We start from the raw sequence: 72089 nt of genomic DNA on the forward strand, positions 1-72089 counted from the left end.
TGCCGAGCTGCCTGGTGGCGAGCTGCCTAGTGTCGAGCTGCCTGGTGGCGAGCTAGATTGACGAGCTTTCTTGCTCTTTAGAGACATGCAAGGAACCAAATGTCAGAGGACCTGGGGTGGCTAATCCAACGAGGTCGCTCTGATGCTTAAGTCAATACTCTCATAGTAGATTGCGAACTAAAAATCACAAAGTATGAGAGCTAGAATATGCTTACTTGCCCTCCATGTCATTGGGGTTGGTGCCCTTATATAGGCATTGTTTGGCGTGGGCTTCACGCACCATATCCGAGATTTCTGCTAGGTCGTCTAAGTGGTTCGAGATTCCTAGAGATAACCGCCATGCACGTTGACCATCCTCTGGATCGTTCGGCATGTGGGCCAACTTCCAAGGATCGTGGGAGAGTTAGGATATGCATGCTGAATTTGTCAGTGAGCATGTCTCGTAGGTCACCAGGTCGGTGCCTGTGCCCGGTCGCCAGGTCACGCCTGGGCCAGGCCGCCAGGTCGTGCCTGTGCCAGGCTGCTAGCTCGTGCCTGTGCCAGGCTACTAGCTCGTGCATGTGCCAGGCTGCCAGCTCGTGCTTGTGCCAGGCTGCCAGCTCATGCCAGGGCCAGGCTGCTAGCTCGTGCCTGGGCCAGGCTACTAGCTCATGCATGTGCCAGGCTGCCAGTTCGTGCCAGGGCCAGGCCGCCAGCTCACGGCAGGGCCAGGTCGCGCTTGTGCCAGGTTGCCAGCTCGTGCCTGTGCCAGGCTACCAGCTCGCGCCAGGGCCAAGCCGCCCGGTTGCGCCTATGCCAAGCTGCCAGCTCGTGCTTGTGCCAGGCTGCTAGCTCGCGCCAGGGCCAGGCCGCCAGGTCGCGCCTGTGCCAGGCTGCCAGCTCGTGCCTGTTCCTGGCTACCAGCTCGTGCCAGGGCCAAGCCGCCAGGTTACGCCTGTGCCAGGCTGCCAGCTCGTGCCTGTGCCAGGCTGCGCCAGGGCCAGGCCGCGCCTGTGCCAGGCCACGCCTGTAATAGGACGCGGCTGTGCCAGGTCACGCCTGTACCAGACTGCGCCCGGGCTGCCAGGTGGGACACCATCAACTTGAATAAAACAAGTTATTTCCAAAACAGTTCCGGGTATCACCTATTTGTTCTTAAGTGCCATACGCCATAGGCCAAATCCACCCTCATCATTTCCAACATAGCTTTGTAATCAATTTCAAATTTACTATTAAGTCTCTTAATCCCCAAACCACCCAAATCTCGTAGTTGAGTCCATGGTAGTAATTAAGGATGCAACATCCTGTCTCTTACCATATAAAAATAATGTATACATGGTATTGTCAATAGACTACAAAACATTGTTAGGTAAAATAAAATGCGACATCAGATATTGAAGTGAGGCAACTGGTCTGTGAAAGTAATATTGACTTCTAACTTCCAACTTCCCAACCGTCAACAGATCCTTTTTGTGACGATGGAAAATGTTTTCCACCTTCGACCTTTTTACAAATATGAGGGGCACCCAGATAATGCTCATCCTGTTTCATCAATTCCACACCCATTTATGGTGAGAGCATCCGACAAAGTCTTGGAGATTCTTGCTAAAATAGATGGGAATTTTATCCAAGTTCACACTACCAAAAAAAATGTAAACATCACTAAAAGTGGGGAAAATGTTGCAAAAATTTTTTTGCAAATGTCACCAATATTGTGAAAGAAGTCATAAAAGGAGGAATTCATGAATTTCTAAGGCTTTTGGTGACATTTATTAAACGCCACTAAATAATTTTTTTGGCAATAGTTTCCTAAGGTCACAAAAGAACCACTTTTGGTTGTGTCACAAGAAAACACCTTTTGCGACGTTTAAGAAATATCGTCAAAAACCCCTTTTAACTGTCGCTAAAAATTATACTTTAAAAATTGAGATTCTACACTGGTATATCACATGAAATGATAAAATACACTATTTTTAATATAAAAAGGATCCAATTGACAATCGTTTCATGAAACATGAACACCAAGTAACATTTACAAAACAAAAAGTAAAAACAGATATTATAGTATATGGAGAAAGGGGTTTCAACTTTCAATCCTATTTGTGACAACACATATTAATTGATTCATAGTAGCTTTCCATAAGAGTAAAATCCTTTAAGTGCAACCGTGGTTGCTGTTTGGGTTTAACAACTTCATTATTTTCCATTAGATATCCAAAGCAAGCCAAATTAAAAGGTGTTTGTGTTCCAACCACTTTGGATGACCCATAATCAAAGCTCCCGAGACTTCTCTTTCTCAATTTCTCCATTGATTCAAAAGTGATTCTCAACAAACCATGGTTACTACTTGAGTTTTCAAACTAAAAGGTTTGGATGACCCATAAATAAAGCCTTTGAGCCTTCTTTTCTCAATGTATTACTTGATCTAGAGGTGATCCTCAACCCATCCTCAATGCAAAAAAGTAAGAATGCCCAAAATTAATCAATTTTTTTTTTTCATTTAAGGCATTAGAATAACTAAACAAAAATAATAAATCACATGAATCATACATTCTAATAAGAAAACACCACCACTTTAGCCAAGTTAATAATGCCATCAAAAGAAGCATTACAATGTCAATTAATTGATCAGTTAAGGCCTATTGATTAAAAAGTTTTCCCAATTTATAAAAATGGGTGTTATGTTTCTCTAATGATATTAGGCTAAAATCTTATTAAAAATTTTTAACCAATTTCCAATATAATATTTAAAATGGGTTTTATGCTCATTTATCTGTGAGAATATCATGCAAATGCAATTATTGAAGATGACAAAAAAATTTCCTTTTTTTTTTTTTTTGGGTCGGGGTTCCATTAATTACCATTAATATAATCTTCAGAACCAAAGTCATCCAATCTTATTGAAGATGGCAATGCTCTTGAGGATCTCTAAAATCTTCAAAAGACAAACATAAAAGCAATATATATTATGCACGAAAAAGCATAATTATTACCAGCAAGCTACCTAAAACAAATAAGGAAGTTGGCTTTATGTGCCATCACATCTTTGCATTTATCTTATGCATGTAAAAGCTGAATTACCATTTGGAATGCCAAAGAGAAAAGAAATTACTTGGAAAAAAAGTTGGGAGAAATTTAAGATTCAACAATTGTTATAAACCACAAGAGAAGTTTGTTAATGAGACAGTTGTACAAAAGAGCAAATAATAATCCTCCACCACCAATACCACTAAGTTAAACTATACACAATATTGAGTTCTCAATATAATTCATAGTAAACTCTTCATTTTAGTAGTTATCTTGAAGAAACTAGGGTTTATGAAATTTAAAATAAATAGAATTAAAAAGAAGCATGAGAATGCAGGTTTGAGCCTATGAGAAGCCACTTTGTGTAAAAAGTTCCAGCGGTTAGGGTTGTATCCGGTTCACCCCTCCTAAGTCTCTAATTAGGTTGCTAAAATTCAAGAAATAGCTAATTTCATGATAAGTGGGTCTACCTGAGTCTCTAATTAGGTGATCTATGAGTCATTAAATCCACTTTTGCAAATAATTGGACAAGACAATGAGATTCATCATGGGATTTTGTTATCTCTCTCAGTAGAAATAGATGAAAAGAAAAGAAGGAAAGAAGGTATCAAAATAGAAAAACTATTGAAGAGTTTCTTGAGTAAATGAAAATCGAACACATTGGGCTAGTTGGTTCACTTTGAGTTATCAGAATTGTTGAACAAACTAAAGAATTGCAAAATAGTTGTAGAGAAGTATATAATTCATTAATTGTTCTCAGTTTTGATGAAATTGATTCAAATAGAATACTCAACTATTGCAGAACTAGAAGAAAAGGTATTATACCATAGACATCTCTGTTTTCCATTTCAACTTCTTTTTTTTTTTTTGTTTTCTCCTTTGTAGGAGTACTTTCAGAAGGGTAGGTAGATCTGAAGCCAAAACTTCCTAAGTTCTTAGCTCATAAGACAACTTTTATTTGTGATAACCATCGCAGGCTATATCCCCATTGCTTTTCTCCTTCATCTTCCTTGAAATTAATTTTCAAGGAGAGTGATTTGGGAACATTCCATTCATAAACGAGCATTGTTTGTAATATTTAATAAAAAATTATATAATGAAACTTCTCTGAGACATTTAAGCATATGGGAATCGGAAATAAGCACCTCTATCCCGACAACATACATTTTATCATCCATTAACTCAATGTGGATCTGATTTACCACCTTGTCCAACAGAAGAAAAGTAACTTTGCATCAAAAAAGTAATAGGTCATTGATAAGGAGATTGACAAGCTCCTGAAAGCTAGATTTATAAGAGAAGTGGACTACCTTAAGTGGCTCACCAATGTGGTGAATGAGAAGTGACGTATCTACATTAACTTCACCAATCTCAATAAAACCTACCTAAAAGACATCTTTTTGCTATCAAAGATTGACTAGCTTGTAAACGTCACCTTGGGTCATGAGTATCTCAACTTCATTGATGATTTCTCGGTATAACAAAATTAGGATGCATCTACTTAATCTGGAGAAGACGATGTTCATCACCTCATGAGGTCTATATTTTTATTGGGTAATGCCCTTTGGAATAAAGAATGGCAACATCACGCATTAGTGGCTTATCAATAGGATCCTCAAAGACCAGATTGGTTGGAACCTAGAGGTGTACGTTGATGGCACGTTGGTGAAAAGTGTCAATGTTGATCAACCCCTTGTTGACCTAGAAGAAATCTTCAGCATCCTTAGGAATTACAAGACAAAGCTTCGTCCAAGTAAATGTGTTTTTGGTGTCTGCTTGGGCAAATTCCTCAGGTTCATGGTAGAGAGAGGTATTGAAGCAAATTCTATGAAGTTAAATGTCATCCTTGACATGCCCTTGCAGAAGTACAATTCTTGATAGGTCGAGTTGCAAACCCTCAAGAAATTCATGTCTAGGTTGGCTGAGAAGTGCTTGCCATTTTTCAAAACATTGAAGATAGATCAAGGGTTCCAATGGACTGATGAATGCAAATAGGCTTTCTATCAACTTAAGAAGTATTTATGCTTGTTGCCCTTACTCACTAAGTGGCACCCTTTGGATGAGCTCATCCTTTATCTATCAGTTGGGCATGGAGTGGTAAGAGTGGTCCTCATCAAAGAAGAAGATAAAAAACAAAGAGATGAGGTATCCAAACATTTAACAAGATTGCATTAGCCCTGGTCTGCTTGGCAAGGCTGCTCATATCCTACTTTCAATCCCACAACATGGCAACATTAACCGACCAACCTCTTTGGTAGATCCTGCAAAAGCTAGGGATGTCAGGTCACCTGGTCAAGTGGACCATAGAACTTGTGGAGTTTGACATTTAGTACAAGCCTTGGTTAGTAATCAAACCTCAGGTGCTAGTAGATTTCATAGCATAGTGCACATTCTCTAGTTAGACCAAGCTGACCACATGAAACTGACAACCTCACCTGCCTGAATGTTGCATGTTGATGGGTTATCGAATTAGAACGGGAGTAGTGCTGACCTCTTCCTACTTGATCATGATAACATCACTTTAGAGTATGCCCTACGATTTGGATTCAAAGCCCTCAACACTAATCACAAGGGTTGGATTGGCAAAGGGGCTTAGTGTATATAGGTTGGAGGTTTTTAGTAACTCTCTAACTAGTTGTGAATCAAGTCAACGAAGAGTACGAGGCTTGAGAGCTGGCTATGACAAGGTACTATAAAAGGTCTAAGGACTTATTAACGGACTGAGTAGTAGGACTAGAAATGGGGTGGGGCAGAGACGGGGAGCCACTCCGCATCCCCATCCCCATCGACGGGGACAAGGCTATCTCTATCCCCGTGGGGATCCCCACTTCCTGTCAGTTCTTTATAATGTCAAATTATTTTTATTTATGATATTTATTTCATTCCTATAAAAAATTAAAGAAAAAATAGTTACAATTTACAATCCTATTATAATAAATCTAAATATTTTTCATACTTTTTGAACCATACTTTTAAAGACATTAATACAAATTCATTAACTAATTCATAAGAAAAATACAAATATTCAACATAAATTCCAAGTAACAAACACAATCACTAATTAATCCCTGAATAGCTAATTAAAAAATAAACACATTTAGTCTCAAGTCTTAAAGAAACATAAGAGCATAACAATCTAATTTATATTCCATAAAAAGAAAACTAGCAAAATCAAAGTGAGCTCTAATTCTCAATAACACCTCCCATGCATTAATCTTCCTTTCTTCTAAATTCAAGAACCATTGTCACATTATGATTTTGTGATCTCAATACTATAAAACCATAGTGTAAATTTTATTTAGTTATCATTAATTAAATTTAGCATACTTAAAGAGAGGAGACAAAAAAATAATTAAGATAGCATAGAAAACACGTAAAACTTGAACAACCTCATCTACAATTATATCTTTAATAAAAGTACAACATCTTGAATGAGTGGTGAAACAAGAATTCAATAAAAAAAACAATTCAAGTTAATTAACTATGCATTCCATAATTATATAAATTTCCTAAGTAGTCATACTACAATACTTAAATACCTTGTATTTTAGCCCATTATCAATTTTGTGCACACATTAATGCCTCCAATGTATCTAGATGAAGCCTACCATGACATGGGCTAACAAATCTCCTAGTAGTAAGTTGGTCCTGAATCCATAGTGGATGCAGGATAGTCAAGACATCTCTAGTAATCAATTGCAAAGTAGGATAATGAATCCTTTCTATCTTGCACCACTCCAATGTATTAAAATCAACCGTTTCTAGGTATAGCATGCTCCTCTAAATAATAATTGAACTCGGACTTGACATATGCAATAGTATTCTTTAAAGCCACATGTAGATCATAATTACACGTGATCTAACTCTTCAAGACCAATAATCCTTAACAGAGAAGAAGTTGTAGCCATTGAAGATTCAAACTCATAGCTACCATGGCTAGACTTTGATTGATACTAACTGAGTTAACACAAATTTGTTGGACCTTTTCTAACTTTATTCAACTAGGGATAATTTTATAAGTGGTATTTTAAAATTCAACTAGGGACAATTTTGGAAGAAAAATATTGAATAAGTGCTTATTGTATAAACATTTAAAAAAACCCTAGAAATTTAGGCTTAAAAAATAAGCCCTTATTTTTAAAATAAGCACTTATATTGGGCTTATTTCCCAAACACCAATATGTGCTTAATGGTGTGGTCCCAACTCGAATAAGCACTTCAGATAAGCACTCCTAAACATGGCCTAAATCCCATACCAATACTTTTCAAATTTGGTTATCATTTTTTATGACATTAATGCCCACAACTAAGCCACCACCTCAAAGCTAACTTAATATAACAAATCTTAGGTAAATAAAGATTAGTTGTAGGATATTTGGTCCCAGAGATCAGTCACATTAAAAAACAACTTTAACCTTTTACAAATTTCTTTTGCCTTTTCCCAATCCTTCTCAAGTGACATACATTTGTATAATGGCCCCTATTTCTTTAAATGAGAAAAAACATCCTTATAACCTATAGCAACATGAAGCATTAAATAGGTGGAATTCCATATTGTCTTACAATTAAGAATCAACTTCTTCGTGAGTAATGAGTATGATTTTCAATTGATGAGCCATCTCATTAAACTCTTGATCTTCTCTTTTAGTTGATGCTAACCAAAAAGTGACATTATCACATATCCTTTCTATACCCTCATCAATCACCTCCAAACCATCCTTTACAATCAAATTTAAAATGTGAACACAACACCACATATGAAATAATTTTCATCCAACCATAATGAATCACTAGAAAGTTTTTCTAATAAGATATACACCATTACAATATTAATAGAATAATTATCTAGTGGACGACTTTCTATCAATGTTCTAGTCCATCAAAGTAACAAATAAATTCTTACAAAGTATCTCAGAAGTATGTGGACAAGACACATATAGAAACCTAAACAAAACATTTTAAATAATCACAATAATTTACAAAGAAACTAGCTTAAAACAAAACAAATTGTTAGTGGTAAATTTCTAAAGGGAAATTAAAAAAATAAACTAACAATGTAAATATAACCTCATAAAAAATCTTTAATTCATAATAGATGTTATCTCATGATCCAGCTTTGCAACACCCAAGACCTATCAATAAAATGTTTCATGATAGCCATGAATTCCCTTTTTTGATTGTCGGAAGTCCACATGTCAATTGTAATGGTAATTCTACCCTTATTCTTTTCCAACAATTTCATGGTTTCGAATTTTTAATAATCATAAATGCCCAAGATATCCTTCTTAATTGTATTTTGAGAAACCACCTTAAACAATGGTTATAGAAAACTAGTAAATTTTTAAAGCCCATAATGTTCCATCATCGGTTCCTTTTGCAACTTTTCCATCATCGGTATTCTTAGATTTCAAAAATGATTGCTTAGAAGAAGAAAGAAAAAAGGAAGAAAGAGGAGGGAGAAAAGTAGAGAGAGGTCTTGTACAGAAGAAAGCAAAAGGAAGGAGAAAAAGGGTCTTAAGGAAGAAGATACAAACCAACTTCTTCACCCCCATTGACCTGAACTGATATTTATTGTTTTAGAAATTATAAAATTACAATGTTCTTATTAAGTAATTCTTAATAGGGGAAATACAAGGTTATATCAAAAGAGAAAAATATCTCTCATGGGCATACATTCCAACACTCCCTCTCAAGCTGGAGCATATATTATAAAGTTCCAACTTGTTACAAATATAATCCATTCTAGTATGATGCAAGCTCTTGGTAAATAAATCTGCTAATTGATCTTCTGACTTAACATAAGGAGTAATAGTCTCACCATTTGTTACCTTTTTTTTCATGAAGTGACAATCAACTTCTATATGCTTGGTCCTTTCATGAAAGACTATATTGGAAGCAATACGAATAGCAACTTGATTATTACAAAACAACTTAACATGTTTTCCTATAGGAATGCATATTTCTTGGAGTAGATGCTTTAGTTACATCAACTCACAAGTGGTATGAGCCATTGCTCTGTACTCAACCTCAACACTACTTTTGGTAACTACATTCTGCTTTTCTTTTCCAAGTAATGAGATTGCCACACGAAAAGGTACAGTACCCTATAGTGGACCTCCTATCCATTATGGAACTTGCATAGTCTACATCAGAATATCCTTATAAGGTTAGCTCATATCTCAACACTCTTACAACACCTTCCCAGTGGGTGATTGTGGGATTTTGCATGAATTGGCTCAAAACTCCAACACCAAAGGAAATATTAGGATGAGTGGTTGTAAGATAGATCAATATTCCAACTAATCTTTTGTACCTTCTAGGATCGTTGAATGTCTCACTCTAACTATTAATTATTTTCACATTAGGACCCATAGAGTCTCAACCAAGGTTCATAGTATCAGAAATGCAAGGTGTATCAGAAAGACAATTTTAAGAAATGTATTGAGATATGTTTTGGATATGCACAAATATAGATAGAAAATCAAGATACGCATAAATATGTTAGGAAGTTAAAATAAATCATAAAAAAATACATTATTAACAATACTTACAAGTTTTATATCATTGTAAATAAGTCATTTAAATGTAAAAAATCATAATTTAATGTTTATATAAAATGTGACATATCGAGATATAATTAGTAACCATTGAAAAACGATGGAATAATTAAAACATGAAAAAACAAAAATCTAAAATGTGAATGCATATACATCAATTTTCAAATAACCAATATAATTATCTTAATATTTATTAGTATATAAATTTTAATAATTAATTTCATCATTTATCAATAAGCACCACTAAGAAAAGAGAAAATTGACTTAAAACTAAAACTACATATAATTACAACAAACAAATCAGGGTGGTTTAGTGGCGAAATTATGGGCATTAGAATCTATTAATCATTGTTCAAGTCTTGCTATTGTTAATATTTGTAGTTTTTACAATAACAAAACAAAATTATTGAGAGAGAATCATTACTTAATAGAATTAATGAGAGAATTGTAATTAGGTGCTAAAATTTAAATTTAAATTTAAATTTGCCTTAAAAATAGGAATAATTAACTAATTAATGAAGAAGTTAGACTTAAACATAGGAGTAATAAATGACATTAATGAGAGAGATTTGGTTTTAAATATAAATTAATGAAATTAATGGAACAAGGGGAATTGAAACTATTTGGTTTGTATCGGCCTGTTTCGGGCTTGTATCGATCGATATAGATGCGAAACAACTCAAAACGGGCCCATATCAACCAATACATATGAAAAGAAATGAAACACATGAAGTTCGCCATTAAGAAAATCGTTCTTAACATCAAGTTGGAATAATCAACACCGTAAGTCTGGGTATAGCCTTTAGCTACTAAGTAGGCTTTATGCCTCTCAATACTACCATCTTGTTTGTCTTTGATTGTATACATTCACTGACATCCAATTGCTTGTTTTCTAGGAGGTAAGAGGGTAAGGTCCCATGTGTGGTTAGATTGGAGAGAATGAAATTCATCATCCATTGCTTTCTTCCAATTAGGTGAGGCAAGGGCTTCTAGAACAGACCTAGGGACAGAGACAAAAGACAAAAGAAGCACAAATTTCTAGTGGGCAACATATAAGTAAATAAAGAGCAATAATGAGAAATGGGGTGATCAGTACAAGCACGCTTACCCTTACGTAATGCAATGGGAAGATTAAGTTCTAATGGAGGATGGTTTGTTGCCAATTCAAATGATGATGGAAGGTTGGACTTAGATTTTGAGTTGGCATAGAATCTAATGCAAGCTCCTGACCACGTCTAATGTATACTCTAAGAATTCATGGTTGAATAGGCTATTTGAGAGTGGAAAGGGGAATAAACACATCACCAAAGGCAGATGAGAGAGGAATAGAGGGAGAGGGTTCCCATCCAGAAAAAAAAGGAAGGCTCTCAAAGAAGGTGACATCGGGAGCAACAAATAACTTATGGAGTATGGGATAATAACATTTGTACTCCTTTTGGGTGCGACAATAGCCAAGGAACACACATCGGATTACTTGGGACTAAAGTTTATCATGTCCAGGGCCCAACCTATGGACAAAACAAACATATCTAAAAACATTAGGAGGGAGAGAAAATTAAAGGGAGATCCTAAAGGAAACATGAAAGAAAACAAAGAATCACCAACAAAGATAGATGTAGGCATTCGATTAATCAAGAAGCATGAGGTAAGAATAGCATTACTCTAGTAGGTTTTAGGAACAAACATTTAGAGTAATAATGCACGAGTTGTCTCAATAATGTGACGATTATTTCGTTTGCTACACCATTTTGTTGTGGAGTGGGGGAACAATATGACCAATGTATAATACTATGAATGTCAATGAACTATGAAAGTACTCATTTGCATTATTAGAATGAAACACTTTGATACAATCACCAATCTGATTGCGAATTTGAGCATGGAAGGAAAGGAAAGTAGAGAATAATTATGAACATTCTTTCATTAATTATATCCATGTTATTTGTGAATGGTCATCAATGAAAGTTACAAAATATCAAAATCTATTGTACAATCACACACAACTAGGACCCAAATATTTTAGTGTATAAGATCAAAAGGACTCATGACTCTATTATCTTCTTGGGGAACAAAAGTAACTTTGTAATGCTTGTTGAGTTGACATGATTTACAATCCAATTGAGACACTTCCGCCAAATTGGGAACTAACTTCTTTAAAATATGAAGTGAAGGATGGCCCAAATGGAAATGCCATTAGTGAGGAGTAAAGAATGAGTGAAGAACTCTTAGCGGACCATCAACATCTTGGTAGTACAATCCTCTAACTTCATGATCTCCACTAATAATCTTCCCTGTCGTAAGATCCTAAAAAACACAATATGAAGGAAAGAAAGTGACCGAAGAATTTAATGACTTCATGAGCTTACTTACAAACAAGAGATTAAAAGAAAACTTTAGAACGTAAAAGAAAAAGTTAGGACTAATAGTAGGTCCAAGGGAAATATTGCCAAAACCATTAATAGGAGAAGAAGTGCCATCTGCTAAGTTAAATATTTTGGGTAGTGGAAAGAGGAGAAGAGGACTTAAAAAGATCTAAAGATCCAACCATCATATGATTTGGAGCTCCAAAATCAAATATCTATGGTGAATGGTTAGAATTGGAAACTAAACAAGTTGTACTTGACTTAGTAAGAGTAGTAGTGGACTTGGAAGGCACAAAAGAAGCTAGACGAAGCCATTCATATTCCTTACGAGTGATAGAGACCAAATCATTAGTCTTACCAACTCCCGTGGTAGGCAATTCACACATAAGTCATTAATTCCAGAATCATCCGCAATTATAGCATGATTGGCCCATGAAAGTCATAACAGAAGGCTATAGTGTGTCCCTCACGACCACAATGTGTGCACTCTCTAACTGTACTACGGCCTCCACTATTTTTTCCACCATTTTTCCTTCCCTACTTCCACCACGACCACCCCTAAAATTGTGGTTGGCACCTCTAATTACACTTCTTACCTTAATACCTTTGCCACTACCATTTCTAGTCGCTACTAAAGCCGACCTCTCTAAAGTAGTGGAATAATCATTATGGGGTTGACATATCCTCTAGATATGAGAAAACACCTTTGATAGGGAGGGGAGATCACTACTTCCCAAGATTTGAGCCCTCACAGGTTTAAACTTAGACCTTAATCCTGACAAGAATCTGCCAACATCTAAATGCTCCCATTGAGCTTGTTGTTCCTTCAAATCAGGGGAAAGAGGTCGGTAAACATTCAACTCGCTTCGTAGAACTTTTAAGGTAGCATAATATTCTTTGACACTTTTATCACATTGTTGAAGAGAGAAATAACCCTGGTAAAGTTGGTAAATCCTTATTATATTGTTTTGCCCTGAATACAACTGTTGAGCATTCTCCCAAATTTTCTTAGCAGTGTCCAAAAACATAAGAATAAAACTAATATTGTTTTCCTTATTGTTCCATAAGGCGGTCATAACCTAAGCATTTTCTTGTGCCCAGTCATTGTACCCTTCAGACTTACTCTTAGGTTGATCTTCAAACTTACTCTTGTGCCCAGTCATTGTACCCAGTCATTGTGCCCAGTCATTGTACCCTTCCACAGATTTAGCCCATGGTACATAATTAGTATCATTAAGCTTGATAGTAGTTAGCATGGTGTTCATAAAGTCTGATTGCACTATTACACAAGACTTGGAGTTACTACTGGAAGCAACCATAAGTAGAACAAGACACCAAGCAACCTGGAAAAATAACTATACACACCAACACATCAAACTACTAGACCTGTTCATGGACCGGGCTCGGGCTTGGCTTTTGCCAAAATTTGAATGAGGCCCAACCCAAAGCCTAAGCTTGACACAGCATAAGTCAAGCCCAAAGCCCGACCCATGAATAGGTATACAAACTACACACCATAAGTTGTTAGAAAAAATACTACACTTAGTACACATACCTGTACTCTTGTCTAGTCTTGTAACAAAGAAGGGTTTAGTACACCATCAGCAATGCCTTAAACTAACCAACCTAAGGCATTAAAGCCTCTTTTTCTAAGGAGAAACCAACCCTTTTAGCTCTTTTTGTTGAATTGAGAGAGTTCTCAACTTCTAAGGTGCAAAAAGGAAGCTATAAACCATGATAATCGAGTTCACAACTCTTAAGTGGCCATGCAAGTGCTTGGCCCCATTTTTGGTTTTCTCCTCCAATTTTACTACAATAGTTGGACATTGCTTTTCATTTATCTTCAACCTTTTGTCTCTTGAAATGTTGCTACACCGATGAAATCAATGCTTATGTATTCCCTAGTTCATACTTGGTTTCACTTGAACAAGAAGTTGGTCCAATTAGATTTGAATCGACTGGTGTTGGTGACTTGTTCATAGGAGTCCTAAGTCTAACACTATCAATTGGAGTGGATGATTGAGGAAGATCATTAGGTGGAAGATGCTTCGGATCTTGACTTTGGCTTACTCGTGTATAACTCATTCTTCACCTAAACTTAATAAAAAGAATAGATTATATAATAGACGATAAGGTCTAGATGTCTTGGGGGCAATGCTACAATGCAGATCTTGAATTTGGATAATTGCGGTCAATGAGAGGGATTAATTTGGAATCTTTCCAAATGAGGGGTAAAATAGGAATTTAGGATTAAAATTCGATGGGTGGTCAATTAAAAGGTTTAAAAGGGTGTTTATAAGGTTTTGGAGTCTTGGCTGACATGTTGCGATAGAGATCTTGAAATAGGAAAGTGGCGACTAATAAGGATAGTCAATTTGGAATATTTTTAAATGAAGGGAAAAATGGGTATTTTGAGGTTTGAAATTTGGTAGATGGTCGATCGAGAGGTTGATGAAGGGTTTGGTAAGGTTTGAAAGTCTTAGGTGATGCATTGTGATGAAGATCTATGATTTTAAGACTAGTAAGCGACGAGAGTGGTTGATTTGGAATATTTTTAGATGATGAGCAAAATGGGCATTTTTGGGTCTAAAATTTGATGGACAGCCAATTAGAAGGTTAATGAGGGGTTTGGTAAAGTTTGGGTGCCTTGAAAGAAGTGTCATGATGGAAACTAGGATTTTGAGAGTAGCAAGTAATGATGATGGTCGGATTAGAATCTTTTTGGATGAGGGGTAAAATTAGTAATTTTGGGTATAAAATTTGGTTGGAGGTCAGTTAGAAGGTTAATGAGGGTTTCTACAAGGTTTGGATGTCTTGAAAGAAATGTTACAATGGAGAGCTAAGATTTTAAGAATAATAGGTGATAAGGATTATCATATTAGAAATTTTGGTGTAATTGGTTGTTTAAGGGTTTTGTAGTCTAGTGAGAGTGTTCAATGGTTTTAGTGTTGGAATCATGGGAATTTGGGTTGTGGGTAGGCTTGGGAAGTGTTGTAAATTTATAGTCTTCGATTCATTAAAATGGAATCTTTGACGAATGGATGATGAATTCAAAGAATTTAAGGATGAAATTCGGTATGATTGGTTGTTTAAAGGTTTTGTTCCATGTAGTGGAGGTTAATCAGGCAACAGGTGTGGTGATGTGGTGCAATCATGATTGTTAGAAGGGAACCTTGTAGATTTAAGGGTATTTAAGCCGAAATTTGGTTTCTTGAGGTTTTGGCACATTCTAAAGAGATTGGTGAGGTCTGATCAGACATCTGGAGTGTGAGAAGTCAGTTTAAAAAGGGACCGAGCAAAAATCGGGTGTTAATATGTAACCTTTGATGTCATAATTAAAATTGATAAGAACACAAAAATATTACAAAAAAATACAAAAATTTTATAAAAAAAATATTTGTATATACATCTCTAATATCATATATTCATCACATTAAATAAAAAAGTGTGATAAATAAAAATTAAAGTCTTAGCTTTCCCTTTCCCTGCATCCTACAGTTCTCATATGCAAAAGCACTTATGCATTTGCTAGTAAAAAATAAATAGATATAACATCTTTAATGTCATTAATTGAACTCTTAATTTAATATGCAAGTGAATGCATTTTATTGAGCATAATGATATATCCAACAAGGGTACGTAGTCTATCCAAATGGAATCAAACACCTAACCCTTGTTGGATATACCATTATGCTCTCTCCAATAAATTTTCATTTTTCACGGGATTTATTGTGGAAGCAGGCAGTAGGGCCCAAACACGGCATTGAATAAACGTTATTTTGTCCATTAGCAAGAAAATCTTTATGGTATGTGGCTGGGAAACCCTAAACCTTGCTTGGCGACAAGCTCTTTAGACTGTGAGAGGACGTGGGTGATGACATTGACATGGATAGGCACTGAATACAGTATATAGTGATGCGTCGGTTAGCATCCAATATTACTGGTTTGTGGTAAGTTGGTGGATATACTTCTGATATATAGATCTCTGCAACTGTTCCATTAATAAGAGATTTCAAAATGTTTTAAGGGACCCCACCTTAGCTCCTCCCTTGCATCAATGGTTCATAAATAAGGGATTGTTTGTTTTCCATTATTAAATCTCCCAAGGTGAATGAATGATAGTTTCCACTTTCCAATAGTATTGTATGTTAGCTTCATGTCTGCATACTGTGCTTTGAAGATTCTCTTATGATCATTGAATTTTTGTTTGACCGTTGGGGCTGCTTGTTTGGTTCTTCTGCAAGACATTTTCTTATTTTGCCCTTTTTCTCCTGTTCTTTATTGTTTGTTCTTCTTGTTTAATTTACCTTTTTCTTTTTTTTGAGGGAATGCCTTTATCAATTAGGCTAGCTGGAAATCTTAGTTTCAAAGAGAAATCATGATTCTTTGTAAAGGAATATGCTTTATCAAGGGGCATCTTCTATTCCCAACAATTAAAGAAAAGAAGAACAAGAAAGGCATCTTCTGTTGGAAGAAAAGAAGAGACTGAGCTTCTTCTATTCTCAAAATCAATAAACAAATGCACAAGTGAAACACTTTATTAGGGAAAGTGAAAGTGAAAGGCCCCTTCAATTTCCCATATATTGAGAGAGGTGAAACAGCAGGTGGCATCCCTTTTACATTGGAGAGCTTGCTTCCAAGTTCCAACTTCCAACTAACAAAGAAACCAGCCCACAAAAAGCCGGTCCCCACTCTGGCCTGGCCTCCTTGTTCAGGATTCAAGACTTCCTTGGCATGCATGCCCCAAAAATGGGGCCAATTAGGAGTTAAAAAAAAGAACTCTGATCTCTTTCCCCCAAACTCTTCCCTCATCTCTACTCATAGCACACATCAGCCATACATTAAGAACATCTCCCTTTTTATTTATGGGGTGAGTTCCCAATACATGACAGTAGTGTCTTGTACTCATAGCACACATCAGCCATACATTAAGAACATCTCCCTTTTTATTTATGGGGTGAGTTCCCAATACATGATAGTAGTGTCTTGTCTTGTGGGTATGGATGTAGGAAGAGTTTGTGGGTAGTGATGACATTGAAAGAATTCATGTCTCAATGCAGAATCCAAATGGGGTACAAACAAGAGGCTCTGGGATCTGTTAAGAGTGAACATACCGGTAGGTCCCATGAGGAGCACTGTAGTGTTCACTCTTGTCCTGTATCCCGTTGTACAAGATTTCCTCAATGGAGTGCGGATTAACTGAACTTGATGGCTGTATCATAGGCTGTTAGACCAATAATAATGCTCCACACTAGTCATAAAGTGCATATACCCTACAAGGCTACAACCACTCAATCTCTCACTTTTTATATAGAACTAGTATAGATTGCGAAGTGTTATTATTTGTCTACAGTTCAGCTAGTCCACTCTCCCTTAAATCCCTACTTACTACCCGACTTGAGATTTACTTCTCACACAAACCTCACAATACATCATAGTTGTACATTGGGAATATCTCCTCATGGATGACAACAGCCAAGTACAGAAAATGCTCTCAATGCACGGCAAAAAGTTCTATGAGATTGGTGTGAGGAGCATTCCTTGTGGAGCAAATTGGATTTCCCTACTACCCCCACCAAATCTAAAGATTCGATTTGCTGGACAGCCCTTCAATTATTTAGTCGAAAATGCCATTATGTGAAACTTTATAATCTGAGAATAAACCATGATCACACAACCCCGCTTGTATTAGTATAATGGGATTCCCCATGTTAGAGGTTGAGATTTCTCATTTGTCCTCCCAAATACCAATTCAGATCAGTTCGTCATAAAGTGCACCTCACAACATAATTCAGCCATGCATTTAGAATATCTCCTTAATTGTAAATTTTTATTAATGGGGAGATATTCTCTATGCACAGCTGAAACGTGCTGTGAGGTAAGTGTGAGGCTTGCTCTGCAAGGAGCAAATCGTACTCCTGAAATACAATGAATTCCAAATGATATTTATTTATTCTATAAAAATAAAAGGGAATTACAAATTAAATATTTATTTATTTTTATTTAGATCCTATTGGAATTCGAAATTATTGTATAGAGAGTAACTGAAACATCCACGTTTCTCTCATGTCCCTACGCCCATCTGACGCATCTTTCAAAATTGTTGGAACTCCTGGACTGAGAGAGGCTAGTAGTTGTATACGATGATCATCAATTATTCATATCCACCGTCCAGGTTGCTGCCTTGCCGGGAAGGTAGCAATGGGTTGCTTGTGGGCCCTTGTGGGTCAAGGGCCTCATGTCTTTTAGTTCCAACCCAGTTGCTTGTGGTACCTTCTTGAGACGTGGAATTCACGGGCTGTCTTGTCCATTGCGAAGGACGCCAAATTTGATTATTTATGGATGCTTTGGCTTTGGTCTCACTTAAATAACAAAGCGTCAAAGCCTCCTCAGGCTTCAAGGTCAGCCAGCCTTCACCCTTCAGGGTAAGGCACAGGTCTGAGCTCGGAGGCCTCTAAATATATATATATATATATATATATATATATATATTATAGAAGGTGAAAGGTAGTTGGGCATGGTCCCTTTCAATGCTCCCCATTCTTTGATTTCTTTCCACTTCACAATATCAATGGAGCCGGCCACTTTTGACTTTCAATCTCTCTTTTTCTTTTTCTTTTTCTTTTTTTATTTTATTTATATATATTAATTTCAATTAATTTAAGCGTTATTTGGTTTAAATGAGAATTGAAAACAGCTGAAATAGAATGTCATTCCCTGGAGAGGGGGGAAAGAATTGAATGTCATTACTTCAAATGAGGGAATGTCATTTCATTAAGAACGGGAATGAGATTCTGATTCCATCCAACCAAACAATTTGAATTAAAATGGGTCATTCTGATTTGAATCCTAAACTCGTATTCCCGTGAATCAAACAGGCCCTTAAAATTATCTTGTCAAAAGATTCTCAATGCATTGTTAAGAAGAAGAAAGGATATTAATCTTTGGAAATATGGACTTTCCCTAATTCGACTAATACCTAAAATCCGATGACATCAAATACTTTGTTCTCTAATTTGATTTATGCACCCAATGACCCCCAAAACGGATAATAGTTCTGAACCTGACTCACCATGAAACGGATCACCAGGGGTCTGTTTTGTGCGTACCTGAATCCGACCCGATCGGATTCAATGCCGGTCCGCAAGCTGCTCCCTTATTCATTTCCTCTCTTCGAAGGAACTTGTTTCCCCAAGCTATTATTCCCTCGCTTATCAGACAACCATCTGTCTAATCACAACAACTGGCTATCCAAGAGTAAGGATGCCAGGAACAAGCAAAGCATAAAGAGAGAATTTCCTCAGCAGTCGTGTATACACAAATGAGATGTACCATTTAGCTTCCAATGCGTCGATTCGATGCAAAGATCAGAACCGTTGGCTGAATAATATTTTCAGATATTGTAATTCTAAGATGCTTTCTAATACAATCGTATGATCTAGATCAGTGCCATCCTAAGTCCAAGACTGACAGAAAATATCATGTTAATGGAGCACAATATCAGTTCTGCCTGAGTTGAGGAGTGAGGACCCAAGGAAAGGATGTCCCATTGCCAATAGGACCTTGCGTAAACCAAAATGCAGCCTTCTCTGTTTGGCTCAAAATCACAAATCCACCAACAAATCAGAAATCAGAAATGACAAATGAATAAAACCTGGAGGAAAACAATAAATTAGGAAAGATAAAAAAAAAAAGGCTAACCTCCAAGCCAAAGCTAACTAATCTCTAACCAACCTTCTTCTCATCTTTCTCTCCACACTCGACCCAAATCACCCAATTGAAAATTGAAAGCTAAGTAGAAAGGTACTTCCTCTCCCCTTCCCCTTCCTCTCCAAGCTCTTCAGTCCCTTTAAAGAGCTTCTCACAGAAACCTGAGTCTTGCTTTCCTCTCTCTCATTAATCCACTTCAACTCTACAAAGAAGGCTGCTTGTGGGTGTGGGGGGTGGGGGAGAGAGTTTAGTTTCCTCTTTTCTTTTTTCTGGGGCTGCATGATGACTCTTACAATCTCATGGAATTTGGGAATACGCTTAGAATAGGATACAAATCGCGGACAACAAGCGGATGACTGGAGCCTTGAAAATTAGTGGGTTTTGGAGAGTTCAGAATTTTATATAAGATGTTTGGGTGCAAGTGTTTCTATTGGAATAGAGTCTCCGATTACTTTTTGCCAGAACCAGAGCTTTTTTCGCTTCCAGCGCCCATCCGGGAATGGCCTGAAGGTAGGAATGCCAAGAAAAAGTTGTAGATTTTACTGTTTTTGTTTTGTGAATAATGTTATGGGGTTTGCTTCTTTTCTGGGTTGATTTGTGATTTTAATATTTTCCGTTGTTGATGACTTGATGGGTATTGGCTCTTCTTGAACATGCCTTGCCTGCTCATTCTGCATCAACTGAGGCTCTGGGTCGTTTTCTTTCTAATATGGGTTTCCAATTTTGTTGTTGTTTCTGTGTTATCTCTCCTGATGGCATGCATGCAGAGATGGATTTTGGGTTTCTGACTTTCTGTATAGAATGATGGGTGGAAGTTATGGGATTATTGTGTATTTTACACCCACACTGGGATTTAACATATTAGTTTATGCTTGTCCTATGAAGAAAAATTTTGCTTCTCTTGCCGACAATCCCTTCACCCCTCAAAAAGAAAGAAAAATAATCATAGAATTAAATCAACGATACTTTTGGTCGACCTTGACAAGGGGTTCGAATTAGTTTATGTTTTGCAGGTATGGTATTTCGAATTTCATCAGTTATTTATATCCTAGATGTTGTTCTCTTTTTGGTTGTCTTTGAAAGCCCCATACCCCTCCTCCCAACCTTATATCTTGACTAATTATTTGTTAATATGTTGTTCATCATGCCTCTTTCAGCTTCCTTTCGATAGGGATTGAGAAGGGAGATATGCTTATCATTTATGTAAAAAGTTTGCTTCTTTTCTTGCTTTATTTCTGGTAATGTGTTTATGTGGTTGTTAGACACCCTAAAATACACTGAACCACCTGAAGTATCAATCTGAACCATCCAAAGAGCTATCTAGTGGGGGATGAATTACGACCCAAATATTGTAGCAATTGGTCTATGGATGGTCATATCTATGAATAATGAATTATAGCACGTAACTTGTCTTATATTCTCATTGCTAATGAAAGAAATATTGTCAATGTAGGCACCATAAAATACACTGAACCACCTGAAATGTCAGTCCAAACCATCCAGAGAGAAGTCTAGTGGGGAATGAGTTATGGCCCACATATTGTACAATTGGTCTATGGGTGGTTATATGTATGGCTTATAATACATTACTTACTTCATATTCTCATTGCTAATTTATAAAGAGATATTGTCAATTGCTGACCAGTTTCTAGATCTTGTTTGGATAGGGTGTTTGGGTAGCATGGTTTTTAGTTTATGGTCCATTACTGAGATGATTCACTAATAGAGCGCTCAATATTTGATGGGTGGGTGGAGTACGTGAGCATATATGTATTTTTTCTTTCAGTGATCTATGAATTTTCAGAACATGCAAATTAATATTTCGGATACTATCTCTCCCCTTTGGTTCTCTTATGGTCCTTGATAACGGTGGAATGATGAAACAAGATTTGTGTAGTTGAGAAGGTTTTGTTGGGTGGAATTTGCATTGTTTCTTTGGTGCTTTCTCACTTGATAATATTGTTTTATGACTAAACCTTTAATATTCTTGATGATTTTGATTCATTCGAGCTTTTGATGAATATGAGACAGATCTATTTTGCACTTTGTAGTTTATGTTGGGATAAGGCATGTATGATGATGATGATGATGATGATCCTTTGAGCAGTTTATGCAACTCTCCTGCTTTCTTGATGTTTCATTTGGTTTTAGTCTTTTGGATGGAGTTTCCTCATCTGATATGTCCCATACCACATTCATGATTAGCAGAGGAATTGTAATAAGCTAATGACCAGTAGGATATGCCTCTGTTTCATTTGGAAATCCTGGTTAGTTGGATAAATCATAACAATTATGTTTACTGGTCTGTTGTCTTATGCTCCATCTTGAGTTACATCAATGTGAATATATTGGAAAGCTGTATTGTGGTATTAAATATTCTTGTTCATTTTAGAACCTGCACTTCTGAGTCACACTTTGTCCTACCTAACAATTCATAATTTTTAATTATTTCTTTGCCTAAGAAAAACCAATATTGGGATTTTATTTATGGGGCCACTCTTGAGAAATTTCAGGGAGATTTGTCTCCGATGAATTTTACAGAAAATAGCATAATTAGACTAGTTGTTCTTATGCCATGGGCTACCGGCTCCAAAACTTTCTGTTACAGTTATTCTTAATGATTGTAGGAGACAATTGTCAATTCTGAATATTTCGTTGGTCATCTTTTCAGGCCAAGGCTTTGGTACCGGAAGAATATGTCTAGGAGAAATAGAAGTTATTAAGATCACCAAGTTTGAAAGTATTTGGAGCTGCAATTTTTTGAATGACAAGAGGAATGGTATTATATTCTATAAGCCGACAGGAATACCAGATGATTTCTACAGCCTTGGTCACTACTGTCAACCAAATGACCAGCCTTTACGAGGGTTTGTTCTTGTGGCTAGAGATGTGGCTACTCATGAAACAGAAGTTGGCCATTTATGCAACATGTTTGAAGAGTTCCCAGCTCTTAGAAAGCCCCTTGACTATATATTAGTTTGGAGCACAGATGAATGGAGTGAGGACAATCATGATGGATGTGGTTACTTTTGGTTACCACAACCACCTGAAGGTTATAAAGCTATGGGCCATGTGGTTACCAACACGCCAAACAAGCCTTCACTTGAAGAAGTGAGATGTGTTCGGGCTGATCTCACAGAGACCTGTGAGGCTTATTCTTTAATATTTGATACTGATTCAAGTATTCACAAGTTCCCATTTCGGGTCTGGAACACAAGACCATGCCATCGGGGGATGCTGGGGAAAGGTGTTTCTGTTGGGACATTTTTCTGCAGTAGCTATTTGAGTTCTGAGGATGAGCTGAGCATTGCATGCTTGAAGAATGGTGATCCAACTCTACATGCAATGCCAAATCTAGACCAGGTCCATGCACTCATCAAGAACTACGGACCCACTGTTTTCTTCCATCCTGATGAGATTTATTTGCCCTCCTCTGTGCCATGGTTTTTTAAAAATGGTGCTTTGTTGTACCAAAAAGGTAAATCAGCTGGAGAGGCGATTGATTCTAGAGGTTCAAATTTGCCAAGTGGTGGGTCTAATGATGGAGAGTTTTGGATTGACTTGCCGAATGATGACCAGAATAACATCAAATATGGCAACATAGAAAGTGCAGAATTGTATGTTCATGTGAAGCCAGCTCTAGGAGGAACCTTCACTGATATTGTAATGTGGATTTTTTGCCCATTCAATGGGCCAGCCACAATCAAGGTTGGGGCAGTTAATTTTGCACTTAATAGGGTAGGGCAGCATGTGGGTGATTGGGAACATTTCACACTCCGTGTGAGTAACTTCACTGGTGAGCTCTGGAGTATGTACTTCTCACAGCACAGTGGGGGAGAATGGGTGGATGCTTGTAACTTGGAGTTCATTAAGGGAAACAAGGCAATTGTTTACTCATCAAAGAGTGGTCATGCAAGCTTTGCACATCCTGGAAACTATATTCAAGGATCTACAAAGCTGGGGATAGGAGTTAGGAATGATGCTGCTCAAAGCAACTTTTTTGTGGATTCAAGCATCAAGTATCAAATTGTTGCAGCAGAATATCTTGGAGATGGAATTGTTACTGAGCCTTGTTGGTTGCAGTTTATGAGAGAGTGGGGTCCAACCATTGTGTACAATTCAAGATCTGAACTGGAAAAGATTATCAGTCTTCTTCCATTTTTGATCAGGTTTTCAGTGGAAAGCATTTTTGATAAGTTCCCAGTTGAGCTATATGGAGAGGAGGGACCAACTGGGCCCAAGGAGAAGAACAATTGGGTGGGGGATGAGAGAGATTAACATAACCCCATGGTCCACTCACTTGAACAGTCCCATTGGTGTTGTTCCATACATGTTAAAGAGTGTGCATTCGGAAATAGTCAATCTTGTACCAGTGTATACTATCATTCTTGTAAACATATTGTAGAGCATGGAGGTAGAGAGAGAGGGAGATTCTTCTGTTTTAAAGTAAGTTTGTTGAAACAAAGGTGAAATTTCAGGTTCTTGCATGTTAGAAGAAGTCAAACAATCAAGAACCAGATGAATTGAAGATTGCAGGAGTACCTTTTAAACAGATCTACAGAGAAGCTGCACGAGAATACTGTCTGTACTGGTCTTGTAAGAAGATGCTTTTGATGGTCTAGCTATGAAACATTTGGATATCAATGGTTTCCTTGTCTAAGTTCACATCTCTTGTTTGGAACCAGATGGCGACATCACAGCAAAGGAGAAAGCAATTCTCTGTGAATCAGACTAGAAGAGCAGTGTCCCTGGAAGGGGGATTCATACCAGCTGCACTAATGCTCCTATAGTCTATACCAGGCTGCGGAAGCTCCTCTACCCCTTGAACCCATATACTCAGAGGAGTCGTGGCTGTGCTAGCTTCACTTTTCTCTCTCATTCTCTCTGTCTCTTCCTCCCGCCATCTCTCTTTGGTGTAATGTAGAAGTTGAGTTTTGGGAAAAGTTGCGAGTTTGATAAAAAGATTGAATTGTGCGTATGGTTTGAACTTTTCCAGTGATAGTGATGCCAGTAACTGAAAATTCAGGTACTCACTTCTCATCAGATTGCATATACTACACTGGAAGTCCATGTTTTGAGTGTTGTAAATGCTTCCTTTATGGTTCTCAGTAGGATTTTGTGGTTATCAGTTCTTGTAGTTTGGTATCTTTTTGTAGACACAACGAATGTGAAATGTGTGAATCTGTCCATTTGAAACCAAAATTTATTTACCAAGAACCTGTTTAAACTCCTTTCCTTGACAAAAAGAAGTGAAGAGTTCACATGGACGAATTAAGGGAGCAAGCCAGATTAACAGGCAGTCTTACAGGTGGAACTTGGGTGGTATTTCCAGAGAGCTCCACCTGTTCTCTTTTGCATGTTATGTTTTATTGTTGGACTGTATCTGGTGAAGGCCCAACTCCACTAGATTATAGAATTGTTTAAACAAGATATTGCCTGAGTCTAAAAATCTTTTTTTTTTTTTTGGGAAAAGATCTCTCATTGTTAGGTGTAACTTTTTTTATTGGATAGCTGAGGAAAGGAATTACAAAATTCGGGCAAATGAAGAGTCTGGCGCATCTGATAGAACAATATAAATTATATAATCCAAGTCCCAAGCAATAGAAGCAGCTGCTGAGATTTCTTTGTGGTGACCTTCATTAGCTAGCAATCTGCTGCTTGATTGCCTTTCTTATGGGTGTGGTTGTACTTCACTCTTAGATGACCTTCACAGGCAATCTCATGGCACTCTTCTATTAATTTTAAATCTCCAAGTAGCTTCGAACGAACCCTTGAGCACTTCCATAGTTGTCTTCGAGTCACCTTAGATAATTACTTGCTCCGCTCCTATTTCTTTGGCCAACTTGTGGGCTTTCAGCCCCACTCTCATCTCTGCTTCAGTTATGGTAGATGAAGCTATCACAACTACTTTTATTTTTAATATCTCTCCCTTATGATTTCAAGCAATGTAACCATAGGCACCACCTATCCTCTTGAGTTTTGATGCATCGAAGTTCATTTTAATTTTGTTAGGACTAGGAGGGGTTTACTTCACCCAAATAACTCATTTTTCTTTATTTTTTACGTGGGCCTGCCTCTCCTATGCCTCTACATAGTCTCAAAAGTTTTGTAACACTTTAGACTCAGTTTGGATGCAAATATGTACAATACAAATACATACAAAATACAAGGTGTGGCACTCTACGCATTTGTATTTGTACTCCTTCCAAACTGAGCTCTACATAGTCTCAAACGTTTTGTAATACTTTAGGCTCAGTTTGGAAGGAGTACAAATGCAAATATGTACAATATAAATACATACAAAATACAAGGTTTGGCACTCTACACATTTGTATTTGTAGAATGCGAAATTTTGTATTTTGTATTATTTTGTATGTATTTGAACTGTACATATTTGTATTTGTATTTATTTATATTTGTACTCTACTCAAACTGAGCCTTAGAAACAATTTCTGGTGTGCTATATAGTTTTGTTGTTGAACACCTTTTCATTTCTATTTTTCCATGGATACCACATAAATAAAACAGGCTTTTTCCAAACAATAGCTGGTCTAGCTTTATTTTGCTTCAGTGGACAGATCTGTCAACCAATCTAACATCGATGGGGTTTGTTGCGTGGATTGGGGAGGTGGTATTTGGTCCAAAGGATGTGGTCCACATTTTCCGGAAGTCCACAAATCATGCAATCTAAATTACAATTGATACCTCAAATATTATTCATATTAAATATATTATTTTATAAATATATATGATATTATTTATATTATATATATATATCAAAATATATTTAAAATATTATTTATATTTTAAAATTTCTCTTTATTTTAAATAAATTTATTCGTCAAAAAATACTTTTCATTAAAAAAATTCTAGGATTTGGGTCCTTACGGGGAACCCATCTCCATTAGTGATCAATGATGGATGATTACTTTAACCTCCAGAGATCGATGTTAGGGATGGGGATTTATTTCAAAACCGGGTCGACAACAGGGAATGTAATCCCTGTCCCATACTCGCCTTGTTACCTTTCCTATACACATTCCAATTTTTGTTGCAAGTGTTTATTATGGTGTCCACTTTACTATTGTCATCAACCTGGACTCATTTCTTTAAGGGGTACTCGTTTGACCAAGTACATTTCTTGTCATTGCCAATTAGGGATGGCAACAGAGCAGATTTGTGGAAGGTTTTGTAAATTCAAAACCCTACCCACCTCCCTAAACCTTCCAACCCATAACTGCCCCAAAACCCATAGTGGGTAGGACTTTGAAAATCCAAACCCTCCCCACATATGAAAATGTAAAACCCTCCTTGACCCTACCCTTCTCGCATTCGAGGATAGGACAGCTTGGGTTCTAGAACCCACATCTAATTTCCTATTATTTATTATTATATATAAGTAATAAATAAACACAACAACACAAACAAGCAATACAATTTTCAATTATTTGATTAAAATAATTATTTACTCTTTCATTTATCAATTATCATGGGTGCCCCAAGATACTTCCCTTCTTTTTCTTAATGGATTTTTATAAAATTTTCAACTATTTTTTAGAGTTTCCTTAAGAGATTATCAAAAAGAAAAAAAAAATACAAGCCTGACTTTTGATAATTGGATTGTTGGTCAGATGCCTTTGCATAAGCTTTCAATATATTCATTACTGTAATATTGGCACTTATGGTAGCTTTTAAAAAAAACCTTCTACAAAATGTAATATTGGAATAATTGGAAGCCCTCTTTCTGGTTGGTTGCCTAATTCCTCTTTTTCTATTACCATTGTTCCTATGAATCTGCCAAGTGAGAGCTTCCTCGCACATGACAAATATATAACGGGATAAGAGGCCACCTTATCTTATCCCTCTTGTTGGGCAAAATTTTTCCCATGGGGAGACATTTACTAGCACTTGATAATTTACAGTAGTGATGCCCATGATCAAATTTACCCATCTTTGGTTGAGCCCCAATTTTTCTAAGGACTTTTTAATATAAATCCATTCAATTTTATCATATGCTTTTTTTTAATCTATTTTATAGGCGACCAAGCCTGTTTTACATTTTTTTGTGGTTTATGGTATGAATAATTTCATGAGTAGTGAATAATTTAATACGTAATACATGATTTCTCTTTCCAGCACAAAGAAAGACTAATGAGGGGTACTACTTTTTCCAAATTTGGTTTAACCCTATTTACAAGGATTAACAATGATTTTGTATATTTTATATACTACATTACATAAGCTAATGGGTCTAAAATGCTTTGGTTTTTTCTGGGTTCTCCCTTTCTGGGATTAGCATTATATAAGTATTATTTAGTTTCTTGGTCATTCTGCCAAAGTGAACAAATGCCTCAATCACTTGAATTACTGATTCTCTAGTAATTTCCCAACATCCCTTAAAGAAGTTGGCATTGGCCATTAGGTCTTGGCGCTTAAAATCACTAATGGAATTTAATAATGCTTCTTTAATTTCTCCCCTCTGAATCTCCTGCCCAAGTCTTTCATTGTCTGCCTCTCACACAATGGGTTAGAGAACCTCTAGGAATTCATCACCATTTCCGGTTGTTCCACTTTGTTTATTAGAGTTGGGTTATATATAATTGTTGTCTCTATTTTGTAGCTTACAAATTCTATTCGTCTACTTCCTAATGAACGATGTCAGGTGAAAGAATCTGGTATTTTCATCTCCACTTTGGAGCCAGTTTAGTTTGAGCTCAACATACCTCTTTTCTTTTTAGAAATTATAAGTCTTTTTTGTAGTGCTCTCTCACTTTTCCATATGATATTATTTTTCCCATGTTGTCCTTTTTGGATTTGACTTAATAGACCCATAATTATTCTTTTTTTTTCATCAATATATTTCCAAATTTCAGCTGATTCAAGATTCTTTTTTTGCAAGTTCTCTAGTCTTAGCAATGTACTTCCCATGTACTCTTTATAACCCTTTATTTCATTTTATTTTTTTTATTGAGGGGTCAAGTTTCCACATGGATTTAAATAATCTAAACAGCTTTAGGCCCCAATTAACTTTGTTTGACATTGTAAGTAATAGTAGGGCATGATCCAAGCTGAGAAAAGGTAGATGATCGAGTGTTGCTTCTGTAAATCACACCCTTTACTTACTCTTCATTTGAAAGCACCCTGTCGAGTTTTTCAAAAAGATTTCCTCTCTTTCACAAAAATTTTCTCCCTTTGGCTTCCATTTCATCTCCTTCAGTCTGGTTGACCTCCTGGTCCTCATCTTCTTCTCAGTAAGTATTGCTCTTCATCATCCCCTTTGGTCATCGGATCTTCGTCTTCCTCATTATTGGCCCCATCACTCCCACCATTGAACATTCGTGCCTTAGCTTTCCTTGAAGTGTTGGTATTTGAGTCTAAATTTTTCAACTTGCGAGGGATCACTTTGGTCCAACCTTTCCCACTCTTGGGTTTCTCTAGCTTGCTTTTTGAGCCACATTGCATTGCTTTGTGGCCAAGTCTTCCATAGGTCATGCAAAGATTAAATATGTTTTGGTAGAGAGCCTTATACATTGTAGTTTGTCCTTCTATAGAGATTGGAATCTCGAAAATGAAAAGGAGCCCATAGGATCACATTCACACAAACTCTATCAAATATTGGTTGGTCCTGAGATAAAAGTATTCTCATCAAGATTAATCAATGGTCCTATATCGGCCAAGATCATCCTTAGTTTAGAATTCAAGAGGAAGACCCGAGATACAAATTCATAGATCCGATCTACTCAAGTGATGATGGAAGGGGTTGAACCCTAGGTAACCTTGGGCCCTTACTAAGGACAAACTCATTGTCAGGTGTAACCTTGTCCCTTCCATCCCGACACGCACAAGAAATGGAGAAAGGAGGAAATATGCATGGCATTTTTAAGGCATTCAACTATATGGGTTTCTTGGCTCAAATTTCTTTCTCCACAGCTTGGGTTGGGCTAGTGCTTGTGAGACAGTCCCATAGATGGGTTGTAGCCCATTGTAAATCTTATACATTGTCTCTGCTAGACTTGTACAACTTGGACTAGTCAGATATTCATGTCTCACCTAATGGAATACCAAACACTGGCAATGACTATACCAAATAGTCATCAAGTTGTTAAGCCCAATGACATCAAGGAAGAAGAATTCATCAGGCTAAAGCAAACAGTACCATAAGGAAGAAGAACCATTGAACTAGTGCTATTGTTTTAAATGGTGGGTTTGGAGTTCTTTTACTAGGCTTGGTGAGATGTTTTGGAATTGCAGTAATTATTGGGTCCCTTCTCTTGGTTTTGTTAATTTGAAGTTGAAGTCGTATTTGATGGATCATTTGGTTTCTATTTTGGTGAAATTAGTGCAGGGTTTCTTTTGTTATGAAATTAGGGAGGTACAAGCTTTGCCTGGGTCCAAATACACTGTCCTCAATGAAAGTTGCTTAACCAAAGCTATAGCCCTTCCAAACAGTGATGTAGAACAGTTTGTTTTAAAGTTTTTAGAAGCACATGATTGATAGAAAAGGAACAGAGGCCAAAAAGACATTGAATTTTCAAATAGCCATAACTTTTGATTTGGGTGTTTGTTTTCAACATATAATAAATCAAAAGGGGTACAAATTCCATTGTTTTGGCCTTTAAAAGTTGCATATTGAGAGTTTTGATAAATATCACATAACATTTTCTGTTTAAAAACATAGAAATGGCCTAACTTTGAGAATACAATATATTGGTGACCTTGAAAATCGATACATATTGTATGATACACACCAATAGGTATCATATAATGCTAATAAATAGACCATTGTACAAACTTGAAAAAACTCAAAGAAACAGTGCTCTTCTTCCTTCACACTCCCCACTATGTCTAATGGGCCCTCAGTATGGATCATGACAATCTCTAACCAACCTTTATAATAATAAATTAATAAATTCAAAATTTATTGTTCTTGATACAATTGTTGTTTCTACTTGAAACATTTAAGGTTGATCAATAAAAATTGGCATACAACTATTATTTGAATCTGTTTATAGTTGAAACAAACATAGATTAAAAAATGCATGTGTGGATCATGACAAAAATATAGCTGTTTATCTTTCACCAATATGTATTCATCCACCCAAAACATTTTAGTTAGCGACCCTATGCTGTATTAAGTATGTGGCTAACTTAAAAAAGATTCTCCAAGTCTCAATTGTATTAAAGTAAAATTGCTACCAAAGATGATGAAGTTGAAGCTTAGCTTGATTTAGTTGTTTGAGTTTTATTTTCTAAACACTATCTCCAAGTTTCTCCATTGAGGATGTTCTAATCAAATTCAAGTATGATAAGGCTACAAGAACTCAAAGGTTTTTGAGTTTCTTAAGAGGTAGAATGCTATAACAATTCATCAAGGAAAAAGTCTATATCAAACCATGTTTAAAAGTGTCTTATCTTTAGGATCTTTATGTAATCAGTTGCATGAGATGCACTTTCTATGATGTTCAACAAGACCAAACTTGGTTTAACCAACCTTAGAGACCAATAGTTAGAATAGATTTGGTTCCTAGACTTTCCTAAACTTAAACATGCATTTACAATGTTAAAAATCTATTTTGAAAGCCAAAGAAAGGGTTACCAAACCTTTGGATAAATACTTTGAAGGTTTTTGAGTATGGAACTGTCAGTAAGGTAAATTTTATTGAGCTTTGTAATATAGTCAACTACCCTAAAAAGTATAATCACCTAACTATGACAGCCGAGGCATGAAGTGCTTGACTATGAGACATAGTCGACTACCCAAAAAGGCATAGTCAATTACCTATGATATAAAAAATGCTCTATTTGAAAAGAATAGTCAACTACCCAAAAATGCATAGTCGACTAACCCAGACAAACCAAGTTTAAACAAGTACCATTCAATTAATAGAGAAAAAAGATTCCTCCCTTCATCTAGTAAGTGATAACCAAAATTTGGGAATCAATTACTTTAAAGAATTTTTTATCGTTTAAAAGCTTAAATGACTATTACTATCTTTGGTAACCCTTCTACCATGTTAAAGAAAATTTGAATCATTACTAATAAGATTGGCAAGAAGCCTCCAATGGCTAGAAAATGATCACTTGTTTTCCAGATCTCAATAGAAGTCACTAGATTGAATCAAAACAAGGAAGAAGGATGAGCTTCAATAGTTTTAGAGGTGGGTAAAGATGAGAAGCCTTTGTGCTCATATAGTCTCACTCATCTATTGAGAGTTTCTTCTTAAATCTGAGCATCTTCAAACAAATTCTTGCAACTAAATAGTTGTTGTATTGTATGTTGTTCATATCTGCCTAATGTAGAGTCTTATTCTATCTTTCTACTTTGTTCTTTATTTGTAGCATCTTAAGTGCAGGAGGTGTTCTTGGTTGAACACCATCAAGGTTCAATTGGCACTTGGAAGCTTAACTAAAGGTTTGGTAGGCTCTTGTAAGTTCTACCAGTTAGAGGTCTTGTTGTCTCCCATAAGTCCAATTAGAAAGGTATTGCATGCACCCAAAAGTCCTACTGGTTGTAAGGATTTTGCTGATGCCCGAAAATCTAGCTAGTTAGTGAAAATCCTCAAAGATGGTTTAATGTAGAGGACGTTAGTAGGTATTTCTACCAAACCTCTACAAAATATTGTGTGCCTTGTCTCTATGTTTCTATTACTTGTTTTTTTTTCTTTACTTTTCAAGTTTCTGCAGTTATCTTGTTTCTAACATTATTTTATCTTTTATCTAATTTCTTAAACTTGCATATCTAAAGATCTTGTAATTATTGCATAATATCTTGTTTATTTTCATTTTAACAGCAAGATATAGATATTTCAGTGTAGTTACTATGCTACTAATTTCACTAACCATACTAGTTGCCCTAACATCGTGGTCTAGTAGTTTGAATGCTTCATTAGTTACTAATTTTCACCCAACTACTAACCTATCTTTAGTTGCTTTACATTTACTTTATTACAATTATTTACATTCATTGTTTCAATTATTCAACTGTATCATTTATGTTCAATAGTTACCTTGTTCTTGAGATTCTAGTAACAGTCTTTTAATTGCTTGAATCTCAAATTGATTATTCCAATAACTGGTCCTCACAGTTATTATTTTGTGGCTAATCCTACATCTCCAACTACCATTACATTTTGTAGTTACTTAAGTTTATTGTTTATTCATTATATTAACTATAACTACACTAATACTTCATAGCAGCTCATTTTCTTCATTGGTACATTTACTTTTAGTTGCTATTTACGTTCAAGTAGTTACTAGCATTTGTTGTTATATATCTATTTAATTGCTAACATACTCATAGTAGCTATTTACTTTCATTGTTACATTTATTTACAACTAGTATTTAAATCCAAACAATTACTTGAGATTATTTTTTTATATCTATTCAACTGGTAACACTTGTAACCTTTGTTTAGTTTATATGACTTATTTGTTTGATGTTACAGTTCTTTGTTCAATAGTAAAGCTAATTATATTGAGCAATCTTTTGATTAATTGTTGAATGCACTAAGCCTATATCCCTATTACTACTTGAATTGAATCTTCAAGAAGGTTTAGTTTCGGTTTTGGAGGAAGGTATTTGAGCTTAATCCATTTAAAGTTTTAAGCTATACCCAATTCACCCCCTTTTCAGGTAAGTCTATTGGTCCCTACTATAAGTGGTATCAAAGCAAGTTCACCAAATTAAAAGAAAAACAACTCGGTGAAATAATGGCCACCCAAACCACTGTCTCCTATACAAAAGAGCAGTCCATTTCTAAACCTTCATTCTTCAATAGAGTTGGTTACAGCTATTGGGATGCCAAGATGAGAGTTTATCTCATTTCCCTAGAATGTGATCTTTGGAAGATAATTGTGATTGAACGACATAAACCCATAAAGAAAGTAGCAAACACATCTATAGAGAAAAATTCATTAGAATGAATTATGGATGATAAAAATAGGTATCTCCAAATGCTAGGGATATGAAGTGTCCATATTGTGCTTTAGATGGAAATGAGTTCAATAAGATCTTAGCATGTGAAATAGTCCAAGAAATTTGGAGAACCTTAGAAGTAATCCACGAGGGAACCGATTTAGTAAAGGAGTTCACAATTAGCATGTTAGTGCATGCTTATGAGTTATTCAAGATGAAACCTCATGAAACCATCACCGGCATGTTTACAAGATCCACAAATATTGTGCATGGACTCAAATCCCCCAGGAAATCCTCTCGAGGAAGATAAAATGAGAAAGATTTTAGCATCTCTTCCTAAAGAATGGGAAATCAAAGTCTCAACCATTCAAGAATCTAGGAATTTGAGTTCCATGCAAATGGATGAGCTAATTGGATTTCTTCTCACCTATAAGATGAGACTAAAAGTGAAAGAAGAAGAGGGCAACAATAATAAGAACATTACCCTCAAAAGTTCTGCAATTGAAGACAGAAATTGAAGATTGCAGTGACAATGACGAGGAAGTTGCTCTACTTTCAAGAAGATTCTAAGAATCTTAAAAACAAGGACAAAAAGTACACTACAAGAAAGCCTATAGAAACATTTGCTTGCTTTGAATGCAAGGGGAAAGGCACTTCAAACCATTTGACTAGATGCATTGTGACACATTTGAGAAAAATGATGATGAAAACCAAACACAAATCGCATGTAGGTTTTTTTTTGTCAACTTTCATTATTCACAAGAAAAAATGAGGTAGGAATTAGCAAAACATGTTGCACCTGCTAAACAACCCTTTTTATTAGTTAAAGATCCTAAGCTTAAAAAATTTTTACAACAATCTATAAATCCTCAATTTAAAAAAGTCTCTAGAAATATTATAAGAGTGTATGCTTTAAAAATCTTTTATTTATATGAACAAGATTTAATTTGTATATCAAATCTTAATTCTAGAGTTGCACTTATTTTTTATATTTAGACTTTCAAATATAATATTAGTTATATTTGTCATAAGGCATTTTATTGATGAAACATGTCTTTTGCACAAAAGAATTTTAAGTTTTACAAGATGTAAATGGACACATACTGGCCTAACAATTATTGTAAGTATTTTAAATGGAAAATTATTTCTTATTAGATGTGTATGTTATATTTCAAATTTATATGTACATGAAGCTTTAAATATTATTTCACCACATTTTAAAAATTAGAAATTGCCTTATGTATATTAGAACCTCTAGAACAAGAAAACACGAATTTAAACATTTATGACATCAATTCAACAAAGGAAAAAATATAAAAAAGGGAAAATTCCCGATAGGTACCCTGTACTTTAGGTTGAGTGCCAATTTAATATCCAAACTTTAAAACGCGATAATCTAGTACCCAAATTTTAAAAATGCGACAATTTAGTACCTACCGTTAACCAACCGTTAAGTGTCATGAGAAAATACACAAATGCCCTTCAAGTATCATCAAATTTTCTTTATCAAACATCAACCATCAAAATTTTTTTAACTCGCTACGCCATAAGACAATCTCTTAGGTTTTGATAGAGAGAATATGTTTTCTATTTCTGTATACTGCCTTTTCCCATTTTTTGGTTTTCAATGATAGCTTCAGCGTGCGAGACAGCTCTGCCATTGGAGAGGTTCCTCCCACGCACGAATAGGGAAAACACTGCTCAAATTACTAAGATTGCATTTGTTTATGATACAAACGTCGAACCGGGGTATTTATGTACTCTAGTTCGCGTTTGCAAGCGTTTGTTTGCGATACATATATGTATCGAAAATGAGTGCAAAACTGTATTTTCTGACATGATTGTATCGATCGAAGAGTGCATTATTGCATCGATTTTTTCGATGCAATCTTGCTCTCTTCACTTGACGATGTAATTAGGGTATGCATTTGCTTTCGATTGTGTGAGAAAAATAGCAATTTTGGGTGAGAGGAGATTTCTTGCGCCACCGCCCCCCAACCGCCTTCTAACGGTACTTTCTCACCTCCATCTCTGACCAAGGCATGGTCGTCGGTGATCGGCAATCAGTATCTTGTGTTTTTTTTTTACTTGTGTTTTGCTATTTTTATGTTTTCATGTCGTTTGGTTGCGGGGTTCCTGCCGATCTGATAGGAGGTTGAAGATCTTCACTTCGATCTACACAAGGTAAAGTTAGATTTGTCTTGAGCTTTACAGATCTGGTATTTTGCTTCGACTAATAAAGGTTTTCATCATTTTCTTGTTGATTCTTTCTCAGACCTAGCCAAGTTTACACATCTTCAACAATCTAGTACGTGCACAGTGAAATTCTTCTTCTTTGTTACTCTGCTTCCTAATTAATCATTTTTTATGTTATTATTCTTGTTTGATGAAGATATATTCTTGAATATGTGATATTTTCATTTGAAGGTATATGTATGATATTTTCCTTTGAATATGTGATCCGGTCTCTGCTACAATTAGTCAAAGACCCCTGTAGGGCCTTTCTTTTTCCTTATTCTAATTTTTGTGACATAAAAGATTATGAAACTAAGTACTAACAATGAACCTGGCAATTAGGATCTGCATCTCCAAACTGATGGCTTCATTTGGTGGACAAGCCAGGGTATTGGGCTCTAATGCCATGCATTCTTTAAGGGATTGAAGGGAGAGATTGAGTGTTCAAAATAATGCAATATTAAATTGACTTATACTAAAAATAATGCAATATTTAATTGGTTCATGCAGCTTTACTCATGGTTCCTTGTACCCAATTATTTCCAAATTAAATTAAAAAGTTTGGGCCAATGATAAATTAGATATTTGGGATGACAATGCATCATGTTTTATCTAAGCACATTAGCAACAGTGGGTTATTGAGAATTTGTTCAAGTTTTATCTAAGCATATTAGCAACACTGGGTTATTGAGAATTTGTTCAAGTTTTATCTAAGCATATTAGCAACACTGGGTTATTGAGAATTTGTTCAAGTTTTATCTAAGCACATTGACAATACTACAACCCATGAGTTACTTTAGAAAGGTAATTGAGAATTTGTTCAATGTTTTGTTTCACTACAACCCAAAGAATAGTTTTTTTTTCCTCTGCGTGATCTTTGTAGCCTTTGTATAAATCTTTTAATTTGTCTACCAAAATGGCTGCACAAAGCTAACTTGTCCCACCAGCAACATCTAGTCCATTCCATTCCAAGAAATGGACTGAGTTTGAAAACCAATCTGGAAAAAAATTAAGAAAGAAATATAAAAATATGCAAACAAACTAATGGATATACCACTATAAATTAAGGACTAATGATGCATATCTAGGTCTTCATAAAGGATCTAACCTATCTTTCCACAATCTATGTAATCCAACACTCATTAAATCATTCATCATATCATAGTTTGGAGCAACATTACTGAAAACATTACCAACCAATTTACTCTTTTCTTCTTCCTTTACCTCCTTGAAAGAGAAACTGATGCATTTTTATAAAGCTAGACAGTCTAGCCCCTACCAAATAAGATGCATTTTTTAATACCAGTCCATTGCATTAGAAAAGTCCCTTTCCATCTTCATATGATTTTGATGTTTGGATCTAGTGTATGAAGGTGAAGTATTAAGGAGGGGGAGGTTTAGAGTGGGTTGGCTGCTGATGTAAACATCTTGTTCCACTTGCTGCCAATTTGGCTAGGGGAGGCATGGATAGAGCCAATTCTTGTTGTTTGTTGGATCATTACACAGATATGTTCCAACATGGATATGTCCCAAGATATCTATATCTTTGAAGATTTTAGGATTGAAGGACCTGAATTAAGGGTCCACTGGTACCCAGGCAACTGTTTGCACCTTCACTTGAATACTGAAAATATAATAGTAGCCATGATAGCAATAACCGAAAAAACTCAAATTCTATGATACTTGAATTTGATAGCTTGGTAATGAACCAAACTAGGCCTAAGACACAATCTGCAGTTGTCTTGCTTCTCGAGCCAAGCTGGAAGCAAGAAAAAGATTAAACTGAACTCCCCATTTTCCTCTGGTTTTATCTTTGTAAAAATTCTTTACTACTGAAGCTAGTTGTGGTAGATCAAATTTTTTAATAGGGTTATTCTTAGGGGACCTACTCTGCTATCTGTGACTGTGTCTTTTTTAATAGGGTTATTCTTAGGGTACAGGTTGAGATCATACTGATATGGGTCTATCCATATTACATACATCATACAATTTACAAGTAAAGAATCAACAACAAATTGAAAAATAACTCTACTTCTAGATGATAGAGGTTGATCATATATGGTTAGACTTCTACATAAGCATTGACTTATCAGATGTAGTGGATAATTGTTGCATGACTCAATTTTCCCCTCACAGTAAAGATTAGATAGAACTAGGGTGAAACCAACCCTAAACTATATAAAGCCAATTTGCACAGGCCCACACCAATTTTAAGGTTTATATCTGATCGGCTTTAGCCAACTCAGTTGGCTACTCTTGGAGTGGCTAATAAGCTTCAACCTGAAGTTGCAGTTCATAATTGTTTTGAACTTTATCTGACAATTCTTAATATAGATCACAAATTTGGTAGGGTCTAATGAATCCAGCAAGGGGGATACCTCATGATGCAGGATTTACAACTTGAATGTGCAAAGTTTACAACTCTAAATAGTGCTTTCATTGTAATAGCACTCTAAACATTGCTTTTTCCTTTTATAATGACCCATTCATTTCATAAATATATTGGATAATTCTCATGGGCTCTTTTGACTTGTCAATCAAGCATGGAGGTAACACATGACACTATGGCCAAGCGTAGGCAGATCAATATGGCCATTAGTTCCATTATGACATATCTTGCAGTGGTTGTCATCGTCAAATAGTATACTGAATCTGTGAGTCAAAGGGTGCGGGAGGTCAGAAGCCTAGGGAAGGGAGTGTTTCTTATCACTGTATTTAGTAGTGAGTCATCTTGTTTATCTCAGATTAGGATGAGAAAGTCATGTTTTGATTCCCTCTATCATTTACTTGTCACCCATAGTGGACTTTGGCCAACCACTAACATGTTTGTCGAAGAACAAGTTGCAATGTTTTTGCACTCTATAGGGCATAATGAAAGGAATAGTGTCATGCATGTTACCTTCGGGTGCTCACAAGAGATCGTAAGTTAGTATTTCCACAAAGTCCTGCATGTTGTACTTAGGTTGTACCTTTTGTTGGTTATACAACCTAGTGGAGAACAAGTACCATCGGATATTAGGAATGACTCCCGGTTTATGCCATATTTTAAGGTATGTAACGGATTACTATACTTTTTACCTTAACACCTCCGTAGATCATGAAATTAACATAATTTAGTTAAATGTAGGACTATATAGGTGCAATTGATGGGACCCATATCCAATGCAAAATGCCTGTTGAGGAGCAAGGCAAGTTTTGTAGTAGGAAGGGGAAAACAACACAAAATGTAATGGATGCAGTGACATTCAATTTAAAATTCACTTATGTATTGGTTGGGTGGGAGGGTTCGGCCACTAATGCCACAATCCTATATGATTCCTTGTGAAGGGAATGCAAACTCCATGTCCCAGAAGGTAACTTAAATTAATATTTCATCATTTCTAATACTCGAACAGTGGACTCCATTGTCTTAACTAATTGCTTGTTGCCAATGATCACTCAATGAAATATAGGGAAATACTACTTAGTAGATGCCAGATACAGAAACATGCCAGGCTTCCTAGCACCTTATCGAGGCACCAGATACCACCTCAATGAGATATGAGGGCGATTGTCGAAGTCCCCTTAGGAGATTTTCAACCACAGACATTCATCGTTGAGAAATGCAGTGAAACGTGCTTTCGGTGTTTTGAAGAAGCGTTGGGCAATTCTTGATGCAACACAACATTTTGACTTTGACACATAGGTCAAGATTGTGATAGCTTGTTGTATGTTTCACAACCATATCATGGAAGTTGATCTACATGACCGATACACCTGAGAAGGGATCCGTGAGGCAAACAGACAAAATACATCCGATGGGGATGAATTTGTTGAAGAAAGCGTCAATGCAGATTCTCTTGCACCAAGGCTACAAAGAAATGAACTAGCAAGGTGATCCACATTTAGGGACCAGATTGGGTCAGACATGTTTCAGGACTAGAGGAGACTACGAAGATGATTAGGAGTTGTAGTATTTGGATTAATTGCACATCATCGTTGTTAGAACCAATTTGTGTCGATTGCAGTTCTTATAATGTTTAAAACATCCAATTTATTTGTTTTATTAGATATCCATGACTTACTTGTTAGATAGTTTAATATATCAACAATATTGTTTAAACACCATATTTCTGTATTGAACATGCTTACTTTTATGTTGTTGATTAGTAGAGGTATTTTCAATATTTATTTATGATAATGTATGTACATGTCTATGTGTTATTTATTTACTGCATGAAATGGAATACTTTTGGCCAGGGATGGTCTCTAGTAGAGATACAACAGGAACATCTATCAGTAATGGGAAGGATGGCAATAAGGGAAAGGATGTGTTGTTTGTCTCTCAAACTATGTCCAGCAAGGGTGATCGAAGTTGACAAGATGGAATGATGCCATGGACAAGGCATTGATTGAGCTACTTGCTGATTGGGTAATAAGATTGATAAGGGGTTTCGAACATTTGCATACACATCAGTATGCAAGGAGATGATTGCCCGTTTCAATATTGATATGAGAACACCCCATATTAAGAGTAGAATGAGAACATTAAAACCCATATACATGGAAGCCAAGAAGCTGCTTGAGATTAGTGACTTTGGCTGGAATGAATCCAAGAATCAAATCATAGATGACTCAGTTGTTTGGGATGATTACATCAAGGTAAATGTGGCATATTTGTTTTTTTTTAATTAATGTTTAAAAATTAGCAATTGGTAATGATGCCATCTACAATGCAAGCCAATCCACTTGCACTGTGTGTTAAAGGTAGGGTGATGGAGATGTTTGAGAAAATGCAAACAGTTTTGGAAAATGATCAGCCTACGGGTGACAAGGCTATGGTAGGGTTTGAGTCCGTGACTGAGTGTAATACTGATGTTAATGGTGCAGAAGAGGATGGCCCTGAGTTCAATGATGATGCAACAACCCCACTGACTGTTGATGAATTCATTTGTGAAGATGACACTCAATCAATCTCCAACAACAATTGGAGGGCAGGTTCCTCAAACTCAAAAAAAAAGAGTGCATGGATCAAAACCGAAGCCCAACCAGGACTTTATTGATGCAATTTACAGAATGAATATTACAATGTCAAAAATTGCACCTGCACTTACAGTGGAGACTAAGATGGATTTCTTAAACCATTTACGGAAGGAAGTTATGGACTTGTAAGGGTATGTCATCCAAGTCCGAAACACTGTCTTTGGGTACCTAGGTGAACATGAGAAGGAAGCAAAGATTTTCCTTGTGAGGGACAAGCCATTTAGGGCTCAGATGGTCCTACCATCATATCTAAGATGACTAGTTTTGGTGGAATGCAGTAGTACCTCTTCTCTTATTATGAAGTTTAGACAATGGAACTTTAACACTTCTACCCTTTTTTGTTATAACTTAGGTTGATGCACTTGCTGATAAAACATATTAACTAGCTGGTGGCAACTATAGTAGCTTTTAACACTCTTTTTGGTACTTACTTATACACTGATACTTTTGACTTATTGATATAATGGAACTTTCTTGTTATATCTCTTTGTTTGTAGTATGTCATAATCTGTCTGTTGCTTTGCAATGTACTCACATAAGCTTATCAAAATGATGAGGTGTGTAGGATGAAAAAGTCATATTTTGTGTTTAAGGGGAGAAAGCCAGGTGTGTATGACTCATGACCCAAGTGTCAAAAGCAAGTTGTTGGGTGCAAAGGGAATTTTTATTGTTCATATAACAGTCGAGAAGAAGCTGAAGATGTATACTCTAAGTATTGTGAAGTACTGCTAGATACAACATATTCCTCTGAGAAGTTGGTTACAGAACCATCCACATCAACAATTAGGCCATATCTGATAGGAGGCATCATTGGATTCTTCACTAGGATTGTGGCATGGTGGTTGTTTAATTAGCCAAATCATTTGGAAGGTTATATATATATATATATATGAGAGAGAGAGAGATAGGGAGAGGGAGAGGGAGAGAGAGAGAGAGAGAGAGAGAGAAAGAGAGAGAGGGGGGGGAGGGAGATGTGTGAGGGAAAGAGAGAGATAGGGATGGTTCAAATGCAACTGAACTAAACACTAGGGGTGTGTGTGTGTGTGTGTGTGTGTGTGTTTGTTGTCTTCTGTTATGGTCATGGGTTTGTTTTCATATATTCCTTTTTATCATATTATCATTAGCAGGTCACTTATATTGAGCAGGAACCACATGTTGGATCACTTAATTATCATTGTCAGATCTAATTTTATCATCTATTATGGATCACTTATAGCAGGAACCACATATCATCATCTGTTTTCATGTAGCTATCCTTTGTGTTCATTATCAAATCAGATAAACTGATCTCATCATTGTATATTTATCTGTTGTTAGCAAGTCACTTATATTTATCAGGCCTCATTGTTTGAAGGCTAACATGACATTCAATGATTTGTGAATGGATTAATTAGTAATTGTGAATGCAAACTGTTATCAGGTATCATTGTTTGAAGGCTGACAGTACCTTCAATGAAATATGAATGGATTGAGTAGGAATTGTGGATGGATTGTTTAGGGTGTGTTAGAATATCTCATGTTTGAATGAAATGTGAATGGATTGAATAGGAATGGGAAGGAGATCCAACAAATGAGCAAATATAGAGTGATATAGTTATCATTCTCATATTAGTTATCAGATGAGCAAATAGATGGATTGATATTCAACAAAATATGGGTATGCCCATATAGTCTACATCATCTTAATCTGAGGGAGATCCAACCCATCATCTTAATCTACCCACAGATGTAGTCGATGCAGAATTGGATAATGGATCGGAAAACAAGTCTATGTACGAGCATGGATTCAAAGAAAATTGATGATGGTGTAGAACTTCTAACTGTCTAAGCAAGCTCTTGTGTAGGATTGCAATAGAATCAAGAAAATGTCTCTCTCCTACATGAAAATTGTAAGGATTCCTTTACACTAATTTAAGCCAATTTCTACCAGAAGAAACCTCTCGTATATGAAAGACTGGTATGGATTAGCTACCACTAGCTGAATTGTGGACTCAGGACTGTAACCATTTTGGCAAGCTCGACCGATTAGCCTGAAACAATATTAGGCCGAGCTCACATGCACATTTGCTATCACTATGGTTGTAACAATGGACGGTCCAAATTTCTTGCACCTAGACTGGTGGTTATTATTGGAAAAAGCACACTAGGTAGTTAGTGCTCTCATAGTTTGCATCGATTTCAAACAAACGACAACAAATTTGTGCCCTGATTTATATAAATTCCAAACAAACGAGAAGAGTGCAAAAACCATACTAATTCTTGAACCGACTTTGCACTCATGAATCGGGACGAGTCCAAAAATGCATGGTACATATTTGCATTTGCATTGGAAATAAACGCAGCCTAAGTGAAAATTAATAGTAGCCCTAGTAGCCAGAATCGAAAAAAATAAAATAAATAAAAAGCATAACAAAAAAAAATCTTAGAAACCAACAACAGATAATTGTTTCGAGGGGGAAATCTCAGTTTCTCAAGTTTATACAAGAAAATCAAAGGCCACAGACAAAATGGAGCCCCATCATCATACAAGCAATCACTCCAAACGAGCCAAAGCACGCATTGACCCAAGAAGTAAAAAACAAAGTTACAATTAAGGGTGTCAATGGACCAGTTTTGGATTGGACCCCGGTCAATCCAAAATCAATTTGGACGGATTGGATGGATTAACAAGATATATTAGATTGGACCAATCCGGTCCAAGATATTCATTAGATTGGACTGGATCCAATCCGTCAGTAATAAATTTATATTGGATTGCATTGGATTAAGCTAAAATCTAGTCCATTGATATAAGATAAGAATACAGGTGTCAATGACCAGGTTTGGGTTGAAACCAATATAAATTAAAACGAATTTGTCCAGATTAGACAATCCAAACATTGAATTGGACCAATTTAAAATTGTCCAAAATATTCATTGGATTGGATTGGACCTGGTCCATTTGTTATGGACTCACACTGGACTGGATCGGATTGGACAAAATCCAGTCCAATTGACAACCCTAGTTACAATAAAACAAAACACCTAAAGTAACAGAATCAAAAAGAGCGAGAATAATTTCTTAACAAAATGTAGATGGGGATCATGATGCAAGAAAACCTAGATTCAAAAATACAGGAACACCAGCTTCCCCATCCACCTCTCTGTGTTCTGTTATCGTATCTTACCGACTGTGATAAAATCCTCTCCATCACAAGTTGTGAAGTTGCAGAAGAAGCGAAAGAAAATGGGTTTCCTGAAACCATCGCTGCCTCATCAGTCTCCCCAACGATATCTTCAGGAATTACCCCTCCACCGTTCGCAGTAGCCTGCGAAGGAGGAAACGACTTGATACATCGTAGACGAAGACTCTACTTGGAATGCCGATCCAACTGAACTGCCACCAATACTTGATTGCATTGGCATAGTAGGACCAGTTAGCGGGCGAATGCCCGGTGGTCCATGTAACCCAGTCTGTGCTCCCGGCCCTGATCCAGCAACCCCTCACTGCTGCATGTAATAAAATGCAGAGCCAGACAACGCCATGGCTTCTCTCACTACAAGAAAAATGGCTTTTAGCCACGGTTTTCTTAGCAACAGACATAAAAACCGAGGCTAAATGTTATTCTATAACAACAGATTTAATTGTCCGGTGCTATATGCTCTTTTGCTGGCTACGGCCTAGCTACCGTGTAATGCCCGTGGCTTAAAATTTATCTATTGAAACGATTTGTAAATTTGGCCGTGGTTAATACCTATTTGATATTATTTTAACCAAAGAATATCAATCGGAACCGTGGCTAACTAGTAGGCCCATGTTTTCCTCCCTCAAAATATTCAAGAATGTTTTCTCTAGGAGGAGTTCGCGCGCTTCCCCAAATTTTTGCCCGCGTTCTCTCTCTCTCTCTCTTGCGCTGGTTGATTTTCACAGGGGTTTGCACATAAACAGTTTTCCCTTCTCTTTTTCTCACTTTTCACCCTTTCTCATATTTTTATTTATTTTTTGTAGAATCTCATATCTTTATTTTGATTACTAGGGGTTTGCAAACAAACAGTGATCAGAGAAAGCATTACCAATTAGTTTCTTATAGGAATCGTTCTTTGCCGCTATGGGGTTAGGGCTTTGGTTTTGGATCTGTCAAAGCACAAAAAGAAAGCATTAACAATCAAAATGTAAGTTTCTTATGCTTTACCGATAAGCTTATTGGTGTTGCTTATTGTGCATTGTAAAAACTATTTTACTGCTTGAAATTAAAGATGTGGGATTTAACTTTTTAGAATTATGTGAGCTTTAATCATTTGGATTTTTTATGTGGGTATTTAATTAATAGATATATACAAAGAAAGAAAGAGAGGGAATTAGGGTTTTGATTTTCGTTGAATTTGTCGGTCATGCATTTACTTCTTAGTTGATTATAAAATGTTAAAAATTCACTATATTGGATAAACTAATAATATTTTTCCTAGATGGTAGAAGATTCATCTACATTTGGTTAGAAAATAAAATACAATTCTTTAAAAATTCACACTGCAAACCCAGAGAGGTGGGCTTAACTCCATTCTGAATTTAAAGTGACCATTAGAATTTATGACTTCCATTTTTAGTCTTTTTCTAATAAATTACCTCTCTTGGTCACTGAAATTGGTTACCTCACAGAGAGCTGAAGGCATGGGAAGGCCGGTTTTAGTCTAACAAAACTTATTGTCTTTAATGGGGTGCACTCTCTATCTATAGTTGATATAAGCTTTTAATCAGACTTTTATGGTTGATTACAAACCACATGAGGCCAACACTCTCTAGTTTTAGCGGAAGAAGCTCCTAAATTCCTTGGATACAGGAGTGAGAGGAGTGACTAGGTGTCATTGTTGTTAGGTCTCGACAGGTTTATTTGACTTTTTCTTCAAAGAGCACATTTACCAAGGAATATACCTCCAATTACTTTAAGTAATCTATTTATCTCAAAAGTCAAAACCATTATTATTTGAAGTTGCAGTCTTTGGATTTTACTGTCTAATGTTTTGATCTATCGTCTCATGTTGGTAACTTTTGCTTCATAGGAGCTTTAACCCTCTTCAAGATATTATGATTCCTTGCCAACAAAAAAAAAGATGTTTGGGTTTGTAACTTTCGTCTAGCTAGAGACTGTGAAGATGATTTTGGCAAAGGACAATCACCATTGTCTGTGGAGCTTGTGTTTTGGTGAAACCCTATGGGGAAAAGTCAAGAATTATTCATAGGTAAAGTTATTGGCTTATTTAAATGATAATTGACCATTTGAGGGAAATTCTCCTTGTACTTTGGTATTTAATTGGCTTAGGTGCTGATGAGGATCATGCTTTCTTATATTGTTGATAGTTTGCATATTTCTTAGCCATCAATGTTAAATTGTCTGAATGAACTGAAATTTTGGATGAATTCAAAACTTAGTTTAATTTTTGAGCATTATGTTGGATGAGGATCATTGAGTTTGTTGTAGAATCAATATTCTTTCATTGCAGAAATTATATAGAGGAGATTGAAACCTTGACCTTTTTGTCCTTCTCCACTTGCTGGAAATGGACCCTGAGCTCCACTCAAGTGAGTATTATATCACATATGGTGATACATGTTTAGTTTTTTTTTTTATAAATTTATCCTTTTAACAGTTTTTAAGTTAAAGATACAAGAAGCATAATAGAAAACAAACTTAGCCCCTGACTTTCTGACATCCTCATCATGTTAGTAAATGAGAAATGTATGAAAATGTTCTTACTGATCTTCAAAAATCTTCTTTAAGCAGAATTTCAAACTATAGTCCCATCCCATACATATGTAGTAGTATATGGCTTTGTTAATTGTTGATAAGATGATATGATATGATCTATATATGGAACTATGGATCTGTCATCTGATTTTCAGTTTACATGCCACTTATGCAGTAGTGTAATTGGATTTGCTTCTAACCAGGAATCTCCCAAAGATGAAAGTGGTGTACTTAAAGCAGTGCAAAATGTGCATGCAATGATAGACAAGGAAATAGGTTTTGGCACAAACCCTAAGAATGTTTTCCTCTGTGGATTTAGTCAAGGAGGTATGAACTCCACCTCTCTGTCACTCTTCTCTCCCACATTGATTCCTAATCTCCTATGAAAATAAAATGCTTGTCCATTTATAATACTTTTTCCAACCAAATTAATGGATCATCTAATTTGAAATGATAACAAGATGCTAGGTCATTAGGACTGAAGGAATTCTGATAAGCACATACATATGGTATACCAATGAATCATCTTATTTTCTTTATGATGAAGCAAGAAAATTAAAGAACCTATGGGTCAGAAAAACTACAATAATTGTTTACCAAGGAAAAAATACACTTTGAACAAAAAAACCTGTGTTTACATGGGTTTTTTGTTGGTGAGAGAAAACTCCCATAGACACATAACCAAGGATAATATTGGCCTATACTAATAATGTGCAAAGTTGTAATAAGTTTGGCAGGTGCTTTGGCATTAGCCAATGTTTTGTTGTATCCAAAAACCCTGGATGGATAATGCGCTCAATGATAGAGCACATTTCACCAGAAGCAAAGGTATTCTTCTAACATACTAAACTAAAGGTGTCTGACTTGTCCAAAAAAAAGCTAAAGGTGTCTGATTCTTTGTTTTTAAATAATCAGATTTGTGTTTGATTTTTATGTTTTTATATTGCCATTATTTTGCACAGAAAGTCTGTTACACCAATTTAGTGGATGGGCATTATACCAATGGCATGTGGTTCAATGTTACACCATAATTTTCAATAACCACAACTTCCTTTTGGGTTCACCTTTGGATATCTTTCATCTGAGAGTAGAACCAACATAACTAGAAGTCCTAATTATCAGACTTATTTGCATGAGTAGAACCAACTTATTACTAATGATCAAGAAATAAGTTGATCGCAAAGGTGGTTTAACATCATTCAAAACCTTTCTGTCTTCTAGATAATGCCACCATGTTACTTCTTTACCATTTGGGGTGAAACATGTCTAGATGCCTTATCAGTGACTCTATGGCTTAGTGTTTTCAAATAGTCACTATGGTGCCTAGGCATTCGATCAGGGCTAGGTGATTAACTGCATAAGTGGGTATTTATACTAGCATATGGCAAGGGTGTTTTGGTAATTAAACATGATTCTTTGACTGATGCACTTGCCACTTGCTAGAGATGGAGCAGGGAGGTAAGCCCTTGACTGGAGGGCTCCTAGACCAAGGATTCATATATAGATTTGTTTTGTATTCTAAGATAGTGTTGCTCTTTCTATTTTGTGTAAATGTGACCAGGGAGGTAAGCCCTTGTGTAAATGTGAATATTAAATAAAGATTACTATGGATATTTTGAGTAAATGTGTAAAGATTTTATTTGTAAATATATCCATCATACAAATACAGATTCAGGTGAGCAATTTTTTTTCTAAAGTTGCAAAGGTAACCATCCAATTATTGAATTAAAAATTAAAACACTTTTAGCGACGGTCTAATAAAACCGTTGTTAAACGTGTCATTAGTAGCAACGGTTTTTATCTAAAACTGTTTCTTTTCTAACTGTTCATACACATTTAGCCACGGACAGACCCGTTTTTATCTTAATTTTTAGGAACGGTACATAATACAACCGTTGCTATTGCCAACTATTTATACACATTTAGCCACGGACAAACCCGTTGCTAACTTGATTTGTAGCAAGGGTACATTATAAAACCATTGCAAAAAATGTTGTGATTGGCAACAGTTAAAACCGTGGTTATATGTATACTTTTAACCACGGTTTACAATATCCGTTGCTATAACTTTTAGTCACGACAATATCTTGTATGGACAAAAACCATTGCTATAACCTTTAGCAACGGTTTTTCTGTTGCTAAAACTGATTTTTCTTGTAGTGTCTCCCATCCATGCATTTAATTTAAAAATAATTGCAAAAAGAAAAAAAAAACATTTCCGCTAAACGTCAACCATAGAAATTTTAAGTTTCTGTCAATAATTCTGCTCGAAGGATGAAACAACTTGATGCATCCTCATATTAGATTTAAGAAGGCTTTTGTCAGAACCAGAGTTTCATGTATGCAGTTATAGATGCTAAACGGCTGAGCGTCATGGTTTGGACTGTGGAGAGCTTGGGCTCTGTTTCAAGAAAATATGAAATGTGAGGTCACATGATATTTTTGACATTTTTTAAAGTTTTTAAGGGTAATTTTGACATTTTTAAAAGTTTTAAATCGCACATGAAGTCACGTGATATACATAACTAACGGTCCATTAACAGTAGGTACTAAATTGTTGCATTTTGAAAGTTCGATTACTAAATTGGCACTCAATCTAAAGTATAAGATACCAATTTATTTTTTGGTATTTATTATCCAACATCAAGCATATTAGTTAATTAATTATTTATAATTAGTGGATGTTTTGTAAAATATATATAGAAATGATCCAAGATCTAAAAACATTGTTGATGTAATGGAAATTAAAGTGAAAAAATATTGGGAAAATATTTCTCCTTTATATTGCTTAGTTGTAATGTTAGACCCTATGATTAAAAAAATAATAATAATGTAGATATTTTATTTGAATTATCATGAAAACATGCAAAGTGATATTGGACTAAAAATGAAATTAATAATTTATTATTTAAAATTTATAATTTATATGAATCACAAACATTAGAGAATAAAAAACTTGTATGAACATGCCATTTGAAACTAGTGTTAGTGCAATACAAAATGTTTGGTCATTAATAAACAAATGTAGGCAACAATGAGTTGCCTTTCATCGAGTTCATTTATTGAACTTCATTTTTATTTATAAGCTAATCTTATAAGTTTTTTAACAAATGAGTAATTAGATAATTTTAATATTATAGCATGGTGTAAAGAACATGAGAAAAATTATCCTAAGGTTGTTGCAATGGTATATGATCTACTAACCCTTTTTGGTGTTCACAATTCCCTCGAAGTCTTATTTTAATGCATGTACCAAGGTATTAGATAAGAAGAGAAGTTATAAGGATGATGAAAGTCTAGAAATGTGCATATGCCTGAAGCATTGGTTAGATGTAGAGGACAAATTACAAAATTAAGGTGGATATGACACATCCATTAATGATTTACTAGACCATGCAGATGGAGATGGAATTTGAAGAAAATATTGATGCTAATATTTTTTGTGAAATTCAATAATTTACAATATTTTCTATATTATTGTAAGTTTTGATTTTCAATGTTATTTAAAAGTTATTTGTGATTTTTTCCAATCCCATAGTAATTTTTTTTTTCAATTTTATTTATTATATATACTATTTTATTCCAATTCCATTGTAATTGTTTTTCAAGTTTAATTTCATTATTTCAATTGTACACATTGAATTCAAATGAAATATTTTTTTATGTTTTTATTTTCAATTTGTTGTCTATTTTGTTAAGTGTTTTATCATTAATATTTTATTACTTTTTTTCAAAATTTCTATCATTTTTTACATAAAAAAATAATAAAAAACTAACAGGCCATCGACCGGATTCTCAAATTTTCTATCGTTAATATTTTGATGCAAAATTCCATTAAATTAAGCTCTGTAGTAATAAATGACTATCATCCATTGGGTTTATCTGGGTGTCGATCGGGTCCAAATGTAGTAGGCACGTTAGGTAAGCACAATTAATGAGTGAGAACCTAATAGCTGTGTGACACCTGTCCCAGCTAATGTGCTTTTCATCTAAATGTTTTTGTTCGTTAGAACTAATAAGTAAAAAATGAAAAAGGGGAAACCGTAGAGATAAGAGACGTACCTAAATCAAAATTTTGGCCTGAGCAACGGTGCTGCAAGAGACTTTTAATCCGATCCAATATGGGATTGTTAGCACTCGACTGGTGATGATTTTCTTGGATTTTGGTCGGGATAGCCATTGGTTCGAACAACAGAGTTCATAGAGTAGGAGCTCGATTGATGATTAGAATGACAAAGCAACGGCAGTAGGGTGATAAGAAGGAAAACTAGGAAAGTAAACGGGACCGGAATAGGTTGGGTTTCTGTTAAAATCAAATGGGGAATCTGAGAAGGATTGCATCGTCATAAGTCATATGTTCTTGTCGATTGGGAACAGGAACATGGAGAATTGCGACTGTGGCTCATGGGAGGAGGAGTGAAAGAAAAGAACAAAAAATAGAAAAGATAAGGGAAGAAAAGAATGAGGAAAAGAGATGGAGAGGATGAGAGAAGAGGGATTACCGGGGAGAAGCTCGAGGCGGCCGCTGCTGGTTCGCCTTTGGAGGGAGAAGACAATAAACAGTAGAAAAAAAATAATATAATAGATAATTCATCTCTAACCGAATAAAAACGTTTAGATGAAAAACACATTAATTGAGACACAAATGTCAAACAGCTATTATTAGGTGCTCACTCATTGTACTTACCTAACGTACCTACTACATCGATATCACTGTCTCGTATGTGGGGGTGGCTGGCATTGACTACTCAGTTGAGTTGTCTTTTGCATGGTGTCCGCACGGCAACAGATCTCAGTCGATGCTCTGAATCACAACCACCAACATGAATGAACGACGTGGGCATCCAAGAAACCAAACTCTAGCGCCAAATGCAACCAACCCTCCACGCCATTTGGCAGCCATAACCCCACAGATTTGCTGCAGACACCGCTATGACACACATAGTCCTCGTCGAGGACTGTGTTTATCATTCCATCCATCCTTGAATTTTTCCATATTTTCAAGCTCAACCTCTCAACTCTGATCTGTGGGAAACTTCAATTTTTACATTGGTTGCAATTGCGATCCTCTGGATGTTGGGTATACTTGGATTCCGTTTTCCTCTGATTTGTGATTTCGCGTTCAAAAACTAAACGGAATTTGAAACCAATCCATCTTGCTGACTTATTGATTCAAATTGATCAATTGAATTTCCAGCCCTTCATCTTCAGCTATGTTGTGAGGGTCCCTCAAGCATTCCTCAATCATATGTTAAAAAGGAGATCAGCTTCAGTTAGTGCAAGCCCATGCTCACATCATTCAAAAAGTTTCTTGCAACCTTATATTGGGAATATCTTCTCATGAAATAAAGCATAGAAGTATGGAGATATTAATTTCTAATGCAAGACTGTAAAGACTGTTCAAATGGACTTTGCACTGATTGAAACCAGACTCTCAAAAAAGAAGGGAGAAAATATTGCCATTAGAATAAACATGGGAATCCCACATTTTTCTGTGGGAAAGTGCCCCCTCCCCCTCTGGTATGAAAATCATAGGGCTTTAAATCTATTTGAACCCCCTCTCAATATTTACATGTATATATACACATGCGTGTCTGAATATACAAAATATGCGTACATTGGGCTGGTTAGACTTTTAACTCATTTGATAAATAGGTTTAGGGCATTTTTTTAATACATTGGCCTTAATAGGCCTACATTAATCCAATTGACAAATTCAAACCTGGCCCTTGAACCCAACTCAAGTGTGTCAAATTTTGTTCAGACCGAGCTCAGGTTGAACAGATCGGGTTTGACCTCTGGCTCAATTTAGGGTCCGGTCTTAGACCCAGGTCTTAAGGTTCGGTTGAATTGACTTAAACCCATCTAGACCTCCCCCCACACCCCCAACCATAATTTGAATCAACTTTCATCTTTATTACCAACAAAACCAAAATAATGAAAAACCATCAATTGGTTAGCCTCCAAAAATCAGTCTAGAATTAAGAATCTTTTGCTACAAGAAACACAATTAGGGTGATAATTTGTACCCCTGCTTGGCCCAAAATTGTTAGGATTGGGTCTAAGTTTTGTGTCCATGCCCAACTTGGGCTCGGGCTTGCATTAGGCCAAGAAGTTATTATACATATAAAATAAACATATAGCATTTTTTATATTTTATGTGCCTGATATTTGCTGATGAAATAGTATTAATTGATGAAAATAATCGAGCACTAAAAGTAAAATCAGGTTTATGGGATAAGAACATTAGAAGCAAAATATTTAAAATAAAAAAGACTACAACAGAATATTTGCAGTGTAAAACTAACTAAAATAAAAATAGAATATAGAGCATAGCCCAAGGTTTGCACCCTGCTCTTGCACTTTCGCTTTGTTCTTTAATTTCAAGCATTCTATCTTGAAATGTTCTTACTTCTTGCAATGATAATTTATATCTTCATGAAGTGTAAGGAGCCAATTTGTTCCTCTCAAAGGTTGTGAAATAAGCCATAAAACTAACTAAAAATAGAACTAAAATTTATTTAGTTTATACTAAACCAAATTGAAAAATTAAGTAAAAAAAAATTATTCAAAAGAATCTAAACCAGATCATTATAGAGATAGGCCAGGAAAAAAAAAACTTTGAATTACCTTGAATTGATCCCATAATGATTGCAAGCAAGTCCCAAAATACTATAGAAATGAATATGGTTTAACTGTATGATCAGTCAAAATTTTGATAAAAGAAAACAATCCCAACCATGTCTTAGAGATCTTTTAATATGCATTAAGAAATGTGAAAAACCAGCCTTACATTAACCACAAATTAAGGGTAAATTGTTGAAACCTCCCTTGATGTTTTGTAATGGCAATCACCTCCCTTGATCTTTTTGATACAGTTGGAAGTAGATCCCCTTTGGTAATGGCATGGGTATTTTGGACATTTTTATGTCTCTTATGAGAGGATTCTATCATAAGGGATCTACTTAACTGTAACTGTTTCCGAAGTTTAGGAAAAGTGATTGCAATTACCAAACTTCAACTTCAGGGAAAGTTTCAGAAATTTACCCAAAAAATTAAAGAAGAAAATAAATCTGAGTGCTTTAAGAACTATTTTAGGCTGCATTTCGACAGGTTTGAGATAAATTAATATTTGTCAAAATTTGAAAAGTTTTCACTCACATCATTTACCCTTAAAAAATCTAACAAAAACATCACTGTTTGAATTAGACGAATGGAATTTGTAAAATTGCCCCACTTGAAGGATGGCTCAAACTCAACCAGCTCGTATGCACAATTAGGGATCATAGAGGCAAGACATAGCTATGCTGCTCCGTAGGAGATGCCCAAAGAAGAGCAATCAGGATGGGGATGGGCTGTGTACAAGCCATCAAAGCTGGCGGTCTTTGATGCTATGTCAATTTTCCCTGTAAAATCGGGGCCCCACCTCTGCCTCACCCCATCCCAAATGGGGTACGTTTTCCTGATCTTAAACGGGGATGGGGTTTGCTGTTTGCATATAATTTTTAAATTTTCCCTATGGAAAATTAGTAAATTATTTTAGGTTTAATATAATTTTTAAATTTTCCCTAAATCCGTAAAACCCTAGGGTCCCATAATTTCATTTTTATAATACTCCCAAATTATAATAACCCAATTCTTAAAATACCCAAATTCCAATAATCTTATTTTTAAATTTTTAAAATACCTCTAAATTAGATTGGGCAGAAAAAATTCATACCCATCCTCAATGAGGAGTAGATGCCGCGCCCGAACCCACCCCATCACCGGAGACGGGTAGTCTATTTTGGCCACAGGGTGGGAACGGGGAGGGGTGCCCGGCTCCGAACCCGCCCCATTGACATTGCGGCAGTGGACGATTCAGTAATCAGAAAAGCTTCCCTCACGTTTGCATGAGACATCCAACAATAATCCCCTGCTCGATTGCTATAGTCATTTGACGTTGCATTACATCAAGCCAACCTTCGTAATTCTAAACAATTAAACCAAAATACTAAAAAAAGAATTCGTTAGCCTCTAAAAACTCAATTTAGAATTAATTATTGTTTGCTTGAACAAACACTATTGGGAGAAATCATTTGTAGCCCAGCCCGGCCCAAAAATTTCCAAGATTGGGTCTAGTTTCTGTGTCCAATTTGTATAATATATAATACATATTATATATAACATTTTATTTTATGTTGTATTTAGAGTCATATATATATATAGATCCTGAAGCCCAGGATATAGCCCATGTTATAAATGTTAAGCCTAGCTCAGAACTGGCCCATGGATCACTCCTAAACACAATCACACCTCATTTAAGGGCTTAGAACTGTCAATGGGCCGGGTCTACCTGACAAGCGAACCGACTGAATTGATTCTCTCAATTCCATTTGCGTGGTTTTGTCCCAATCCTATTAATAAATAATTGGGTCGGGATCAGTTCTTTCTTCCGAACTGATTAAGAATCAAATAAATTATATAGTTGATTAATAAATAAATGTCTGTGTTTTCTCTTGTAATTTTTATTTATTTTATTTCTGAAAGGGTAAATTTCATATGATAATTTTGGTTAAAAACATTTGTTTTATCAACTTATAAACAATTTAAAATCTTACTTTCAGTTTTAATTAAGGTTTTATATTGTCAAAAATGAAGTTATCGTCATTGATAATTATTAATTATAGATGCCAAGCATAATTAGGTTTAATCGGATCGGACTCGATTAATAGGTTCGGTTCTGGGTCTTTCTTATAGTCCCACTCCTAATTAATAATAAGTTCAGTTTTTTATCTTATACTAATCAATAATAAGTTCGCTCCAATATGGACACGGATTCAATTCCTGCACCCACCAACTTTGACTTTGAGGAGGGGATTATTAGTGTAATCTGGCCAAATAAAAAATAAGAAAAAAATAAAAAGCTGGAAAATTCCGCAGGACCCATCAAATTCGTTTTCTTGGAGCATGCTTTATGGGAATATTCAAGAGAGTTTGTCCTAAATGTGTTTGATTGCAGTGCAATTTTATTTGCACTAGTAGTACAAATGCTTGGGAGTGCAAATGAAAATAATGTAAATTTTGGTTTAATTTTGTTTTAGGTTTTATTTTATTCTATTTCAGGTCTTATTTTACTTCAGTTGTACTGTAATTAAACAAAATAAGGTAAATTTTAAGATAAAAATAAATCATAATTTGCATTGAGATCATTTGCACTACCATAACTTTGCATCAGTTTCCATTCCTATCTCTGAACTCTGAAGCAGTTGAGATGTAAAAATGTGTTTGAAATGACAAAGTGAAAGCATGGCAACTTTAGGTTATCATTTTGATATCTTCATTCATCATGTTTCATAGGCTATGTTTGGTTTAAAGAAAAATGCACGGAAAGGTAAGGAAACCTTTACAAACCTTGTATAGGTTTCCCTGTCTCTCCCTTCCTCTTTCTACCTTTTCATTCAAACCAAACAAAGCCTAAAGGAATAAATTGGCTTTCATGAAATCATCCCTGATAGCCTATTATTAAACAATCCAGCCGGAATGGTAGGCACAATGTTGTTAGCACATTCAATGAGCATTCAGAAATTTTTTTTAACACCTGTCGCTTCAAATACCCCAACCTACCCCTGAAAAAGATTATAAACCACTTTTGATATTGTCATAATATTTATTAATATTCATTCAACCTTTTAAAAATGCACTAATTAAGAGCATAATAATGAGTTACCATAGTCCAATGACAACTAATCTTTGTTATCTGTTGATTGAATGCAACCTCTAATACATGCATACTAGAAAGGAGGCCCATGCTGAGTGTGGGCAAGTATATACGATGGTAAAGCTTGTGTATTCGAAAATTCCTTATTAATAAACAGTATTTTTAATATCGGATCAGACCAGATGATTGGACTGGAAAAATTGAGAATTAATTATCTGATCGGTTTCGTTTCGCCCCAAAACTGCTTATTGGTCATTGATTTGGTCAGTGATCCATTAACTCGAGTGGTTAAATCATTGACTCGAACAATGATTTTTTATCATTTTTTTATTTTTTTTATTAGTTTTTGGTCATAACAGGCCATCTATTTGAATCAAACAGTCAGACCGTTTAACTCGAGAACCAGTTCCCAAAACAATTTCCTATCCGGTCCGATTTTTAAAACCTTGTTAATTGTTAATAAAGACTGGTGTATTGATACGGCCGGTATTCTATTTTTGTTATTTTATTAACATTAGAGGAAGTCGTCTATCATCCCAAAGTTTTAAAACTTTTAAAATTCTTATCTGTACGGATACTATATGCTTGATATTGTAATCTTTGCTTATCAAAATATAGAAGAGGCACAGTGCAAATAAGAGAAAAATGAGATATCAGAAATAATATAAAACAATAAAATGTTCCCATTATTAAATAGAAAATAACATATTAGCAGTGTATGAAAGTACCTCAAGTTTCTCTTAAAAATGTTGGCTTCAGAGAAAAATGTTGAATGTGTAATTCTAACCCCTTTTTTTTTAAGCCAACTCTAACCCTTCTTTTAAATATCTGAAACCTTACCTGTCTTAATGAAAAAAATCACATTTTAAGTTCTTAACGGTTTTGCTTTTTTCTTCTAATATAAGCTGTACAGTTAAATTACTATAGGCTGTGTTTGGTTTCGTGGGCGTTTATTGAAAAAACGATATCATATCAACAAATGCCACATTATTGATATTTATTGCAGATGAAGCAAAATAAAACAACTGTTTGGTTTCACTGTTTATCAAATAAATTGTAGAAAACTGTAATGTTTTTATTTTTGTGCATGGAGCATTTGGAGAAACGTCAAATTCTTGTTTCCCCCATTGCCCCAGCGTTTCCTGAAATCAAATGATGATGTGTTATACTTTAATTGGTATTAATCTGAGGTGGAGAGTAAAAAACGTTTAAAGTGAAACCAACCAAACAACAAAACCAAGAAATGTTTAAAGTGAAAATATACAAATAGACGGCCTACCCATAAATGCCCATGGGAGTAAGCATGATAAACATTAAAAAAAAGGAATGAAATGAGAAAAACAAAAGATAACTGTTAATGGCCAATTGGTCACTTTTCTTCTAGGACTTGAGACCAATATTTCATTTTTTCTTTTTCTTTGTTTTTTTTTTTTTGCTAAGGGTCAATTTGAAAGGAGTACAAATACAAATTTGTAGAATGCAAAACCTTATATTTTGTACTATTTTGTATGTATTTGCACTGTACATATTTATATTTGTACTCTTTCCAAACTAAGCCTTTATGAAATATCATTAGATTACAAACAAAATGAACTAGATTGTGAGCTTAAATTAATTTGATATTTCTGTTCTATTTACATAAACAAAATACATCACTCTATCAGGATGGACTTTCTAGTTGGTAAATCATCCCTTATTTGTAAAGGCTTTCAATCCCTCTATGTTGGCTCTGATTTCTGAATCATAACTCCCTTGAACTTTGCTTGCTGATCCTCTGGCTGAAATGATGAACTGATTTGCCTGTTGCTTGCTTGATGATACATCGAAATCCCCAAATTTCTTGCATAAAAACTCTCAATATATATAAATGATATGATAATGCATTTGCATTTTTTTGAATGTAAGTAATTATGATGGGATATAATTAATTGTCTACCAGAAATACACAAAATATAATTGAACTTTTTGACTGTCTTTTCTTTTCAACCTGGTTCATTAGAGGGATTAGTTTAAGGTCGGTTTATCCCCTGAACTGGATTAGATCTTGAAACATCTCTTATAGGGGCATATCGGTAAATCTATAATATGATACGTATCGGCCGATATAATTTGATAGATATCAAAATTTAAAAATTTGTTTTTTTATGTATTTATGAGAAGACATGTCACATATGATCAAATAGCACCATAATTCATTGAACAGAATTCACCCTTTGATCAACTCTCTTAGGGACAAATTTGTATTTTGATTGATTGAGATGGTTAAAAGTCACACACGCCATTTAACTCCACCATAAGTTAAAATATAAAGCAAAATTATAATTATAAGAGAATCAAAAATTAAGTAAGACAGAATCAAAGAAAAATTAGAAAAACGTCCCTTCATGGCTATATGAGTCATATCTAACGGTTCCCATTGAAACAGGGCCCACTATGACCGTAAATAGAAACCGATCTTCAATTTCTCATCCATTATTTGCTACATTGTGTTTTATTGTATAAAAAAAATTAAAAGTGATGAAAATTTAAATGCCGTTTGTAAATTGTAATACATTAACACATCACTCTATTGTGACTCCGCTAGGAACTTCGTGTTCCAACCAAGATTCCATTGGGCACAATCCCTTTCCGTGTAGAGAAGTCTATTAAGGGAGTGTTCTATAGTGTGATTGAAAAATTAATGGGTGGGTGTGGATTGGTCCATACTACATCTTATGCAGAAACCAATTTACACCACATCATAGTCCACAACTGTTTTGAACTATGAATAGATTATATGGATCGGATCGATCCATACTCATGATGGCATTCTGTAGGTGTGGTGTGCATTGATCCATACCATATTTTTTTATTTTATGTATCTCATATACATTTTATGGGAGATCTACACAGTCGATCATAAATGTTTAATTTTTGCATTTTATATGGTAAATAAATTGAAAAGAAGGCATCAATATGTAGACAATAATTGCATTTTTAAATAATTAAAAAAATTATTTTAAACATTAAAAAATAAAAAATATTATTTTATTGATACAAAATATTAAAAAAATAATATTTAAATAATAAAAAAAGAGTTGAGAAGGAAAACCGTCAGACTTGTGCTAGAATTAACATTAAAATTTATTATTTTATTGATAAAATGTTAAAATTTTAAAATTTAAAATTATTAAAATATTAAATAAAATGAGAGTAATTGGACCAATATAACACAAGTGCATTACACTAAAACTTTCCCACAAACTGTCCACTCCATAGTGTGGACCATCTACGAGAAAATACTGTGAACGATAAATTAGGGTGTGGTCTGTCCCTGTCCATACTATTTTGTGGATGGGGACCATCCACACATAGCAGAATACCATATTTTACCATGGATAGGATCAAAACCGTCCCGTCCACGATATTTACATACTACCGAATGCCACCTAAATTTCCCTTGGATAAATGGTAAATTGTTCAAAAAATCCGCCGCCTCCAATGGGCCAACCAATGGTCTCATAGTTAAATAATAAAAGTTTAAAAATACATAAAAATATGAAAGTTACAATAATTTTCTAAAATACTAGGCACATATATATTTATCATATTAAACAAAAATAAGTTTGATAAATAAAAAGTATTTGTATTAATGATGGAAATGAAATACAAAATTTATAACTAACCTAAAATGAAACTATTTTCCTATTCAAGTGGTGGGTCAATGGTTCAACCTTTTAGGCTAAAAGGGTAAACCCATGATGTCATAATTAAATAATAAAAATTAAAAAAAAAGATAAAGATTATAAAAATTTTGTAGAATACATTTGAATTTATTCATCATATTAAACAAAAATAAGTGTGATGAATAAAAAAAAAATTATACTCACTTGAAAGGAAAATTCTTTTTGCATCTAATTTATGGTCAATGATCTATAGGGCCCAACTTGGGAAAGCTTAACTCAAGCCCAAACTGAGAGAGCTCGCAATTTTGGATAAGTTGGTTTGAATTTTTGGTCCTCGAATTGGGCCTATGCCTAAGCCCAAAAGTCTGGGCTTTTTTGTTTTTTGGATTGGGCCCAAGCCTAACCCTTAGATAGATCAAGTCAAGCTTGATTATCTATATCTATACTATTATTAAAAGTACAAGTGAGGGTGTGGAACTTTTTTTGACTAAAATACTCATATTTGTGCATTTAGTTCATCTCTAATTATGAGGGCTGAAAATGTAATTTTAATTAATGCTTTTCACCTCATTTACTCCCTTCTCATTAAGTGTTATATTTAAGGTATTAACTCACATCTGTCTTATTAAATCCTATATCTAAGTTATTTTTCACTAATAAATGACACTAATTAGATATATGTTCAATACTTTTAAGTTTTAACAATATAAACCCGTATATTTTAATACTTACTCAAAAATAAAACCATTCTTTACCCAAGTGATGACTAAGCAATTTAACCATCCAAATCAAATTGGTCAACCCATGAAGTCATAATCAAATAATAAAATTTATAAATAGAAATAAATATAGAAAATTACAAAAATATAAAAAAAGATAGAAATATTTATGATATTTGTATTAATCAAATTAAAATAATAAGTTCAATAAAAAAGAATTATTTGAAAATGAAATACATAATAAAAAACTATCCAAAAAAGAAATTATTTTCCTGTTTGGTGAAGATCAATAGTTCAACTTTTGGGTCAAGCATGTCAACCTTTAATGTCATAATTAAATAATAAAAGTTAATAAAATGTAAAAACACAAAAATATAAAAACATTATTTTTTATAAAAAAACATTTGGGCACATGTATAATATCATATACTTATCATATTAAACAAAAAATAAGTTTACATAACAAAATTATTTTTATGCACATAGAAATTAAAAAAAAAAATTATAGAAAAATCGAACACATCTATAATGTAATTGGAACTATTACTTTTTACCTCATTCAATTTCCTATCTTTAAACCTTACATTTTTTTTTATAAATGAACAAAAAAAGATATACTAAGAAGATAAAACATTATAAAAAGAAGAGTCCAGCCAATCAGGTAGACTTTGTCAATGATGCCTAAAACTTTGCAGCCCAATATGAGGTGTTTACATAATTAGATTTGGATTTTGCGATTTGCATTCAATTAATAATGGAAAACAAAAATAAAAAATAAAAAATACATGAATTTTATAGAAAATTGTGGATGTATTATTACTATCATTATCATTAAAATTTCCACATGCAAATAATGTGCACACTTACTAGTAGGAGAAAAAGAGAGAAACACCTACAATGACACAAAGTCAAATTCAAAATTTTATTCCATTTTTAATAACTAACCAAACAATAACAAGTGATGGATTCCCTACAAGCAAAAATTATGTACATGCTCTGAAAGCATGCAAATCTAGCCGTACATTGGGAACATCATCACCCCATGGATTTAACACACATGCACAGGTAATATTTTCAATGTGGGGATGGATGTTATGTGAACAGAGTTTGTACTTGCAAGAGATCTGGGTTCCAATAACAAAAGTAAATATTAGACTTTGGAGAGGAGTAGGTCAGACCACTTTTATTGCTAAAGAGGACTCTAAGGTGGTGTTTGATAAATCTGAAAATTTAGATCTAAAAAAGTTAAAAAGACATTTTTTGTCTGAAATTTGAAAAGAAGCATAGGTGCTTTTCTACTTTTTAGAGGCTCTGAATCCATAAGTTTGTTTGTGTTGGATCAACCCTTTATCATCTGAAATTTATTGATTTTACTATTTTACCCCTAGAACATACTATTTGGAAATGTTGAGTTAAATTTGCATTATCTCATAAAAAACATATTTCAACCTCAAAATAATATTGAAACAATACAAATAAATTAATAAATTAATAAATTAATAATTAATAATTAATACATGAAACAATTAAAATTTAAAAAAAAATAGCTAATGACTATAAAAATATTAAAATAATTTACACAAATAAAAATTAATGAAATAATTGAAAATTACTAGTTAATAAAATAATTAATAATTAATAAATAACACAAGTAAAATTAATAAAAAATAATTAATGTTTAATAAAAAATATTAAAATAACTAATAATTAGTAAAATAATTTGTAATAATAATAACAATAATTATTATTATTATTAGTAGTAGTAGTAGTACTCACTGAATCACCGCTACTACAAGTTATTGCGGCAGTGGCGGTGGCGGTGGCGGGAAGACAAGGGAGAAAGAGAGAGAGAGAGAGAGAGAGAGAGGCGTCCTTCCTGGAGCTTGGATTCACAAGCGGCGCTTCCTCCTTGAGAAAACACGAAAATGACTAGTTTTTTGGGTTTGGGGTTAATCAGGGGTAGCGTGCGTCATTTCCAAAAGATTGGAATGGTAGCTTCAACTATTCATCGTCTCTTAAACGTGTCTGAGCACGTTAAGAGCCAGCCCGTGCTCTAAAGTTTTTAGATCTGAAAATAAAATCCATATCAAGTTTAAGAGGAGAAACCAAACGAATATGAGGCCTGAAAAGTAACGTTTTCAGATTCACACGTCAAAAAAGTGCAATCAAACACCCCCTAAGAAAAGAAATTTTAGGAAAAACTTGCTTAGGTTAAGTAGGACTTAACCAATTAGTACCTTGCAAAATGCCAATAATTGTCATAACCTTGCTACCTTATAGCATATTCACAAAATCTTGATTTCACCACATAGGAAATTTGCTAGAATTGACATTATATGATATCATTAAAAATAGGGTAAAGGACTTAAACATACCCTACGTTTTTATAAATTGACTTAAGCATACCCTAGGTTTTTCAATTAGACTTAAATATACTTGTGAACTGACCCACTAGACTTAAACATACCCAACCATCACATGTGAGCTCATTTATTTATTTTTATATCCTATTTGCCCTTATGTCCTTTAATAAAAGAGAACTTTGATAGTCATCGTATTCAGGTGCATGGCGCATGCATGTATCCAATCAGGACTCCTACTTCCTCTTGTACTTTAAGTTCTTCTCCTACTATATATATATCCGATTTGTAGATAACCCTTATCCTAGTAACAGTTATCCCTGTAGATTATCTTTGTAAAGGATAATATTTATCCTTACATTTAACCTATCCTAAATCAGATAAAACTTATCATTGTACATTTCATTCTTGTACTCTATATAAATAAACAAAGAAGAGTCGAATACAATCAATTCGACCATTATTCATCTCTCTCTCTCTCTTTGTTATTCTCATACTCAGCATTGAGAGAAGATCTCCTCCCATTGTCCCTACCCGAATAAAAGGAGATGCAATGTGGAGAAGTCCGAAAATGAGAAGCAGTGCACAAAAATAGGGTCTCTCAAGAAGAAAATCATAAATGATTTCAGCAAGTTCACACTTTCTCTTAAAAAACGAGGAAAAATTGAAATCTAACTACAGAGTTCTTATGTTTCAAAAGAGGATATTGGGATGCAAAAGGAAGAAAAGAAGAAAAAAATTGACGAGATGAGAGAGAGAGAGAGAAACCTAAATAGAATTATTGATAGCATTAATCAGATCACTTCTTAAAACATCTTAAACGCAATCCAGCAGACCAGAACAAAGCTTTTTGACATTGCCCAATTGAGGCTAAAATATGGGCAGGGATGCATGTTTAACATTGAGAAAATAATATAAATGTGAAAAAAATCTTTGTTGGAGAAGAAAATATGGAATAGATACCATATTGGAGGAATTTAAATTTGAAGAGCTTGAGAAAGTTTTGCAAAATTTCCCTTAGGGTACCACATGGAGCTAATAAAAAATGGAGGCAGATAAACATAAATTTGTCCTCTATTTTGATTCTTTAGGCTGCGTTTGTTTATGATGCAAACATCGATGTAAATATTTACTCTGGTCTAGTTTTCCCACTGTTTGTTTATGGTGTAAATATGCTGCCAAAATCAATTTAAATTTGTGGATATGTCAGAATTTCCATCAATATAATATCGAACTAAACTTTTATACTCGTTCTTATCAATGTAAACAAGCCTTGTCGTTTGTACACTTTGAAGACCACCTTGAAGAGCTCCACCAGAAAAGCAACTACAATGGATCCTTGATACACAGGTGGTTTCTACATCAATTTCCACTGATTTCCTAGATGGTAAGGGATTTCATATTCGATTCCTCTGATTTTTTGGAAGAAATCAAGATCATAAGTATTAGAATCTCCAACAAGTGAACGATTGAACTCTCTTCTTCAACAACTGAACTCTGCTTTTGGAGAGAGAAAATGCAAGAGAAAGGAGAACGAAATCCAATGGTTGCAGCTAGCAAGACTAAGTGGGTTTCTAAGAATTTCATTCTACAGTCAACACCAAGTAATGATTCATTTAGATTGCAACTGGAGTCGCTGATCAATTTCAATCTACCACAGAAGACTACTAAAACTCACGAAGGTTCTTCTGTTGTTGAAGTTGTAACTTGTGAATTGGTTAGATTTTGGTTTGGGTGTTTGTGTTGAAATCGCCAAATTTGATGAACGCTATTTACTTGTTGATGTCACACGACCTGGTTGCTCCCTCGTGTTAGATAACTCGGATGCTGATTCAGATGATTCTTTGTCTAGGCTAAGCTGTGTCAGGTTGAGTTAGAAGTGACCGAGCTGATATTTTCTGCAAAAAGGAGATTAGATTGCCTGGATTGTCTTTACCTGGGGAGGGTACTTCGATACTTAAGTCAGCGAGTGTTTTTAGATTTCTGAGAGGATGAGAGAGTTGAGAGTATATAATCGATGGTCAGAGCCCTCTTGCAATGGGTCTCACCTTCTTGTGGAGCCGTTTCCGCTTAGTTGGGCACATTAAAATGTCGGCTATAGGATTTGTGCAGGGGTTACGGTTTACCCGAATAACTATGAAGCGTGCAATGTGGTAGGCCAGTCTAACGGTCGAGGTATTAACATTCTGGAGATCTCGGGCTGGTAAAGCATTATCAATCCAAGTCAGCGGGCTCTCCTTGCAGGTCGTTGTGGGTCCCTATAGCTCAACCGATTTCTAAGACTGGTTGTCACGAGTTAGGGAACATGTCAGCCTGGTCGAGGTGGAGGTCGGCCTAGGTGAGGTGTTTCAGGATAACTTGCCAAGCTAGTTTTCTTACTCAACGCTGAGGTGTTACTTGATGGCCACGTGTCATGAGGCAATTTGGAGAACCATCACTTGTGAACTCTACTTCTTGGTAAAAATCAAATATTGATCGATTTGAGAACTAAAACTCTCTTTTTGGATCTTTCCGATAAATCCATTTATCTAAATCAAAACAGAGCAAGGCACACTGACCTGAACTAAAATTGGAACTGTATATTCCCGGCAATGCAGTCAAGTTTCCAATTGTTTTCATGTTACAAACCAAATGCTCATAAAACTGCATCATACTCTATCGTTAAATGCCAAACAAAAAGAGCACAAAAGAAAATTGAAATCCGGTTCCATTTTGTATTCACTTAAACCAAACAAGACATCATTTACAGCGTGCAAAATTGTATTTGCACTGCAACCAAATGCAGCCTTCTGAAATTTTGGAAGAACATAAAGGATAAAAGAGTTACAAAATATGTTTAACTCCATTATAAAAACTCAGGATATGTTTAAGTCACTTTATGAAAACCTAATATTTTGATTTAATTTTTATGACCAAAACGTGAAGCAAAACATCAAATGAAAAGCATCCATTTTTTTTTTTCTAATTTGGGCCATTGCATAGGGGCGCTAATAAGGCTGCAATTTGGTTCAGGTTGATGCTCAGGTTAGGGTTAGGGTTGACCCCTTAGGCAGCAGCCCAACTCTATAGTACATGATTTGTTTAGATGCATGATAGTTGTATAACCCCCACTACATACTATCATGTCTTTCTTTCAAGATAATCACTTCACTTAATCCTAATCGAAAAGACTAAAACCTTAATAATATATTTTTTTTTATGTTTTTTGAATATTTTATTTTTCATTTTCTCTCTACTGTTTGCCACCCAAAGCTTATAACCAGTAAAAGATCTATCATAAATCATAATAAACTAGTCATTTCAAACACTTATTTTTCTGAATTTTGTACTAAAAGAATTAATAAAACATGAGATATCTAATAAAAGTTGAATTAAGATCTGAAATTGAGAAGTTCTATGAAATTTTAAAGAATGGGAAGAAGGTTGGGTTTGGCCTAATCTGAGCCCAACCCAACCCGAAGTTGAATTGGATTAAGGTTGAAAGAATTTAATTAAGATTAGGGTTAGGCTTGGGTGGATCGGGTTGGGTGTTTAGAAATTAGGACTGACCTAACCCAGCCCTACTTGCAGCATTAGGCGATCCACTTTTTCGGGTCGGGTCGGGTCAGATTTGCATGTTGGTTCGACTATGGTTCGTCAACATTGACATTATATGATGTCGTTAAATATTTTGATTTAAATTTTTATAACATAACGTGAAGCCAAGGCAAATATCAGCATTAGCTGGTAATACATAAAATGAAAAACACTTTTTTATTCTTCTTCTTATAAGACAAAAGTAGTAAGTCAGTTCAGTTCAGCCACTTACGTTTATCATCAACGAGAACGAGGGGCCCAAAACACTTGCACGTGAAGGAAGGTGGGCCATCCTGAACCCTATAAAAAGTAGATACTGGAATCAATGGTCAAGGTGTGTCCCACTCTCTCTTGATCGAGAACTCATGCCAACCAATCAGCAGCCTACACGTGGGATTTCTATGAAGTAGAGAAATGACCACCGGGGGCCCACCCGATAATGCACCATCAATCCGGTCACTGATTGATTGAAACTCTCCAACTGTCCAACACATACTACCAGACAGAAAGTATTACTAAAAGCCCCAACTCTAGGAGAGAGTACAGTCGTACGTTCACAGCCAGATTTTTCGTCGATTGCACACTGCGCAAAGACCAGTTCATATCGTGACACTTTACACGTGTACGGCAGCGATACCGTTATACTTTTCGTGTATTCATCAAGTCGAAAGAGACATGATTCAATACACCAGGGCTTTTATCTTTGACCTCGAAGATATAGTAAAACCCTTTGGATTGGCATATGACAAGGAGAGAAAGAACTAGATGACTTTAATCAAATGGTAAGATTCAAACTTTAATGGCTTCTACAGAAGCATGGGACCCTCTGGTCGTGCGGAGAGGAAGGGACTGTAGCTTCGCATTAGTAGCCAATGGATTGGAATCGTTATGTCTTTGATGGAGATGGATGACGATTGTATGACGTAAGGATTACGTTGGCAAACAAATCCTTTTACGACATCAAGGTGTAAAAGATGTCGATCCGACGGTAAGATAAGGGGGCCCCAGCATAAGTGGTGACTGTAGCATCACGCCCGGCTGCGGGGAGTGATATCAAGAATCAGGGACACTAATGAGGGGGGCGTGGGAACATGCAATTATTCGAGCGTATCTAATTATGAGAATATATCCTTTTCGGGTGGGTCCCATGAATTGGACGGTGGACCTGTCTCCATTGCTCAAGACAGCGCCGTACGCCATTGAAACAGGTAAGAGAAGAGAGAGAGAAGGATGGGAGACAGGCAGGAGAGAGCAGAGGCGGAGGAGACGCACGGACTCCAACGCCCTTCCTTAACTGCGGACCCCAAGCTTCCCCAAAGAAAGGGTTAAAAAGAGTTAGAGTGCCCTGTACCCGAATTTACATCAGCGCTCCACTCGTCGCGCCCCACCCGCGCCCTACATTTTATCTAGCCGTGCATTAGTAACATCTCCCATGATAAGTACGGAAGATGCTTCTAATGCACGCTGAGATGTGCATGTAGGGCGCCTCTAGACGAGCTGTCTCGGAGATTCGTACTAAATCTACCGTGAGTGAGTGGTCCCCACGGCCCGTTCCGTTTTCCCGCCACCGCCAACCGCGGCGCGCCCGGTCCCGGTCGGCCTACATGGCTCTCGGCCCATGGCATGGCGTCGAGCCGCGTGACTTTGGGTTCCACCTTGTCGGCTTGTCGCCTAAGTGGGTCCCTCGTGAAAGTCAATTCTCGTCTCCTGGGAATATGAAATTCCCGCGGTATTCATGCCAAGTAGGCAAGCACCAATGTGGAAGTGGAACAGGCTCGCCAAAGCTTGACCGGCCGCAAGACATCTGGGCCCATAATTTGCAACTAGTCATACTTTTATAGAGTAAGTAAAAGAAGGGTAGTTTTGTCTTTTAAGTAATAAAAATTTTGCTTTTATCAGAAAATGGATGTGCCCGAATCAATAGGCAATAGCATTGCGGAATTCAGGGGGCCTGCTTGGCTGCTCCTGTGATCCAGAAGTCAAGAAATTAGTCCATTACAGCAGGCTTCGGGTTCAAGATTTGGATCACATGGAAAAGCTGGGAGGCTACGTAAGTAATGACTTTGTCTTCTAAATTCCAATAGGAGGTGGGTTAAGGAAATTTAGGGTGATTGAGAGGATGAAAAGGGGTTGGGTTGACAAATGGATCACTCAAATTTGAAATTTCTTTCATTGATGCCTTCTTCTTGGTCTAGAAATGTTAAACCAGACTCAGTCATGACTCTGGTTTATGCTAATATTAAATCTGCTCTTTTTTAAAAGGCGCTGACTTAGTCAATAAATTATTGATTCAGGTGATTGAACCGTTGATTCCTTTGACCGACCTGACTGGTTAAAGTATTGACCATCTTTTAGAGAGAAAAACGGGTTGCTTTTTTTTCTTCTAAATTGATTTTTTTTTTTTTTTTGTTAAAACAAAACCATTCAGAAATGGGTCCATTATTACTTGCTGTGCAAGAAAATGCAAATCTCTCAGTACATCCTCTCAAGACCCTATATAGCTGGGAACAAGGGTTTTAAAACCGGATTAGACAGGAAATCGTTTTGGAGACCGATTTTCGAATCAAATGGTCTGACCATCCAATTTGAATGGATGATCATTCTGACTTAAAAAAAACAGTCAAAAATCATTGTCTGTGTCAATATTTGATGATTTGATGATTCGACTGTCCTAATGAATGAATCGCTGATTAAATCAATGGTTTTGGCCGGTTTTAGGATGAAACGGAACTGAATATTTGACCGATTTCTAATTTTTCCCGTCTGATTTTTAAAACCATGGCTGGGACTATCATTGAGTAATCGCAATTTTTTTTTATTTTTATAACAAACTCTTTCAGAAAAAAAAAAAAAAAAACATTTTAATTTATTTGCTTTCTTGCCATTTGAGTGGAGAACTATTTGCTCAATATCTCAACCCCCATATGGCTGGCTGCTCGTTAAGCTACTATGTGAGAAGTTGTTGATTCATCCAGATCTCTGTGTTTGGCCACTTGTCTAGCAAACTCATTATTAGCAGATATTACAGCTTTCTAATTTAATATAAATTATCCATCCTCGTGGTGTATACTTAAAGCACTGCTTCTTGATTTGTTTGGATCTGACTATTGTTTGGCTAAATAAAGAGATTCTGGGCCTGCTGGCCAATATTTTAAAACAAAAAACAGTTTCCAGATCAGCAAAAAAATTGCTTTTCCAAGCAAAAAATCAATTGTTTTTAAAAACAAAACCATACAGATGGCAAACAGTCACTATACCTGGACTACGTCTCCCATCTCTTCCTTTTTATTCCCGGGCTTCTTCAGCACGATTTGACTCCAAGCTCTGGTTTCAGGCTCTTTTGGTGCACCTGGCACAACAAGAAGCGGGGCCCACCAGAACCGAAACAGTTAATGGTCTAAATGGTGCGTGGAATCAAAATTTAATATGTTTTTGGTTGTCAACTTTCTGAGACAATGTTTTGTGCTTTTCTTACCCATTAAAAGCAGACAAGTCATAAAAGTAGAAAAGCAAAAGCAAAGCAAAGATTAGAATATGGTTTTTAATATGTAGAAAAATACAGCCTTTAGACCTAATGTTATGCCTTGGATTAAAGTTGGAGACACTTGAATCCCTTAAAGATTTGATACTTCCCAAACGGCCTCACCCTTCATTAAATTTTATTTTACTCATTTTTTTAACATGTAGGATTCGATTGAATAGTAGAAGAGATTTGATTATCCAGTGTCTTCAGACATTGAAAGGATAGATATTTGACATCTTATGACTGCACTTTTAAGGGTGCAAATTTTGTATCTTGCTCACAGTGTGAATTTAATTTGCAGTGGTGTAGAGGGATGGGAGTGCAAATAGGCTGACTGTAAATTCCGATTTATTTTTGACTCAGATTTGGCTGTCTCACTTGCCTGTGAGAACTGAGAAGTAAAATAAAGTGGTAGGTCTCCACTCTATATCGAAAAATGAATGGATATGGGAAGAGGATCATTCATCTCGGAATGAGGTAGCAGCAAGGTGGTGTAAATTTCGCCTTAACTTTTGGGATGCAAAATTTGCATAGTTAATGAGTACAAATGAGACAAAAAACATACAATTTGCATCAGAAAAAGAAAAAGCACATGCAAAACTGATCCAGGTGCAAAATTTGTATCTGATTTAGATTTGTACTACAAACAAATAGCCCAAGGAATTTCACAAATTTGGGCCCCATTTGGTGTGTTTTTTTTTTTGTGCGGGCTGTTGGGTTTTTAAAAGCCCGGCAGCTCATATTTTGGTCTTTTCTTGTTTGGTTGGGAAAAGATCTAGCCACAGTCCAGAAAAGACACGAGAAGCCTATTTCTAGTTATTTTTTGGGAAGCTTCAAATGGAGTTTTTCGCCTTTCTTCAATTCATCTTCGCGTAAAAAGATGCACGGGCAGACACACCTTAACCAAATGGTATTCAAGCTGTTAAGATCTTGATGCAAAAGCTCACATCGTCTTTTGACTATTAGAGCTTCCAGAAGAAAAAGATTTGTCAAATGGCCCCAGATCTATGATACAAAGTTTGTTCATGGGTAGATTTTTATCCTCCCCTCCCCCAACTCTCCTCAAAAAGAAAAGAAAAGAAAAGCATGAAAAAAATGCTCTAAGCCTTTGTTTGGAATTATTTATTGCTTCGCAGGCCTACTAATATATATATATATATAAAGTTAAAACAATTAAACAAGCACTTTTGAAGGCTTTGCTTTCACTGATTCTAGTGAAGTAGGTCAATTTCTTTTGCTAATTTATATGGTTCTGTCTCCCCTTTTTGCAAGCAATACAAAAATGCACTGGCTGGACCACTTTGGTTTAACAAAACTATAACGAGTGCATTCTTCTTTTGCAGGACATTTTGAATTGGTTTGTCTTAACAAAGAAGCTACCATGTCTGCAATAAACACTATCTAACGAGTTTGGATCTCCTGAAAGCATATATAAAAAGCATGTAAAACACAGTACTGACAGCATGGCATCCAGACGCACATCGGGAACATAAGGTTTAGAACCTAGCAGCATTCCTTTACCCCGGGGGAGACCATATTTTCACTTCCATCTTCTCATTTGTTCCAACCCTAATTGCATTTGTACTGCTTTTTGAAGCAGTACACTTGATTTAAGGAAAACAAGTGTTATTAAATGATGCCTCCTGATCTTGGAACATATATAGAAAGATGAAAAAAAAAACATGGTGAGATGCACAAGTGAAGCTCTCTGCAATAAATTCTCATTGAATTTGGGGAGTACTTGAGGCTGAAGAAAATCCCTTGCTATAGGGATCTGCTCCTAGTTCATGTAACATACAGAGGTAATGCCCATGATCAAATAAACTATTACATGAAGCTTTAGAAATATTATTGACCTACAAATAAAATATTGCTTTGTGGGTGATTCTCAACTGTTCATTCAACCCCTCCTGAGGTTGGTCATCAAATCAAAATTTGATAATCTTTACCAAGCAAACTAACAATATTATATGTAATAAAATATTGAGAGAAAACAAAGTTGATGGTCTACTAGT

General features: G+C 35.5%; 1 protein-coding gene and 1 long non-coding RNA gene across 4 annotated transcripts; both read left to right on the forward strand.

The window, feature by feature from the left end:
• The first annotated feature begins 19606 nt into the window (after window positions 1-19606).
• LOC104600975 (hypothetical protein At1g04090) lies at window positions 19607-24838 on the forward strand. The gene is made up of 2 exons (XM_010264152.3): window positions 19607-20146; window positions 22308-24838. Exons 1-2 carry the CDS (start codon window positions 20044-20046, stop codon window positions 23912-23914), a joined length of 1710 nt encoding a protein of 569 aa, XP_010262454.1. The 5' UTR covers window positions 19607-20043; the 3' UTR covers window positions 23915-24838.
• Window positions 24839-43255: 18417 nt separating this feature from the next.
• On the forward strand, window positions 43256-48155 carry LOC104600976 (uncharacterized). Of its 3 annotated transcripts, XR_016084211.1 has the most exons (5): window positions 43256-44720; window positions 44825-44960; window positions 45846-46025; window positions 46287-46365; window positions 46735-48155. It is a non-coding gene; the product is annotated as an uncharacterized LOC104600976 (long non-coding RNA). The 3 variants fall into 3 exon arrangements; XR_016084210.1 differs by lacking the exon at window positions 46287-46365 and having other exon boundaries at window positions 43263-44720; window positions 46707-48155; XR_735804.3 differs by lacking the exon at window positions 46287-46365 and having other exon boundaries at window positions 43263-44720.
• Window positions 48156-72089: the final 23934 nt, after the last annotated feature.

Source organism: Nelumbo nucifera, chromosome 3 (genome assembly GCF_055504915.1).
Source record: "Nelumbo nucifera cultivar China Antique chromosome 3, China Antique-T2T, whole genome shotgun sequence".
NCBI classification, from domain to species: Eukaryota; Viridiplantae; Streptophyta; class Magnoliopsida; order Proteales; family Nelumbonaceae; genus Nelumbo; species Nelumbo nucifera.

What these genes read in the sequence shown, in the direction of transcription:
- LOC104600975 (XM_010264152.3), top strand. Translation starts at nt 20,044, where the DNA reads ATGTTTGGGTGCAAGTGTTTCTATTGGAATAGAGTCTCCGATTACTTT. An exon ending in CATCCGGGAATGGCCTGAAG is followed by an intron (nt 20,147 to 22,307) that starts GTAGGAATGCCA and finishes TCATCTTTTCAG; the next exon opens with GCCAAGGCTTTGGTACCGGA.